The sequence below is a fragment of the Aedes albopictus genome, chromosome 1 (assembly GCF_035046485.1).
Source record: "Aedes albopictus strain Foshan chromosome 1, AalbF5, whole genome shotgun sequence".
Lineage (NCBI taxonomy): Eukaryota > Metazoa > Arthropoda > Insecta > Diptera > Culicidae > Aedes > Aedes albopictus.
In genome coordinates, this window is record NC_085136.1 from 97,567,216 (window position 1) to 97,639,304 (window position 72,089).

Genomic DNA, 72,089 nt, shown 5'->3' on the forward strand with positions numbered 1-72,089 from the left:
TTTCTCATGAAGTTCCGGGAATCCTCCTGGAATTCCATCCGAGATTCTCCTGATAGCTTCTGAGTGTTTCCTCAAGGAAGAACTTAATGAGGAATTCCATAAATAAAAAATGTAGGAGGAAATTCTCAAAGTACTTCTTAATAAACTCCTGGAGAATTGCCATCATAAACATCTCGAAGAGTTCCAGAAGTATTCCAGAAAAACTCCTGGAGGGTCCCAAAAAAGAGTTCCTAATTCAATCAAGGAAAGAATTCCTGAGAAATCCTGGAGGCAGTTCCTGAAAGAATTTCAGAAGAACTTCCCGAAATGAGCTCCATGAGGAATCCAGGAAGAAGTTTCCGGTGGAATTACTGTAGGAATCCCTTAAGAAACTCTTGAAGTAATCTCAGAAGTTCCTGAAGGAATCCCGGAAGGAGCAGCTTTTGAAGGAATACTTAAAAAAGTTCTTCTAGGATTCTTCGAGGGATCTCAGAAAGAATTTCTGAAGAAATCCCAGAAGGAGCTCTGGCAGAATCTCGCATAGGATTCCTGGAAGGAATACTTGACGGAATTTATAAGGAGTTTTTGAATGCATCTTGGAACGAATTCCTGAAGCAGTCTCCAAGAGAACTTCTGAAGGGATTCGGGGTGAAACTGCTGGAATTCCCAGAATTATCTTCTGGAAGTAGAAAAAAAAACTTCTGAAGACATTCCAAACGAAACTATTAGGAGAATCTAAGATGGGATTCCTGTAGAATGAAGAACTCTAGGAATTCCTGAAGTAATCTTAGAAGGTATTTCTTAGGAAATCTCAAACTCAAACATGAAACAATGTCATCAGAAGCCGATTGCGACATAAAAACGGGTGGCAAAAGATAAGGTGTATCGGCCACAATATACACGAACGCGGGATCGAAATAGCATGTGTTAGACTTGCACCCCATGGGATATTGCAACAGAGGCAGGCCTAGATGCTCATGAAGGCGCTACTTCAACATAGGAATAACAGAAGTCTGGTTAGATCAAGGCGATGGCGTGTACTCGCTTAGCATGGAGACCTTCTAGGCCCGCACTTTTACAGATCCAGCAGAATGTCGTTCTTCAGATGTAAAAGAAGATGTGCTGGAAGAAACTAATTTAAATTTTACTGACATAAACTATACCTAATGCCCCACAATATCAATTCAAACTTATTAATAAACTAACTATTTTATCTGAATTTAAGCGAAATGCCATAAGCGTAATATTTCAAGAGTATCAGCCTCGACACGCACCAGAATGTTAATCACATCCAGGTCAGTTCTGTTGATACAACGAACATCTACATTCACCGCGAAGGAAACGACGACCACGACGATTGCTTATCCTGATGATGCGGCATCAACGACACAGCGCAGCAAACCTCTTCCAGATATTGAATCCCCGGCATTCCACCTGGGTCCTCTTCCCCCCGCTTCCCTTCTAAAACAAGCTGACTCCCGCTGTGGCCCCAACAAGACGTCCACCAGATGAGATTAAATTTACTCGGTTCATCGTTCGCTATTAGGCGGTTACATGCATTAGATACACAGAAATAGCGTGTCCACCGGGCTTCGCGTTCCTCCTCGTCGTTCGGATCCGTTCTAATTCCTCCGGATTGATGCTGCTGCTGGGGCTGCGGCTGATGCTGATGCAGCTGTACATTAATTTCATGCTCAACATATTGATGTTGACATTCATTTAGCATGCAACATTTACAATTTATGATAATAATAATTACCCGGACCGAGCCGGTCGCAAATCTCCTGCGCCTGGTTGTTGAGGTGTTTGGGGTGCGGAGATCGGGAAGGAAGTACGTATTCACCACCATACTTATTTGAGGCTTGAGCCAATCTATGCATCTTTTGCGGATGGCCAGTCACCGCATCAAGCGAGCGGTTGTTGGTGGCACGCATAATTAATGAAGTCGCGCATGTACTTTCTCGTTTATGCTCAATGGCGTAGCAAAGGGTGTGGTAAGGCAAAAGGCAAAAAGCAAAAGAGGCAAAAGAAGCAAAAGAGACAAAAGGCATAAGAGGGAAAAGAGGCAAAAGGCAAACGAGGCAAAAGAGGCAAAAGAGGCAAAAGAGGCAAAGGAGGCTAAACAGGCAAAAGGCAAACGAGGCAAAAGAGGCAAAAGAGGCAAAAGATGCAAAAGGCAAACGAGGCAAATGGCAAAAGAGGCAAAAGAGGCAAAAGATGCAAAAGAGGCAAAAGGCAAACGAGGCAATAGATGCAAAAGGCAAACGAGGCAAATATCAAAAGAGGCAAAAGAGGCAAAAGATGCAAAAGGCAAACGAGGCAAATGGCAAAAGAGACAAAAGAGGCAAAAGGGGCTGTCCATAAACCACGTGGTCATTAGGGGGGGTTTGGCCAATGACCATTTTGTATGGACAAATAAACAATTTTGTATGGACTAATGACCATATAGGGCCCATATAGCCGAGGCGGTAAACGCACGGGTATTCAGCATGACCATGCTGAGGGTGACGGGTTCGATTCCCGGTCGGTCCAGGATCTTTTCGTAAAGGAAATTTCCTTGACTTCCTTGGGCATAGAGTATCTTCGTGCCTGCCACACGATATACGCATGCAAAATGGTCATTGGCAGAGGAAGCTCTCAGTTAATAACTGTGGAAGTGCTCATAGAACACTAAGCTGAGAAGCAGGCTTTGTCCCAGTGAGGACGTTACGCCAAGAAGAGGAGAGGATGGACTAATGACCACGCGGGGGGGGGGGGGGGGATGCAAAAGGCAAACGAGGCAAAAGATGCAAAAGGCAAACGAGGCAAATGGCAAAAGAGGTAAAAGAGGCAAAAGAGGCAAAAGATGCAAAAATCAAACGAGGCAAATGGCAAAAGAGGCAAAAGATGCAAAAGGCAATCGAGGCAAATGGCAAAAGAGGCGAAAGAGGCAAAAAAGCAAAAGAGGCAAAAGAGGCAAACGAGGCAAAAAAGGCAAAAGAGACAAAAGAGGCAAAAGAGGCAAAAGGCATAAGAGGCAAAAGATGCAAAAGAGGCAAAAGGCAAACGAGGCAAATGGCAAAAGATACAAAAGATGCAAACGAGGCAAAATATGCAAAAGGCAAACGAGGCAAATGGCAAAACAGGCAAAAGATGCAAAAGGCAAACGAGGCAAATGGCAAAAGAGACAAAAGAGGCAAAAGATGCAAAAGGCAAATGGCAAAAGAGGCAAAAGATACAAAAGATGCAAAAGAGGCAAAAGGCAAACGAGGCAAATGGCAAAAGAGGCAAAAGATGCAGAAGGCAAACGAGGCAAATGGCAAAAGAGGCAAAAGAGACAAAAGAGGCAAAAGGCAATGTCTACGAGAAGTCTACGAGAAAGGAGAAAGTGGTCGGAGGTGGCCAAAATTTGGTCTAAGTGGTTTAGGAACAACCCCTATGCTGGTACCCCCAGTTGAAAGCTAAAGCTACACCAATGGCTGCGATTTGCATGCCTACGTTTCAGTGGTCCTTAAGAACTCAGCTGCCTACAAGTTAAAGCTACATGATGGTCTAGATTGGAACTCTCCAAGACAACCGGCGCGGTGCTGGTGGAGCACAGGTTCGTATCGAAAGAGCATGTTGTGTGTGGTTGCCCTCGACCGTGTTCCTGGTACTGGAATTCGTCGTCGTTGGCCATCTCACACACACACACACAGGGCGACAGTGATTGCTCGCCGTCCAAGGTCAGCAGCCATCTGCATCATTATCCCCATTAATCATCCGCTTAAGTCCGTCTTCATTAGCATGCAGGCTGATTTCCAGTTTGCGGCGTGTTAGCTCGGTGGCGATACGGAAAACCGTTTCGAACTCGGTCGGATGGATGAGCAAAATATCAAGATCTTCAGTTCAAAGAACATGTGTGTTGTCTGTAAGTTACTATCAGACAAAAAAAACTTCCAATTCCATTAGATTGCTCTTAGTTTTTATCTCAGGAAATTAGTACACCCATCTAGTAAAGTGTGAGAAAAATTTTACTTTTTGTCTACACCATCCGAAAGAAATGTTATTCGCACATGTGTCACTCTCATACCCCCACTCTGAACGAATCCAAACAGCTGAAAGAGAATCCAGGCTTGCGACTGGAAGTCCCATATCATTAGAAACACGAATGAAATGAACTGTTGAAAATATGCAATGATACCTACTATACTGTTGTTGGTGTTCACAGATAGCCCCGGGAGATATTTTTGTCGTCATATTTAATTTGTTCGAGGAGTGATTCTCACCGATATGATTTGGGAGTCGGATTCAGCTGGCAGCTCGTTAAAATTTTTCTCGCGCCTAGACGACAAATCAAGATGAGGGACTTGTGTTGTCTTTTTCTTCGTGGGAGCTTGTAGTATGACGAAGACAGATTGGATGCAGTTTGGGACTGACATGCGTTTGTTTTTATAATTTACATTGCAAACGAGAACTGATGAAGTCTCATAGCTGTGGCGAACGCTTACCAAGTAACATATTTTTTAATCCTCATATATTTGTTGTAGAAACATCTTATTCAAGACAACACACAATATGCAGATCAAAACTAGTTTAACCCTCAGGCAGTCGCGTCTTTGACCACCTGCAGCGACGCCCCGCTCACGCTGTGTACCACATGCGAGCATTTTTCATGGTACGTGTACTCAGTACACGACGCGACCGCTCCCGGGTTAAGAAATGCTCGGATTGTGGCTGCAGCTCTCCACCCATCACGCCAGGTGTTCGCCAGATCACGCTGCACCTGGTCCGCTAATTGTGCTTTCTGCGCTCCCCGCTTCTTGTGCCAACCGAATGAATAACAACTACCCACTTTGCATAGTTGTTGTCCGGTTTTCTTACAACATTCCCTGTTCAACATATCCGTCCATCTCAGGATGTTGAGTTCGCCGTTCAGTTCAGTGAGCCTCAGTATGCATCCTTCGCCGCCACCCACCGTCCTACTGCGTAGTGCGTACCACCAAAGAATTTCTATTGCACGCGTCGTTCTAAAACTTCAAGTGCATTCGGGTTCTCTTCGACCACCAACTCCATGTCTCGCGTCAGTAGAGGACCACCGGTCCTATTAGCGCCTTGTAGGTAGAGTACTAGTGCCATCAGTTATCTCACGCTCCAATATTCATCCTATTCGAAAACAAGCAATTACGGCACTGATTGATTCCGCTCTTCTTGTTTTCATACATGATCACTTCTAACAAAAAATACAAAAATAATAAACAAAACAAACAGAGCTTCAATCCTTTGTTTTTCGTAGGATGAAAATGGGAGCCACATGCTTAATAAGGGAACCAATACCTTACATGATATATTTGATGCAGGGTTAATCTTTTTATACCGCGGCATCTTCTGTAGCTCGTAGTAGACACAACTACCACTAATAATGCGCCCTCGTATTTCATGGTTCACGTTGTAATCAGAGTTGGCAAGGAACCGAGGTGCACGAATTTTTGTACTACCTCGAAAGTATCCCCGTTTGTCATTAAATTGCTACCAAGGCTTGCCCTGTCTCGCTCAGTTCCACCCCACCAGCATGTATTTGGTTTAAGCCGCATTCATCACCTGTCCGACCTTTGCTGCCTCACGTTTCAGGCGGATACAACTACGTTACCGAGTTTCGTGAAAATCTTGACGCAGCTCAACGGACTCAACGGATAAGTCATTCTCGTCCATGATTTTCCATCCGCCTTGTCGATGAACAGGTGAAAATCTGGACCATTGTCGAGCGGCCGTCAACGAAGCTGGCTTAATAACTTCACACAAACTTATAAACTTTAAGTGAAAGACGACGGACCTGGCATAGCACTTTGTAGGCGACATTCAAAATTGTGATCGCTCGGAAGTTCTTACACTCCAACTTGTTACCCTTCTTGTAGATGAGGCAAATGACTCCTTCCTTTCACTTCTTCGAAAGCTGTCCGATCTCCCAGATCCGGACTATTAGTCGGTGAAGGAATGTGGCTAACTTTTCCGGGCACATTTTGATGAATTCAGCACCGATTCGCTCCCTTCCAGCTGACTTAAATATTGTTCCTGAACTGCTAGATATAGCATCCTTAACTTCCCTCAACGTAGGAAGAGGCACATTTGTGCTCCCAGCTGTACTGATGTAGTCATTTCTTCCATTGCCTTGGCCTCAATGTCTTCAATGTCTCAATCGCCCCGTCAACTTCGTTCGATGTACTCAATAGCAGACTGCGTTGTTGATAGCTGTGTGGTGATCTGCCCAGCAGTCCTCCTGAGGGGTCACATAGAGCACGCACGCCCTCGGCCGGCAACACCGCCTCCAAATTCTGCGCGTATGCAGTGGCGACATTTGGTTGCTTCAGTTGCTCTAGAACCGCGGTCACCAAAGTGCGGTCCGCGGGCCGCACGTGATGTCCAGTTCTCTATGTTACCGTAGAATTCCTTGCAATGTTTCTTATGAAAGCTGTTCTACTCCAGTAATAATCAAGGATAACGTGTTGAATGTTTTACAAATCTACCCAGGCATTGCAATACGAGCAGTTGAAAAAATGGGCCTGAGGATCACTGCTCTAGAATCTAGAGTCTAAATCATACCGGGGCGGCCGCCGGTTTCGTACATTGTTAGTTTGAGTTTGACCATCAACAGCTAGTGGTCAGAGTCGATATTAGCGCCACGATAGGTCCTGACGTCGATGATGTCATTTTTTCATAGCTTCTTTCAAAATCGTTGTTCCTTCGGAATGTCCTATAGAAAATCGCTTACGAGTTCCTCTACAATTTACTATAAGACTTCATAAGTAAAATTCTTTAGGTATTCCTCTGGAAACGCTTCACAGAACTCCTTTTGCAATTCTTTCATGAGATTCTACATCATTTTGCCTAGAAACTCTTGGGATCGATTTCTTCACCACAGCTTAACCGGTAAGCCAGGCATACTTAATGAATTCATACGCCAACTTCATTGTATTTTTCTCATGAATTTCACTTGATTTTTTTACGGGGTCTCTTCGAAAATTCCATTAGTAATTCTTTGGACAGTTATTCTCGCGTTTTTTTCTGCAAATTCAAAACACGTATCTCCAGCACATCTGTTAGGAATCCCTTCGAAAATTGCCTGAAGTTAAATTATTCGACAATTCCTTGAAAAAATGATGATGATTTCCAATCAAACTTCTAAGAAAAATGCTAAAGAAATTACGAAGAAAATTTCCGCAGGAATTACCTAATGAGTATTCTGATAAATTCCGAAAGATTATGTCTGAAGAATTCCTGAAGAAATTTCCACAACGAATTTTCGATGGAGTAAATAAATGTCTGGATGAATTTCTCAGCAAATCGCCGGAAGACTTTCCAATGAAATTGGCAAAGGCATTCCTTATGCAAATTTCATTGGTAGCATTAGCATTAGCATTAAGCGAGTCGCACAAATTCGTAGGTGGTACAGTCCTAGACTGCTGTTATAAGGGTTGCCTCCTTCCCGTCCGAACCAAAGCACAAAGATTTGGGACTAATCTCTGACTCTTAGACAAGACTGACGCAATCCTCCAATGGTCGAGCACTGTCCTGGCCACGTCCTTGCGACTACTGAGGAATGGGAAAGGATGGTTAGTTTTGGACACCTATGAAAAATGTAGACAACTCTACGATCTCTCAGGCCTAGGTGTCACGGGAATTTGGGTGTTGTTAGTGGAAGGGTAAACTCCAGATGATACGCTTGGTCAACGTTCAGGCACACCATTGTTAGTCTTCTTCGAATCCGTTGTCTGCCCGATTCATCCTGGATTCCTCGTCGTCTCGATGGCATTTGTTTGAATTACCAGATTCTTCGGTTGATAATCTGAACTGAAATATAAAATAATAATAACATCGTACGTCAAATAAGCTACATATTAGTAATACGCTCGCCACAGTTGCATATTTTTACAACATTATTTATATCATACGATTAATTTACCTCAAACCTGCTGAAATAAAATGTTGATTAGCAGTACATTGATACAAAATTAACTACAAAACACAAAAAAAGCATCAAACTTTGATCTTGGAATATTTATTAATACGGTAAATATCAAGATCAAAATTTGATTTGGTAGATCTTACACCGCAACGCACCATTCTAAGGTGATCTACCCACGTTACGGGTGTCCTTATGTAAATTTCGTTGGTCTTCTTAAAAAATACCAGAGAACTCCTAGATCGAAGGAAACCATGCACGCAATCTTTGAAAGAATTCCCGAAAGGCTTAAGAATTTCAAAGAGAATTCCTTTGAGAATTTTGTATTTTTTTTATAGAAGATCCTCTGAAAATTTCCTTAGGCTTTTCTTCGGAATTATTTTCAGCAATTCCTCAGGCTGCTGTTACGATGTTGAATTGGTAATAATTGATTATTCACGAGTTTAAAAGTACGCAACAAATTCAGCTTCCGTTTTGTCTGCAACAAAAATTTTCGAGTTGGGATAAAGAGTAATCGCTGCGCCTTTCTTGTTGCTTGTTTTGTGCCTCTATTGTCTGACAATTCTCTGGACTGGTCAGGGGAAAACAAAAAAATACACATGAGTTTTCTGGAAAAAAGGCGACCCTGATTTTTTTCCAATATTTTTTTTTGTTCATATATCCACGAGCCCTGCCTGTGGAAGAAGTTTCATGAAAATCTGAGACCCTTCGGCCCAAACCCGTACGGTATTAAAATAAATCTCCATAACTATATTCGATGGCATTGATGAAATTGCCATAGAAAATTCCTTATGACATTGCTAGAGTAACTCTCAAAGAAATTAGCAGCTCCCAAAATTCCTAAAATTTAACGGAGGATTGTGTGATGCTCTAGTCTAGTCTAGTGTAGTCTACACATACACAGCCATGCATTGAAATAATCCTGGAAAATGATAGAATCGACTACTTCTATCTTTTTGCCTTTCTCGTACACCAAGGTGTACCGAAAGGCTATATGTTCACTCCAAAAATGAAATCTTGATAGAGCCCCCGGAGGGGCAAGTTTCATATACCAATCGACTCAGCTCGACGAGCTGAGATGATGTCTGTGTGTGTGTATGTGTGTGTGTGTGTGTGTGTATGTATGTGTGTGTGTATGTGTACAAAAAAAAGGTCACCTCACTTTTAGATAGTAAATATCAACCGAGTTTAACGACCAAGGGCTCATTCGACGCGGAATCTGGTCCCATTGTTTCCTATTGAAAATGGTTCGGATCGGTCCAGCCGTTCCGGAGTTATGGCCATTTAGGTGTTCCGGATCGGTACCCCTGGAAGGGGCCAGACATGAAAATGCACCAAACCCATGCATGCGACCCATCACACCACGGCATTTACGATTATCTGATGAACGGTAAGCAGGAAAATACTCTCAGACTATATCTGAACCGGTAGTGTTCCGGAACCGGTTCTGGGTGTCCCGCCGGAAGTGGCCAAATATCAAATTTAACATAACTCATGCATGCGACACATCAAACAGCGGGTTTTTTGATAATCTGATGAACGGTTAGCAGGAAAAGAGTATCAGACTATATCTGAAACAATAGTGTTCCGGAACCGGTTCCAGATGTTCCGACGGAAGTGGCCAAATATAAACGAGTACCAAACCGATGCATGCGACACATCAAACAGCGGCATTTTCGATAATCTTAAGAGCGGAAAGCAGGGAAACAGTATCAGACCACATCTGAACCGGTAGTGTTCCAGAACCGGTTCCGGATGTCCCATCGGAAGTGGCCAAATATAAAAGAGTACCAAACCCATGCATGCGACACATCAAAAGCGGCATTTTCGATAACCTGACGAACGGTTAGCAGGTAAACAGTATCTGACCATATCTGAACCGGTAGTTGTCCAGAACCGGTTCCGGGAGTCCTGACGGATGTGGTCAAATATAAAAGAGTACCAAACCCATGCATGCGATACAACAAATAACGGATTTTCTGATAACCTGATGACTGGTATTTGATAACCATTAGGTTAATTAGGTTAGGACCACATTACGAACAGTCGGTAGTGCCGTAACCAGTTTCGGGTGTCCCTCCGAAAGCGGCTAAATATAAAATTGAACTGAACCTATGTATGCGACACAGCAAACCTAGGATTTTTTGATAACCAAGCAAACAGGCTCAGACCGGTGAAAAAATGTTTTACGCATATGGTCAAATCTCAACCGTTACGTAGTAATTGAACTTTACATGTTTTTGACTTTGCTTGTCTCAAACTGGCTATAACTTGGAAATGGTCAAACTTATCGCATTTGAAAGATTATTAAATTTGATACCAAAAAGATCTTGGAATCTATTGGTTTAGTTAGAGCTAAAGCAAAAAAGCTCAAAAGCAGTGTTTTGCCTTTCTCATACACTTAGTGTACTAAAACACTATATGTTCACTCAAAAAACGATTTTTCGAAAAAATGCTTTAAAAAGCATTTTATGTCAGTATGTAAACTTTCATGCAACTTTTGGAGGGTGACTTGTATGGGAAATATCTTACCTAACATAAATCGCTTAAATCTATCAAATTTGATTAGGTCAAATAAAATATTTTGCATGAGTCGTTAATTTAGATGCTAATTGACCAATTTAAAATATTTTCACGTTTATTAGCTTGCAGTTAAAAAAAAAGCCCAAAATCGCATTTTTTGCCCTATAAATTGAGGTATAGCTCAAAATTATGACGTGCTGGAGCAAATCTGAGCCCGGATCCGGAATCAGCGGCCCAAAATCTGTCAGAGACACATAATTTTGCTCTTGAGCCAGACCAAAAGTTATTTTTTGCTGCGCTGTGTTATAGCTTGAATCGAACCGGAATTGTTTGCTATAAAAAATGGTTCAGATCGGCCAAGGCGTTCCGGAGTTATGACCATTTCAGTGATCCGGACCAGCACCGGTAGAACTGGCCGTATATAAAACTGAACTAGCCCCATCATGCAATACATCAAACTGCGGCGATTTTTGTAACCTTTAGCATGGTTGACGAGTTTTGTGCGGAAATCAACACTGGAGACCAGAAGCTCCACGATGTCGGCTGTTTAACAGAGATTTAGGCTCTTAAAGCACGCTATATGGTAATATTTGATAAGGGGAATATGTCTGGAATTCTAAAATGGCGACTAGAATATCCAAGATGGCGGTCTGAAATCCAAGATGGTGGCTTCAAATTCAAGATGGCGTCTGTTTAATGAAGTTTTAGGCTCTAAAACCAAGCAATATTGGTATATTTGGTATGGAGAAGACTTCCACCAAAATGGCGATCAGGATATCTAAGATGGCGATCTAAAATTTAAGATGGTGGCCCGAATTCAATATCGCGGCTGTTTAATGGAGTTTTAGGGCCTGAAACAATGCATTATTGGTACATTTGGTAGGTATGGGGATGATGTCTGGATTCCAAAAATGGCGACTGAAATATGCAAGATGGTGGTCCAAAATCCAAAATGGCGGCTTTAAATTCAAGATGGCGGCTGTTTAATGAAGTATATTTTTCGTAGGGAAGATGCCTGGACGCCAAAAATGGCGACCAGAACATCCAAGATGGCAAACTTAAATCCTAAATGGCGGCTTCAAATTCAAGGTATCAGGTATCAGAAGGCCGGCTCCAGAGGCACGTTATCCTCCATTTGGGACATTTGTGCCATCGCCAAAATAACAGCCTATTTCATCATCTACCTGAGGGAAAAGGAAGGAAAAAGGATTTGGATGGGGATAGGGACAGGTAGGGAAATAGGAAAAATACCCTGGAAGAGGGTACTAACGCACAAGCGTACCACAATGGGTTCAAACAGCGCCCTGAAAAGGGCACTGTAATAACGCAAAAAGCGAAAGAGAGCCTATAGCTCTTTACCACAGCGGGTTAAGAACAACAGAATATCCTGAAGATTCAGGTTTCTGAAGTCAGTTTCACTTAATAAGTGTTTACCGAATACTCGGAAACGCAGTTGCGCGAAAACTGGACAGTTACATATCAAATGATACGAAGTTCCATAATCGGATTCACAGCTATCACAGGCAAATGAATCAGCTTGCTGAATATTCGCCATGTGATAGCTGAGTCGGCAGTGACCAGTCAATGCTTTGACCAGCATGCTGCAATTCTGCTTAGACAGATTAGTTAGATACTTCGCCACCCGTAGAGATGGCTCAGCACTATACAATTTGGTTTGACGACATGACTCCAAACTATTCCAGTATTGTTTGTGCTGAGTGGCAGCCCAGATGTCAATCTGAAGCTTTACCCAACACTTGGATACCGGAATAGCTGGCTCAGGGCCAATGAAGTCATGTGATGCTCCAGTGCGAGCTAACTCATCAGCCAATTCATTTCCAGCGATGGAAGAATGGCCAGGTACCCATACAAGGTGAACAGCGTTTGCTGAATTCAGCTCCTCGATTTGAGTTCGACAAGCGATAACTATCTTCGACCTGGAGTTGGCCGAAGCAAGTGCTTTAATAGCAGCCTGGCTATCTGAACAGAAGTATATTACTTTGCCCATTACGTGCTGCTGAAGTGCTGATTGCACTCCACACATAAGAGCAAAGATTTCGGCCTGAAAAACGGTGCAGTGTCTACCAAGTGAATAAGACTGATACAGCCTTAGCTCACGAGAATAAACACCAGCACCTGCTCGACCTTCGAGAAGGGAGCCATCAGTGTAACATACGATGCCGTCTGAAATACTTCTTTCCAGATAACCAGATGTCCACTCTTCCCGGGAAGGGAATTTCGTGGAAAATGTCCTATATGGAAAATTACAAGCAATTGTAAGATCACTTGGAGCAAGGACAATTTTGTCCCAATTCACTAAAAGTGGAAACAACGAGGTGTGTGTTGATGTGCGATTCACAGGAGTTTCCTCTAGTAGACCGAGTACCCGTAACCGGTAAGTGCAAGAAAGGGCTTCTTGTTTGAGATGAATGTGTAGTGGGGCAACGTCAAAGAGAACTTCGAGCGCTGCCGTAGGAGTTGAAGAGAACGCTCCAGACATCGCCATTAAGCACATCCTTTGGAGATGGCCTAATTTTGATTGGACCGTTCTCACTTCACCCTTTTGCCACCACACAAGACATCCATAAGCCAATATTGGCCGAACCACAGTTGTGAAGATCCATTTGATATACTTGGGTTTTAGACCCCAAGTTGTACCAAAAGTACGCCGGCATTGCCCGAAGGCCATACAAGCTTTCTTGATTCTGAACTCAATGTGAGGTGTCCAGGAAAGCTTGGAATCAAGAATGACTCCAACGTACTTTACCTGTTCAGTCACATCGATTTCAGAATCAAAGAGACGCAAAGGTCGAACGCCATTACGGTTTCGCCTTTCCGTGAAAAGAACAATAGATGTTTTACTCGGATTAACCGAAAGGCCATATTGGCGACACCAACCCTCAACTACCTGAAGGGCGTTTTGCATCAGGTCGAAAAGGGTGCTGATGCACATACCAACTAACAATGTTAGGTAGTCGTCGGCAAAACCATAAGTAGGAAAACCGCTATTATTGAGTTGCCTCAATAGCGTATCTGCTACGAGATTCCACAAAAGCGGTGATAAGACTCCCCCTTGGGGGCATCCACAAACACTCAATTTCCTAATCCCTGCTAGACGCAATGTCGAGAAGAGATATCGGTTTTTGAGCATTTGGTGAATCCAATTGGAAATCATTGGAGATATACCATGACTCCGTGCGGCTTCCAATATGGCATCGAAAGGCACGTTGTCAAAGGCACCCTCGATATCTAAGAAAACACCCAAACAAGATTGCTTTTGAGCGAATGCTTTCTCGATATCGTAAACAACCTTGTGTAAAAGAGTCACAGTGGACTTACCAGATTGGTAGGCATGTTGGTTCACATGAAGAGGCACGTTGGCCAGATGAACATCACGGATGTGATGATCCACAATGCGTTCTAAGCATTTCAGAAGAAAAGAGGTCAAACTGATAGGTCTGAAACTCTTTGCTTCTTCATACGACGCACGACCCACTTTCGGAATAAACTTTACAGTAATATCCCTCCAGGATTTGGGAATATACCCTGTAGCAAAACTGCAAACAAGTAGTTTTTTCAAAACATGTTTGAAATAATCAAATCCCTTCTGAAGCAAAATAGGATAAATCCCATCTGCCCCAGGAGATTTGAAAGGAGCAAAGCTATTAAGAGCCCACTCAATCGATTCTATAGTTACAATACTCCGAGCCGAAGCTAAAGAATCATAACTACAAGAAAAGACATCAGGATCATCCGAAGATGTAATATCCACACATCCAGGGAAGTGTGTGCTGAATAAGCATTCCAGAACTTCCTCATCAGAGGAAGTCAGATCGCCATTTGGCAAACGAAGTTCGTTCACCCGGAAATCCTTAGATTTCGCAAGGATTTTGTTTAACCGACTGACTTCACTCAAGCTGGAAACATTTGTACAAAGGTTTTTCCAGCCGGATCGTTCAGCAGACCGGAGAGCTTTCCTGTAGGCCATGCGAGCCGACCTGAAAGCCTCCGAACCAGCCGAACGTCGTCTGTTCCAACTCTTTCTACATTGTTTCCTGAGTTTCGCCAGATCAGAGTTCCACCAAGGGGTTCCTCTTGTGATCTTCACAGACCGTAGAGGGCATGCTTCTTCAAAAGCTTCCATGATGAAGGTCGTTGTAGTATCAACGGCATCATCTAAATCACTTGGAGTGTCAATGGATGGTGAATATCCATGAAATTTGGCTGCAACCAAATCAGTATAAAGATCCCAGTTTGTTGACCGAGGATTCCTGAAACGCAATGTTTGCGAAGTAACATTTAAATGTTCAAAAAAGATGTAGCGATGGTCAGATAAAGATTCTTCATCTGACACATGCCAATTGGTCAGCTCGTGACTAATTCTGCTAGAGCAAAGCGTTATATCTAACACTTCCTCTCTAGCAGATACCATGAAGGTTGGGCGGTTGCCTATGTTAAGTAATGCAAGATCTGTACTACTTAAGTACTCCATCAAACTGGAGCCTCTCAAGTTAATGTCTGAGCTGCCCCAGATGATATGGTGAGCATTAGCATCACTGCCAACAATTAGCGGAAGGCCTTTTGAAGTGCAGTATGCGATGACTTGTTTGAAAGCATCCGTAGGGGATGGTTCATCATGCGGTAAATACACAGAACAATAGACGTATTTCCTGTTGAGATTTCCAACAGATACATCAATTGTGATAGCACATACATCTCTGGTGGTTAGTTCAGAGATGAGTGTAGCAACTATTGCGTTGTTGACAAGCACACAGGCTCGAGGCATGACACGCGAGTTTGCCATTTCATGTTTACTGAAAATGGCAAACACCGGGTTCACAAGGTTCCCTAGATAGAAATTTCCCTTACGAAAGTAAGGTTCTTGTACCAAGGCCACTTGGGCTGTACCATTTTGCATAAGTCTGCAAAGATTGATCGTTGCTGTTCTTTTATGCTGAAGATTGATCTGAGCTATCTTAACCGTAGCCACTACCCAAACTAGGTAAGATTAAACTCTTCGCAACAACAGCACAACAAAGAACAGCAATGATAAAACCAAATCGGTATCGATTGGAAAACGCCAAAGGCGAGGATACACAGAATACACTGTGTAAATCGCATAATGCGAAACCATATAGGTGAAAATTTAAACTAATTAACAACATCTTCATAATCCCGCCCTTATTTAGCCTCAAGTGAGACTAAAGAAGGGCAGCTGATTGTCTCGGAGAAACACAAGGTCCACTGCACCATTGCTCCGGTTAGCGCAGTAAGGGCTACATACTGTGGAGGGCGCCCTGGTACTCCACAGGCTCCGTTAGCGGTTAGGTTTTTATTAGACCCCCCTAGCCATTCATTCCTAGGCACGGTAAGCATAAAGCCGCATCACACCATGAATTAGGGGTCACCTGTTGGTGGATTCTTACCACCGGAACAGGCGGTCCGTAGTGTTATTCTTAGCCAATTGAGACAATCGCTACCGACACTACACAGCTATCTAGGCTGATCGAGAAAAGAAGTTAATATTGATGATCAACTTCATACGGACTCGAACAGCCGTTTAAATTCAAATCTACCTTCAAATTCAAGGTAGTCTTTCTTAAGAGTTTGAGGCTCAAACATTAAAAGCCAGATAAACGATATGATTTCTTATATCATGAAATGGATTTCTGTTAATTGTATGAAAGTGCGATGCACATCAACATTTCGCTTGAGTTTTATTGAAATGGGGTTTCGAAGGCACGGGAAAGGCGCCATCACCGCTAGGTGGATTATTTCGGGTTTTTCTTGTCATTATCAATGCTTGCAGCACATCGGAGATGTAGTGCAAGTATTGAAGCGGCTAGGCCTACTGTGCAGATTCTTGTTGTGGATATTGATGCCACAATGAAGCTATAGAACGGGGACATCTCGTACCAACCGCTCAGCATAGTATTTTAGTATGAATGTGAAATAAATACGTTAGGAGTGACTTTGCTAAGAAGGTTAATGTCACTCCGTCGATGCTCATCTTCATGGGATGGGACAAAGGAATTTAACCCTCATGTCCAGGCTACAAAGCCTAGGCTTAAGCGCCATGACTCGCTCTCTGAAACGAGAAAAAAATGTGATCCCTTCCCGTATAAAAACAAAAAAAATATAGGAAATAAAATAGTAAATATACCAAAAGGAACACTTATACACACCAAAAAATTCTCAATTTTAATAGTGACACAAAAGACTAAACCGACGGAATTAGCTTGGACATAAACTTAAATGTGATGCATTTTTGCAAGTTTGATGATGTGCTTACTAAAATTTACAAGTTGGCAATGTTTGAGTGCTTCTGCCTATAATATTTTAACACATAACTTATATATCAGTTCTTTTTGTGTTGGAAATTTACACGATTTGTGACATAAACACGCAATGTTTACTGATGCTGAACCGTCAAACAGCATCTTCCGAAATCAGTGTTGGGCCATTTGAAAATTGGTTGACTGCCGTCGTGGAGTAGTGAGATTTTAGTGTTTTCCTGCATTGAAGACGAATATTAGATATAGTTATTAGGTTTCGCTGGATGTGGTCATCAATTGGTAGCAGAAAATTAACTGGGTACGTGTCAGAAATATTCTATTACACATTTAATCAGTGACAAGATATGACCGAGTGATTCAACGAAAATGTTGTTCTTTTGTGGTAATAAATAACAACTAATAATTTCTTTATATGATACTTGTGTTCATCAATATAAACCCCTAGAAAGAAAATATAAGAAATCCGCAAAGCATTTGAAGCAACCGAATGCATATTTATGGTATGCAAATTGATTGAGGTTATGAACGTGCGGACGACGCGCTGTACTGGTGCAGTAAAATTACAAGATTCAAATATTTTTGACATCGTGTAAAATTAAGATCGCACACAATTTTGTGTCATTTGTGACGCTTTTATATGTCGCTCATAAATGACACAAAATTACACGATTTTTTCGAAGTGTGTAGTAATCGTGATTGTGATATGTACAACTACAAAAAATCAAATCAGAACGAACTCACCAAACTCTGCACTTCGAGTACACCAATAGCAGAAACGGATTCCATTTCCGTCTCATCAGCCAACTAATTTTCTTCATAGAAACAAAGAAATTACTGCAGTCTCCTGCTAACAATGTCATCTTTAGCACACATGCCAGGTTTCGGAACGTTTTGGTGTACACACTTTTTTTCTTATACCTTTTTCCTTGTACACTAACAATCACTTGAACAACTTTATATGAACGTAAATTTTTATTTTCCTTTAAATTTAAATTTCGCTCTTCGCCTAACTAGCTCAACAACAAACTGCAGAACCGATAACCTGATGGATTAAACCTAATTAATATCGACCCTTTTCAATTCCCGAAACTGAAGTAAACTGCATGTTTCCGTGATCTAAGTACACTGGCGCACAGCGCTTCTGCTGCCATAGCAGCATGCTTTTTTCAACACAGTTTTCTCACGGAACTACTCATCTCTTTTCCAAATCCGCACCAACCAACAGATTTGCCCTTTGGTTGGGAGCGTTTCTTGCACCGGAAAACGTTACATTTGCGACGGGTACTCGATAAGCACGGTTTTCATTTATTTTCCGCTGTTCAAGTCCACTCGCGATGCATAATTATTGAACCACTCAACACGTATTTCAATGGTCAATCTTCCTTTTTCCGCTTGCAGCGGAAGTAAATCCAAACTATGAGGAGCACGACAAAAACACGCCACGAGAAATTTTTGCACCCGTCTTCGCGCGCGGCATACTACGATCATACGGAGGATTGTGTGATGCTCTTGAAACAAACTAGGGTCTTGTATCATTTGGGCAGGTGTACCTATTTTGGGCACTTGCCGCTATAACTTAGCCAATTTCCAACGGATTGATTTGAATTTTTGTATAGAATTAGGCATGTACAGTATCTATCTCTATTATCTGATTATCTGATTATCTGATAAGCGGTTAGCAAGGGAATAGCCTCAGATGCCATTGAAGACTGTCGGTTGTGTTCCAGAACTGGTTCTGGGTGTCCCGCCGAAAGAGGTTAAATGTAAAATTAAACAAAACCCATGCGGTACATCAAATAGCAGCGTTTTTGATAACCTAATGAGGGTTAGTAGAAAAAATAGTCTCAGCCAACCGGTAATGTTCCGGCACCGGTTCTGGGTGTTCTACCGGAAGTGGTCAAATGTAAAAGTGAAAGAAACTCTCTATGCGATATTCAAATTCGCGCCATAGTCTGGTAGTGTTTTAGGACCAGTTCCGAGAGTCTCTTTTCAAGTGATCAGATAAAAAAGTGAACCAACCCCATCCGTGCGTTACATCAAACCACGGCTTTTTTTGGTAAAATATGACGAATGAGCAAGAAAATGAACTCAGACCACATTTCAAACTACCGATAGTGTTCCTGAACCGGTACCGGGTGTCCCGCCAGAAGTTGTCAGATGTAACCAAACCCATGCATGCGCCACATCACATTGTGGCTTTTTCAATAATCTGATAATTCTGATAAACATTTAGCAAGAAAACTTTATCTACCCACATTTCAGATTATCGGAAGTGCGCCGGAACCGGTTCAGTGTGTCCTGTCGGATTTGGTCAGATATAAATGTGAACCAAACCCTTGCATGTAACACAAAAAAAATCCAGTACTGCATATACTGCAGATTCAGGACTCCAGAACACTTCGGCCTACGTTGATGGAAAGATCATGAGTACGTATTTAACAAGAAAGGCACTATCACCACTAGGTGGATGAATCTGTTTTTCTTTTGTAATTTTTCAAAAAGCTTAACACAGCGCTACAGACTTGCTCCCTCTCCATAGCGTTACGTACGAACGAACGAACGCCAATTTGTCAACACTCGATCTACTAAAGAATTTCACAACTTTATTTTTAAGTAATTCAGAATCCTAACGCACAGACCGAGGTTCTAATGAAATCTTCCCCATTTTCCTTTCCGATTCCACAATCGATTACATTTTCGTGGGAATCGGATTGAAGTCTGAGAATCTACACGCTATTTTATAGCAGATAATCTTTCGAAACTGAACGAAAAATAGTTTGAGAATTTCAGAAAAATGCCGCAAAAAATTTGAAAGAATCTCATGTAAAATCAAAAAACAAATCCCTAAAAGAAGGTTTGAATCAACCCCGCAAGGAGTCCCTAGACAAGTCCTTAATGGAAACCCAGGCAGGACACATTTAAAAACTAATCATGTAGAAAATTTCTAAAGACATCACAAAGGAATGCCGGGTGGAATACCTGGTGGAATCCTTATCTGAATGCTTGAAGGGTGCTCAGGAAAAGTCCTGAGAAGAATACTGGGGACAATTTAAGCAGAAGTTCCATGAGAAATCTTGGAACGAATCCCTCTTAGAATCTGGTAAGGAATTACAAGATGGAACGTTATAGGAACTCTAGAAGAAATCCATAGAGAATTATCAGGAGGAATTGCTGAATATTTTTATAGGTAAATTCTTGCGGGTGGCCATTCAGACCAAGATACTCGGGATATGAATTTTATCAGCGCCATCTTTTGTGGTTATTTTTAACTTGAAATCTTTTTGGCACAATACTCTTGTATACTTGAACGAATTTGTTCACATCTCCAAATCCTTTCGACACCAACTTCAAATTCAAAACCATTTTTAACATATTACGAAAACAGATTTAGTTCTGGACTCATAAACTGCACCACGCAATATATAATTTTTGCAGCAGTGTTCACGCCATCCAATAAGCCAATTCTGAAATTAATTGTTGACCATACAAGAAATGTGGATCTTCTGAAAAACTTCTCTGAAGACAGTATGCTGAAATATTGTGTAATTCTCAAGATATTCACTTTAAAAACTGTCCTAGAAACAAAACGTTAGACGAATAAAAGTTAAGAATGAATGTAAGCTCAATGACTGAGTTTGTAGGAAATTTGACGCTAACAATGATATCTAACACTTACTAGTTTTGATAAACCTGGCATGTAATTCGGAATCGATGTAATATTTGGAAATGACACTCTGCGCCCCCTACTGTTTCTTACCGATCGTCCCATGCTTAACTTGGTAATTGTCCAACCATTTCGCAACAGCCAGCCGTGCGAACCATCCCACATTCTATTCTTCTCAGCCTACTTTTTTGGTGACACTTTGTCTAGCCCAGTCATCGGACCGTGGGAACCATCCCTTTCTCCACCTGCATTCGCACCATTTCAGGTAGGTAGGTACCGAACAAATAGATCTGCATTTTTTGCGCATCTTCAAGCATTCCTTTTTTGCATTGCTTTTCATACTTTGTTTGAATTCTTCGCACAATCTCCCAAGAGCACGAAAGTATACTTTCTTTCTGCTGCTGAATAAAAGATTACTATAAAGCACACTCCTTTCGGGGGGACCACACCGTCCTCTCGACTCTCAAAAGCGGCAAACGGAAAAGATGATTTATTCATTTGCCTTTCATTTGCACGCGGAAACATCTCCGGATCTTGAAGAAGCCGGCCGGAGCGGGGGAGCTCGGTTGGGCTTTCTTAAGATTCGCAGCTCGCGCCTCTTTCGCGATGATAAAAGCAAACCAAGATATTCAAATCCTGAAGCAGCGCCCGAGCAGGAGAAAATAGCTGAAGAATAACTAACTCAGGTATGGAAAACCGAATACCTACAACCTGAATGAGGTATTAAGTAGCCTTGCATAAGAGGTAAAATACCTAAAATAATAACTGGTGTGTATTCTGTGCATAACGCGTGAATAATGACATCAGGTATGGCAATAACTAAATAATAATCGAAGATTTTTCCATAAAAATAGCGATTTTTCTATAATTGAATAATACCTCAATCAGTCCTCAACACCAAATCAATAACTCGTTGAGGTATTGTATCAATACCTACAAAATACCAAAATAAGATATTTTAAATACCTGGACAACCGACCAATACCTTGTCTTGGTATGATACCTGACTTTGGTATGCTCCAGTTATGTGGCAGTTATTCATTCCTGCTCGGGCGGAGATGCTTCTGCTGCTGGAATTCCTTCAATGATGAAAGAAACAAAAAAGAGTCCTCCTCCAAGCAAGAATCAGAATAAAATATTGCTTTCGTTAGAATTGCGAAGCTTCTCCGGTCGTAGGATTGTTGCGTAATTGTCTGCAGCTTAATGGAGGGAGCATCATTCTTTGCGATTGCGGAAGAAAATTTTTTTCACCTAGCTGCAGATGCAGCTGTGTAGTACCCATTCATGCATTCTTTTGCGTGCGAAAGTGGGATTGATGAGAATGCAGATTTTCAAGTTAGAAATATTAAGAAACTGAATCGTTTTATTCTACTTTAAGGACAAACTTCTTAACATCCCGCTTTAACAGTGCATCAAAACTTCAAACGCACAAATCTCAAGAAGCAAGCTTCACACAACAAAGTATTCTATTATTCTGTTCTTGCTCACTTGTAATGAGTCTAAAATAAGAAGATCAGGTGCGCTGGTTTTGTTTACGAAGAGATTTGTGCCCTCGAAATCGTGAGTAGGTGCCAAAGTTGGCCATTGTGGCGGCCATGTTGGGATTCTAACAAGTCTGTCCTTAAATGGAATCTTACCTTTATTTTCTTTGCTATAATGTTCTCTTCTTCTTCTTCTTCTTCTTCTTCTTCTTCTTCTTCTTCTTCTTCTTCTTCTTCTTCTTTATGACTCTACGTCCACACTGGGACTTGGCCTGCCTCACTGCAACTTAGTGTTCTTTGAACACTTCCACAGTTATTAATTGAAGGGCTTTCTTTGCCTGTCATAGCATGAATTTGTATAGGGTCTTATAACATTTGGGCAGGTGTACCTATTTTGGGCATTTGCCGATATAACTAAGTCAATTTTAAACCGATTGATTTGAATTTTTGTACAGAGTTAGATACTATACGTGCGTAACTCTATACAAAATTTCAAATCAATCGGTTTGAAATTGACTTAGTTATATCGGCAAATGCCCAAAATAGGTATACCTGCCCAAATGTAACAAGACCCCATTGTGAAAGCAAGTACAATAATATTTTATGCCCAGGGAGTCGAGAAAATTTTCCCGAACGGAACGGGAATCGAACCCGTTGTCTCCGGATTGGCGATCCATAGCCTTAACCACTAGGCTAACTGGAGACCTCTTCCTCATTTTCTTCTCCAATCCTTCTTCCAGATCTTTCTCTAGGTAATTGCCGGATTTAAGGTTCGGTTGTTATGATCTCTTCAACAGTTATTTGAAGCAAATATCTTCCTCTCCCTAGTCTTGCTTGGTACCTTCTCATTGTTCATTTGAATTCCGCAGGGCTTTTGCACCTCCCATCCGTCCGAAAATAATCATGTTCCGCTCCGGAAAAGCGTGAAATATAATTGTTCCTAGAGCGTGAAAACATGACATCGAGAAACCGAAACCCCTTTCGTCTTTCCGGCTAATTATCACTTGGGGGAGAGAGAGCCGACTTTTTTGGTTGAGTCTGTCTGCAGCGCAGATGAAATCAAAACTCACAGCAATGATGACCATGTCACGAGCAAACCGGCGAGCGAGTGATGAGTTTCTTCACCGTCGCGTCGTAAACGAGGTGAAAAGTGATACCTCAGCGAGTGTCACACTCGCTCCCGGATGGCGGTGGAGGAAATTTCCTCCGACGGGAGTGGAATGTTCGAAATCGGAACGGATTGTTTTTATTAATTTAAACTCATGAAATGAGTACTACCTAGTTCTGGTGCTAATGGTTATAAAGTTATAAGCGAAATACGTAGGACAATCTTCTTAACTTTTGACTCAGGGTTGATAATAGTTATAAATTAATCTAGGAATCCCACAAAAATGTTGTTCAAAAAAGAGTCCATCTAAACGTTCCTTCAATAATTCATCCAGAAATTAGTGCAGACATGTAAGTGTAGAATTAGCTATAAGTTAAAATACACATTAATAAAAACAAAAAAAAAAGTGCAGACATGTATTCCTTCATATTTTTCCAAGAGTTCCTACAGAAATTCTTCCAGGATTTCGTTGAGAATGCTCTCCTGGGATTTCCTTAGGAATTCTTTATGGGATTGCTTCCGGGATACCTCATGGGGTTTCTTCAGGAATTTCTCCAGGGATTCTTTGAGGAACAACTCCAGGTATTGTTTAAGAAAATCCTTCCAGGAACTCTTCTTGAGATTTCTTCTGGATTTTTTTCTGGATTTTTTTTTTCAGGAACTCCTTCAGAAAGCATTCCAGGACTTCCCAGAGAAACTGTTTGACGATTCCCATAGGAATTCCGCATGAGATTGATTCTGGGATTCCTCCAGGGATTTTATCAGGAATTCCTCCATGGAGTTCCTCCACGAACTCTTCTTAGGATTTCTTAAGGATTTCTTACAGAAATCCCTATGCGATCTCTTCAGTACTTTCCCCTGGGATTCCTCCAGGAATTTCTCACGAGATTCCTCCAGTAATTCTTCCAGAGATTCCTGCTGAATTTCTTCCCAGGATTCTGCTGGGAATTTTTGCAAGGATTTATCTTAAACATTCCTTCAGGGATTCCTCGGGGAATTCCTGCAGGGATTATTCCCAGAATGCCTCTAGAGATTCCTCCAAAGCTTCCTCCGGGAATTTCAATAGGCATTCCTTCAGGCATTTCTCCATGGTTGCCTTCTAGATTTGTTCCAAGATTTTTTCAAGAAATTCCTTCAGGAACTTCTCCTTAGATTTCTTTAGGGATTCTCCAGGAATTCCTCCAAGGATACCTCCAGGGATTCCTCCGGGAATTTCTCCCGAGATTTCTCCGGGAATCGCTGCAGGCATTCTTTCTGAAATTCTTCTGGGGGTTCCTGTAGGTATTTCTTCATAAATTTCTCTACGGAATCCTCCTCGAATTCCTCCAAGAACACCGACAGGCATTCATCCAGGTTTTCCTCAAGGCATTCCTCGAGAAGTTCCTTCAAGAATTCCTCTGCGATGATCTAGGAAGTTCTCCACGTTCCTCCCGGAATTTATCCAAGAATTCTTCCAGGTTTTCCACAAGGAGCTCTTCCAAGAATTCTTCAGGGATACCTCCGGGAATTCTTAAATGTATTTCTTTAAAGATTCCTCCAAAATCTGCATCCAGGAATGTCTCTATGGACTCCAGGAATTCCTCCAAGAATTTCTTTTTGATTTTGCAAGAAATGCAGTATGAATTTTCGAAGTGATTCCTCGAAGAATTGCTTAACCCTTTGGAGACGGCATTTTCACCTATCTGGACGCAACCTCGCTGGTCTAGAACACGTTTGTTATGGTCGATTTTCTCGGCTGGGCACATATGACCCATCCGTCCCCAAAGGGTTAAGCAAACGCTAAAAGAACTAATGTGAGAATTTTTGAAGTACTGTGTGAGGAAATTTCTGAATGAATCCCTGGTGGATTATCTACGGAAATCCCTAGAAGATTATCAGATGGAATACCCGAAGGAATATCTGGAATACTTTTTGGAAGAATTATTCAAAGAATATCTGAAAGAATTTCAGAAGGAAATGCTGGAGGAATTTAAGAATCATCCAAGCATTTAGAAGAAAATGACTATCTCATTATGCAAAATGCCATTTGGCACAATGCCGTTGGGCATAATATGAAGAACAGCATTCTGGGTGAGAATGTGCATAATCCTCGTTATGCCAAATATCAATTATTATCATTATTATCTTTATTGAAGAGATTTGCAGCCATCTGCTGGCTCATCTCTTATTAAATGGCAATTATGCCAATTGGCTTCATGTCAAATGGACAGGGCCGATAAAAATGTTGGAGTAATTTCAAAATTTGGGGGAACTTCCTGAAGAGTATTCCACGAAAGATTTGTAAAAGAAGCTTAGAAACTTGACAAATAAATCTTCGGATGATAAAAATTATGAAATCATTGCAAATTTCCAATTTTCTGAAAGAATCGCTGAAAAAATTAATTAAAAAAAAAGATTTTCCAGGAGGATTTTTTTTTTGATCCATTAAGGAATTCCTGAATAAATTCATGTGAGAGTTTCTAAAGTAATCCATAGAAAATTTTCTCGAAATCCCTCGAGAAATTTCTGACAGAATTTCTGAAGATAGTTCCGAAACGATTGTTTTGAAGAATTCCTATGGAATTTTTTGTAGAAATCAGCGGAACGTTTTCTAAACAACCTTCAAGAAATTTCTAAAGGAAGAAGCTGTAAAGGAATTTTTGGAAGAATTTTATGAAACAAACCCTGGATAGATTTTTGGAAGTATCTTTGGTGGATTTTCCAAACGAACCTTTGCCATATTCTCAGAAAAAAAAGAAGACAAGAATTCCTAGAAGAACTTCTAAAAGTATACTAGGAAAACTTTTAGAAGGAATTTCAGGACTATCCGAAGAAAATTACCAGAAAGAATCCCTGAAGGAATTTCCTGAATAATCCGTGGAGGAATTTGTTGAAAAAGCTGTGAAGGATTTTCTTGAGGCATCCTTGGAGCAACTTCGTGTGAAATTTCTCGATAAGATTCTTGAAAAAAAATCTGAATTAATCTCTAGAGGAATTTCTGAATAAGGAATTTCCACCAGAAGCAACCGCTGATGATTTCAACTCAAAACTTTTAGTAAATACTTCTTTCAATAAAAAGAGGGAGCATTACTCAGAACCAGTATAGTGTATATAAGAAAATATTGTGATAACAGAAATAAAGGCAATGGAGTTCCAAAAGGTTTCAGAAGGGATTCCAGGGGTTCTTAGGGGCGATTTTGTTGGTTGGAATGGGTTTCAATGGTTTTCAGGGAAGTTACTGGAGATTTCTTGGGGTTTACGGGGATGCTACAGGGATGCTATCGAGGGTTTGTATGGGTTGTAGGGAATTTTCGGAGGTTTTCAGAGGGTTCAGAGGATTTTCAAAGGGGTTCTAGACGTTACATGGATTTTCAGGGAACTATCAGAGGTATTAAAAGGAGTTTCGGTGACGTTTTAGGGGACTCCAGGGCATTCCAGAGGGCCTGAAAATCCCTGAAAGTCGCTTTAACGTCTCTGGAAGCCATCGATAACCATAGAAGCTTCCGAAATTCCTTTTAAACCCCCTGTGATGCCTGAAATTCTTTGGAAGTACTCCAAAACTACTCTAAATACCTCTAAAACCTTTTTGGAACCCGCTGACAACCTGTAAAATTCCTCTGAAACTTCCTGAAATCACCTGTCTTTAATTCGCTGAAAATCGTATAAAACACATTGTAATGGCTTCGAAATCGCCCTGGAGCTCTCTCGAACCTCCTGTAACGCACATGCAATCCTCCGAAACCTTAAAAAACCAATAAAACTTCCTATGACGCTCCTAAACACCGCTGAAAATCGTCTGAAACTCCCTGAAATTGACCCGGAAACCCCCTGAAACGCTTTATTACGGCTGTTAAGGACGCAACTTTCTCGGGAAACGAAGACACCTCTCGATAGCAGCATTCTATTGCAGCAGCTTTGAGACTGCAAGGAATTGACGTTTATTTCAATAATTCTTCAGTAATATAGCACACGAACTACTTGCATTATAGTATCTTTCCGAGATGCGATTCTCCTAACAACATACTGATACTACAGAAATGAAATTCACTAAATATGTCAACTGTGCATGGCAGGCAAATGCACATGCATCTTACTCTCTGTATGCTGAGAACTGTCATAGGACTATCAAAAGAGAACTCGGGACTCACCAAACACTGGAGGAAATTTAATGGTCAAAAATTTCCAACAACTGCCCTGCAACCCTCCGCAACACCCAAAAATGTCCCTGAAACTCCCTGTCCCTAAAACCTGCCGAAACTACTACAAAGCCCCTTGAAATGCCCCTGAAAATCCCATGAAACCTCTTCAAAACCAACTGTAACATCCCTGAAACCCGGTTCCGGGTCATTTGGCCGATCGCCGTTTGACCGACAAGAAATGATGAACTTTAAGTGACCATGCCACTGTTCCCCACCTCAGTATAACTCAAAATAACAGCCAGAAGGATTTTTTTCAGCGCCAATTATTCCGTGCATATCAAAACGAGAAAGAATAGCCTATGATTGAACGAACGAAATATTTCAAACTTCCTTTGAATTCTTTTGATCATGATTCACCCAAACGGCATTCGGCCAAACGACCCATTCGGCTAGATGGCATTCGGTTAAATGACATCCGGCCAAACGGCATTCGGCCGAACACCCTGAAACCCCCTGAAACCCTCCAAAACTCCTCCTGAAACCGCTGGAAGTCCTCTGACACGGAAATGACTTCAAAAATCTCCTGAGACCCCCTCGGACCAACCATTCACCCCCCATACCACACGTAACACTCCTGATCCTCGCTAAAAAACGTCTGAAACTGTCTAAAATTGCTCCGAAAACCACCGGAAACACAAGCCCCTTAAAATATACCGGAAACTCTCAAAAGCCCCTGTTGTGGCCAGTCCTAAGCACGGATTTTCGGACCCTCTATTTAGCAAACTCGGAATTGCAGTGGAGTATGCTTTAAGCTGTAATTCAGTGTAATTAATGTAATGTCACAGTCTTAACGTTAGTCCATGTCTACTTACAAGTTCTAGTCCTTTCCGTTATTTATTTGTCCGTGTCTAACTAGACCTACAACTGTCCTGTCACTATCCTGTATAACGTCAATGATCTATTTGTTATTTATTTCATCTGTTCAATTCATAGTGTACTTACAAAGTGTTTGTTTGTTGTATAATAGTAATATAAGGTCAATTTAATTTTAGTAATCACGCGTGGTGCAAATTCAATGTTTTTTCGTTTGACAATTCGATCTGTTGTGTGTAAAGTACGTGTGTGTACAGTTTGTCAGGAGTGTCATTCATTTGTCACACTGACGTTCTGAAATTGAGGACGAACCTAGTTTACCGACTGGTGGCAGTGCTGCCGAGTGATCGGTTTCTGTAACATTCCCCGACCCGTATTGCTGGCAACCTTCTCCAGCTGTACCGTCCTTCATCATCTCGAGCACCACCAAACCTGTAACAGACCTCTGCAGCAATCCGTTGGCAGTCTGGACATCAACCCGTCGAACAACGCCATCTGCTCCTTTGTATATTTTTACTATTTTACCGCGTTTCCAGCTGTTTCGCGATCCTGCGTCTACCACCATAACCAGATCTCCAGGTTGTACAGGTTTGGCGTCCGTCAACCACTTCGACCGACAGTTAATGACAGGCAGATACTCTTTTATCCACTTGGCCCAAAACAGATCCAAAAGGTGTTGGATTTGATTCCAATTCGTCCTTAGGGCTGCGCCGTTGACTATTGGAAGCTGAGGCGGTTGTACCACTCCGCTGGAGTTCAATAACAAGAAGTGATTTGGTGTAATCGCTTCACCATCTTCGTATTCTAACGGCACTTCAGTTAACGGGCGGGAGTTGACAATAGATTCCACTTTAGTTAGGTACGTGTAGAACGTTTCTTCGTCCGGTTTTCTTCCTGCTGAAATTGTCCTCAGCGCTGTCTTCCCCGACCTCACGAGACGCTCCCACGCCCCACCCATGTGTGGCGTAGCAGGCGGGTTGAAGCGCCATTGGGTATCGGCATTGGTGAATGTTCCAGCTAGGTCCTTGTTAATGCTGGCTATTTCCTCTCTCAGTTCTCTGCTTGCGCCGATGAAGTTGGTCCCCTGATCGCTAAATATTTCCTGCGGTGCTCCTCGTCTCGCTATAAATCTACGAATAGCCATCTTGCAGCCTTCGGTTGACAGGCTACCGACCACCTCGAGATGCACAGCTCGCACCGTAAGGCATGTCACAAGCATCACCCATTTCTTCACCTCGTACCTCCGAACTCGTAGCGAGAATGGCCCGCAGTAATCCACGCCGATGTACGTGAATGCACGGATGTACGGAGTCACCCGAACTTCTGGAAGTGGAGCCATTTTGGGAAATCGTGGGCTGGATTTGTAGACAGTGCACCATGCGCACTGTTTTGCAACCTGTCGAACCATGATCCGAAGGCTAGAGATGTGGAATCTTTGGCGTATTTCGTTGAGAACTGTTTGGCCATTTCCGTGTGCGAATCGCTGATGGAACGATAAGACGAGCAATCCGGTGAAAGGATGGTTCTTAGGCAGAATTACCGGGAATTTCGCCGCATACGATGCATGTGGAGCGTTTCGTAATCGTCCATCCAACCGAATAACTCCAGCCTCGTCGATGAAGCAACATAGTTTACGTAGTGGACTGGTTTTCCCAAATTTTCTACGTTCATGGGTTTCTAGCTGCTGATTGGCACGAAGTGTATGCAGTTCATCAGAGTAGACTTCTGCTTGAACCCAACGCTATAATGTAAACTCCGCTTCCTGAATCTCTTGACGAGACAATATCGCAGACGCAGGAACTTCAGCTACGAATCTTCTTCTAGAAACAGCAATAAAACGGCGCACATAAGCAAGGGTTCTAACCAAGCGTTGAAGACTGGAGAACCTTTTGAAGTCGACAATTTGTTCCTCTGCCGCTCTGTGGTGCGCGTGTACTGGTCGTTGTTCTTCCGCTGTATCAGCTTCCGGGAGCTCCTGTTTCGGCCACTCCGATTCTTCTTTGCAGAGGAACTCTGGCCCACAGAATCGTCGGCTGTTCTCGCGTAGGTTTGGCCCGTTTTCCCATTTTGTCGCTTCGTCAGCAACGTTGAGGCGCGATGGAATCCATCTCCATTCTTCCAATTTGGTCTCGTCTAAGATTTCGCTTATCCGAAACGCAACAAACTGCCGGTAATTGAGTTGATCTGATTGGATCCATGACAAGACGGTCCTTGAATCGCTCCAAATAACCCGTCGGCAGACAGGCAGCGTGTGACTCTGCTGGATGGACTTCATCAATCGTGTACCGATGACCGCCGCCTGGAGCTCCAAACGCGGTATTGACAGTGGCTTGAGGGGAGCTACCTTTGTCTTCGACGAAACAAGCACGCATCGAAATCCCCTTTCCTGATCTTCAATCCGGAAGTAAGCGACGCAAGAGTAGGCCGTCTCGCTGGCATCCACAAACACATGAAGCTGTAGACTCCGAAGACTACCGACGCTGTATTTTGGAAAGTAGCATCGAGGTAGTTCGAGTTGAGGTAGCTGTTGAAGAACTTGAATCCATCGACGCCAAGTTTCGTGGAGTTTCTCGGGAATGGCATCATCCCAACCAATTTTGGTCCGCCAAATGTCTTGCACCAAGCACTTACCGTGGATCACGAATACCGCGACTAATCCCAGAGGGTCGAAAACACTCATGACGACCCGTAGAACTTGCCTTTTGGTTGGCACGCTCGTTCCACTGATCAACGATTGAATGTCGCTCCGAAAATTCACAGCGAAAGTGAAAATGTCGTCCTTCGGTGTCCAACTCATTCCCAGCACCCTTTCAGTCTCCGATCCTTTGCCGACTATGGAACTCTTCGTATTCTGCTGGCCCGGATCCCCGACCCAGCTCTGAATTTGACAGCCAATTCCGGATATCAAACCCGGCCTTAGCATGAACGGTCTTCACATCGAGCGCCAATTGAACAGCTTCTTCCTCACTATCTAAACTGTCCAGATAGTCATCCACGTAATGACACTCTATGATGGCTTCCGCTGCCTTCGGGTACTGCTCGCTCCACTCTTCAGCGTTCCTGTTCTTGATGTATTGGGCCGACGAAGGTGAGCAGGTGGACCCAAAGGTTGCCACGTCCATGACGTATTCCTTGCATGTTTTGCCAGGTTCATCTCGCCATAAAAATCTTTGTGATTGACGATCTTGTGGACGAATTTGAATCTGGTGAAACATTTCCCTGATGTCACCTGCGATGGCGATTTGGCGTTGCCGGAAACGAAATAGCACTGTTGTGAGCGACGCAGTCAAGTCTGGACCCTTCATCAACATGGTGTTGAACGAGATTCCTTCAATTTTAGCTGCGGCATCCCAAACTACCCGTACTTTGCCTGGTTTGTTCGGGTTTGTCACAACACCTAAGGGCAAATACCACACCCGCCGAGGATCACTGTTGTTCGCCTCCTCTTCGGTTAACTCGTGCGCATATCCCTTACATTGGTAATCCTTGATTTGCTGCTTTACGTTGTTATACAGCTCGGGGTTCCTACCAAGTCGCCGCTCCAAACATTTGAGACGATGTTCTGCCATAGTCCGGCTGTCCGGAAACTCGAAGTAGTCATTCCTCCATAGGAGACCAGTCTGGAATCTTCCAGATGGCATGCGAATGGTAGTTTTCTCCATAATCGCACGGGCCCGTCGGTCGTCTTCTGCTTCTATTCTCGTTGCAACTGCGACGCCGACACTTTCGATCGAGAAGAACTCCTTGACCGTTTCGTGAAGATCTTCGTCAGCTGACTGGGCGCAAATGTGTAGAAGTCGATGGGATGGCTCGCCAAATCCTTCCACGTTCCCGTAGATCGTCCATCCAAGCCTAGTTTTGGTGGCAACTGGCTCGAACTTCTTCCCTTCCCTTTTCTTGAGCGTTACCAGTAAATTGGCGTTGTCTACGCCAATTAGAATACGCGGCACCGTGCTGTCGTAGCTTGCCACCGGAAGACCCCGCAGATACTCGTACTTATCCGCTAGCTCTAGATATAGCAACGATTGCGGTGGTAGATCGAGTTTCTCCACTGTTCGTACATCCTCCAAGATGTGCTTCCGGTTGGCGTCGACACCTGATATCTCAATCTGCAGCAGTCGAGAGTTTGCTTCCGTCCTTGTTATTCCGCTTGTCCATTGTAGACACAGTGGTTCCAGCTCGCCAGTAACGCCAAGTTCATCCGCGAGGTCCTGCTCTACCAACGTGTAGGAAGAGCCGTCGTCGAGGAACGCCAGCGTGCGAACGGATGTTCCATTCGCATGAACGATGACCGGAATGATTCGGAAAAGTGTGGGACGAGACTGATGACGATGAACACCTACACCACCAGTTACTTTGGGCTGATCCTTGGCGCTCGACGATGATTATGGCCTTCCCGGATGCAACAGCCTATGATGACGTAGCTCGCATCCGTCCATCCCGCACACTGTCGCTTTACATGGCCATTTGCCGTGACCAATCAAGCAGCGCCTGCACAGATTTGCCTGATGAACTAGCTTCCAGCGGTCGTCGATACTTGCCTCCAGGAAGCTACGGCAATCTTTCACCTTGTGGGTTTCTTTCTTACAAACCGGACACAGCTTAGGGGTGTATGGAGTCCTCGTCTGCCCTGCGCTGCTTTCCTGTCGCTCTTCTCGGTCGTTGTCGCCCACTTCTTCCGTAGAATGGGTATTCAGAAAACCTTTCTCCTTCCCCTTTGGCTTTTCGAACTTTCCCACTGGTTCTGATCCAACATAAACTTTCGACGCGGCAAAAACGATCGTTCACATGTAGTTGCCGAACGAGCTCAGGTCTACTGTTGGCAGATGACGCTGATGCAGGGCCCAATCCAGTTTCAAGTTGGTAGGGAGCTTATCAACCAGTTCCTGAAGAAGAGTGGGATTCGACAGGTGCGCCTCCATCCCCATTGACTGCGGGTGGCTGCACAGATTTTGAACGGCAAGTCCAAAACTAATTAGGGTCTCCAGCTTGTCTGCCTTCGGTGCTGGTGTCGATTGAACCTTATTCAACAGGCAGCGTCATGTCAGGCGGAGGGCGCGAAACCGGAACTGAAGTTGTTGGCTCCGCGGCATTTGGATGGATACCCGCTACCCCAGCGTATTCTGGCGCAACGACACGTGGATCACTAGCACTTCGCGTAACACTTGACACATTTTGCCCTCTAGCGAAAACCATCGGTGTTGTGATTGGATACGAGTAGCTAGAAACACTCGTAACGCGTTGGTGTGTTGGAGGAAATACAGGGACCAATGGGGTATTAAGAGTGCCTAACGAGTTCGAAGCGTTTTCTACAAATGGCTTGGATAGCAATTGCCTTTGAGATGGATTATTAGGAATAGTTTCTACGTGTGCGAGGCGAGTGAATCTACTTAGGAGCTCGCTGCCGGTTGGCCGCGGAGGGGTGATAAAATGTCCCTGGGAGTCGTTAGTAAATAATGGAGCAGATACTGATAACATACCTTGGCTTAGCGTATTACTATCTACTAATGTTACCGTCTTAATTGTACTATCGACGAAGGCGCTGGGTTCATTTCGCTGTTGTGGTTGGTGCTGACCAGCATTTTTCTGTAGCTGTTGCTCACCTACCTGCTGCGGTAAACAAGTTGAAAACCTATCCCTTCGGCTTGCAGACTGAATGAGAGGAGAAATGACCATATTCAAGGGCGCATGTTGGTCCTTCTGGCGGGAAGTAGGAGGGGAAATATTCAAGGCTGTCAAATCGATGGTCGCTGTAGCTGGAAGATCGATATGGGCATCGACTTGGGATGTGTCCACGGTTTGACCAGCATCCTGGATCGCGGCAGATGTCGTTTTGGGCAAGGTTCCGGCGTTTGACGTGGGACCAGTGGGAATCGTATCAATTCCGGTACCGGTGGCCATGGTCAATTTCTCTTGATCTCTCACCCAAGTCTGGACTGTGCATTGAACGCTCCGGGTGCTTCGGCGGCTTCGTACACTCCGATCGTCGTCATCCTCATCTAACTCGGCCCGCAAAAGGTCGAATTTTCGTTCGATGTACTGCTTCTCCAACTCAAGCTTCTCCTGCATCGCCCTTTTCCTCCGTTCCTGTTCCTGCTCCGCAACTCTCTTCTGCATGGCTTCTTCTTCCTCCTGGCGTTCCGTCAGCAACCTTTCCTGGAGTGCTTTCTCCTCGGCTAAGCGCTGTAGCTCTAGCTCTCGCCGGGCGGCACGAACGCTGGATGTCGTTGATCTGCACGATCTCGATCCGGCCGGTGGTGGGGGAGGGGCACATCTCACACACGTAAAGGGTTTGTTGCTGATGGTATTATCGACGCCGGCACACGAGAAGTGGATCCAGCTTTCGCAAACGTCGCACTGGACCATCCACTTGTCGGCGACATTCGGCCGTGTGCAAAGGGGGCATTCGAAATTGCTCTCATCATTGCCCAATTGTCGCACAACACTTTGTCGTCGGCTTGAAGTAGCCATCTCGGGACACAAATTTATTGCACCGTAACACTAACCTGCTTCGTTCGTGGGAAGATATCTCCACCGAATTGAGGTTAGAACTTCTTAAAGTTCTGTTGTGGCCAGTCCTAAGCACGGATTTTCGGACCCTCTATTTAGCAAACTCGGAATTGCAGTGGAGTATGCTTTAAGCTGTAATTCAGTGTAATTAATGTAATGTCACAGTCTTAACGTTAGTCCATGTCTACTTACAAGTTCTAGTCCTTTCCGTTATTTATTTGTCCGTGTCTAACTAGACCTACAACTGTCCTGTCACTATCCTGTATAACGTCAATGATCTATTTGTTATTTATTTCATCTGTTCAATTCATAGTGTACTTACAAAGTGTTTGTTTGTTGTATAATAGTAATATAAGGTCAATTTAATTTTAGTAATCACGCGTGGTGCAAATTCAATGTTTTTTCGTTTGACAATTCGATCTGTTGTGTGTAAAGTACGTGTGTGTACAGTTTGTCAGGAGTATCATTCATTTGTCACACTGACGTTCTGAAATTGAGGACGAACCTAGTTTACCGACTGGTGGCAGTGCTGCCGAGTGATCGGTTTCTGTAACAGCCCCTGTAATATTCCAGAACTCTCCGAAAGTCTCTGAACCGCCCAGGATACACCCTCTAAACCCCTTGAAACACTAGGTAACCGGGGGTTTCAGGGACTTTCAGAGGGCAGGGGTTTCAGTGGATTTCAGAGGATCCTAAAGCCCTTTGAATCGTCTCAGAAAACCCGTTAAGCCTCGTTAGGCCTATTTAAGACGCCTTGGAATGCCCCAGAAACGCCCCTAAAGTTTCCATGAATCCACCTTAAACTCTATTTTGTTTTACCTGCATCGACTATGTAGGCCCTGCTGTGAGCCTTGCTGGAGTAACGGCAGTTGAATCTACGGAGATTTGGGTACATTTCAAACTAGGTTGAGTGCATTATTAGAATTGATAATTGTGAATATAAAACATTTAGTATTCCCGTAGGGCCCATATAGCCGAGGCGGTAGACGCACGGGTATTCAGCATGACCATGCTGAGGGTGACGGGTTCGATTCCCGGTCGGTCCAGGATCTTTTCGTAAAGGAAATTTCCTTGACTTCCTTGGGTATAGAGTATCTTCGTGCCTGCCACACGATATACGCATGCAAAATGGTCATTGGCAGAGGAAGCTCTCAGTTAATAACTGTGGAAGTGCTCATAGAACACTGAGGAGCAGGCTTTGTCCCAATGATAACGTTACGCCAAGAAGAAGAAGAAGAAGAAGAAGTATTCCCGGAATACTTCCAAAAATGTTTCTTGATTATTATTTTTTAATTCCTGTCAGATTGCTTTCCCAGATAACTCCATAAATTTCTCCTGGAAATCCTGAGATTATTCTGCAATTCTCCCTAGTACTCCTTCCGTAATTATTTTTGGTGTTATGCCTTCAGTTTGTCCTGGATTGCAGTGATTTGAAGATTTTTTTTTGAATCCTTCCAGGTATTTCCTCCGACATTATTCCATAGATTTCACTCAGTAATCCACCTGCAGTTTCTCTTGGAAATCATGTAGAGATTTTCAGAAGGGATGTCTCCGGATATTCTTCTAGAGAATCTTTCGTCCAAGGATTCTTCCAGAATTTTCCCCAGGCATTTCTCTCGGATTTCTTCATGAGATTTCATCCGAATCCTTTTCGGGAATTCTTCCTGGATTTTTTTGAAGACTTCTTTTCAGAAGATCCACTTTAGAATTCCTTCTAAAATTTCTCCTGAAATTCCTCCGGAGGTCACTTCTGGAATTTTGTGAGGATACCTAATATCACGACAGAGATTTCAGTAACATCTGTCTGGTGTTCTTCGCAGAAATCTGCTCCAGGAACTTTTCCAGGTATTCATCTCGGTAGTCTTCTATGTGGTCTACCTACGATTTCTCCAGAAATATTGACAGGAATTCCAAATTATGTTTGTCCAGGAAGTCCTTTCCGGGATTTTAATCGTAATTATCCTGTTATTTTCTTCAAAATTTTTCACGACATTTCTTAAGGGATTTGTAACGGAATTATTTCAGAGAAATATGGCGAAATTCGTTATGAAAATCTACCAGGGATCATTCCAGAAAATATTCCTGGTATTCATTTCGCAGTTGTGCCAACAATTCTTCCCTGCACTCTTCCCGATGTCATACGAAGTATTTTTCTACCGTTGGCGCACGTAATAACGTCCGTGATCACAAAGTTATGCTGGAACTAAGGTCTGTAATGGAGAATCTGGTACTTTCTAAACATTGTTGGGTGGATTCTATGAGTTTATTATTGATATGAGCATTGAAAGGTCATTAGAATCTTCCCAAGAGAACCTATCACTATCTCCCCATAGAATCCAGGTCTAATAGCTAGGCTTAAAGCAACCCTAGGGGTAATCAGAGACCAATTGCAATGGGAACTGGCCGTGAAATAGTGGAAGAGGGGTTGGTTGTTTGCTTCTGCAAACCTGTGCGTCTTTTCCCCAAGGATATGTTGGTCAAAACAGCGTCTGTTCTCTATTTTAGGGATAGCTGATCATTGTCCGAGTGGCAGTGAATGACTCTAAGTTCAACTGTGTACCTTCCATGATCCTGCGGAGAGTTAGGAAGATGTGCCCGGTTATGCAAGCTAGCCGTAAAATCAATTGCAACGGAAAGTCAGCTACTGAAAACAAAGCAGCTGGTAGGGATGGTAAGTCGGCAGCACTTTAAAGCAATCACCATTTTGAATGCCGCCTGTTGGGGCTCGATTAACCGATTCACAACACTTAAAGGCAGTAAAACCTCGGGAAGGGCAATTCCTTAGGGGTTAGTAGTACGTTTTCTACATCTCTCCACAATCCTTATTTGGAGGGGATTTGGCTCTTCTTGACCTTCCTGCTGAATCCTTCCAGCGTTCTCCGATTCCTTGAAATAATGAGTTTTACGATTACCTACTCTAGTGCACGCACAAACTACATTTATATACCCAGTCAAGAATTAACATCTGTCTTATTATAAAACCTTGGCCATCGTTCGCCGATTGGCTTAAAACTACACTGAATCATACAAAGTCAGGTATTTTCCAGATCAACCCGTTAAAATCATGTAATGGTGGTGTAATCATTCTGCTCTCTACTCATTTCCTCAAAGGATCTTATACTACGGGAAAGTTGATTCAACGGTGTGTATCAGGGCGGGATAAGGAGTCTCGCAGCTGCTACAATACCTCCTACCTACAAAGTGCTATCCCAGATCATCTTCCGTAGTCTATAACCTAAAACGAATCAGTTTGTAGGAAGTTATCAAGCCGGCTTCATTGATGACCGGTCGACAACGGACCAGATCTCCATCGTACAGCAAATCCTTCAGAAGTGTCGTAAATACCAGGTCTCAATGCACCACCTGCTCATTGCTTTCAAGGCGGAAAACCACAGTATGAACCACAAAGAGCTATGGAAAGTCATGGACGAGAATAGCTAAGTATCCCACAAAGCTAATCAGACTGACCAAGGTAACAATTTACGGTGTGCAAATCTGCAGTTCATTCGGATCTCGCAGGATACTAAGACAAGGTGACGGACTCTCATGCCTACTATACCACATCGCTTTTCAAAGGGACGAACCGGACTTCACAGCCGGGATACGATTTTTACGAAATCTGGTCAATTTGTGTGCTCCACGGACGACATGGACATTGTCACCAGAACATTTGGAACGATGGCAGAGCCGTACACTCGCCTGCAACGACAAGTAACAAAGGTCGGGCTGGTTCTTCTTCTTCTTTATGATTACTCAATGTCCCAACTGGAACTTGGCTTACTTCTCTTCAATTTAGTGCTTTTTAAGCACTTCCACAGTAATTACTCAGAGGGCTTTCTTTGCCTACCAATACATGAACAAAAAAAATAACCACAAACTTATTATATCTAGGTGACAGACGACGAAAGATGATCTGGGATAGCTCTTTTAGAGGGCATTCATATTGGTGATCGCTCGGAGGTTGAAGAATGGACTAGCTAATGTGCACTTTACTGCGAACAGCTTTAAAACGTTCCACGCCGTACTTCCCGTGTGCATTGTCCGAGGCCACCATCCCATTCCATCACATCTCCGTCGCGATATGTCAGCTCGGCGCTGCGCAACATCCGTATCGTCGCTGTCAACGGACCCTGAGATATTATGATGATGGTTCGGAGGTATCGTCTGGACCAAGACCCGTGCAAAACTCCGTGTGTGTCATAAGTCTTTATGTGCGCTATGGTGGACGGGAGACACCGCCATGTGTAACTGAACACCACGCGCCAAGGAGACGCTCTGCAGGAAATGTGAGAAAGTCAAATGGTTTCGGACGTGGCGACGACGGATGGAACGTTACACATTTTTCAGGTTTTACGAGGTGCTCCGGTGCTAAAGATGACGCGACGCTGCTGAAAATGACGACGAAGACTGGCGAGTGCGACCGTGGCTGGTATGTATGGCTGCCGACGACAACGACTGGTTATTATGGTTTGATGATGATTGCGATGAAATTCTAGACAATATGTGCTAATGTGCGATGCGGTGCATGACTTTGGGATCGTACTTTCTTTCGGTGGTTTACGCCACGATCCAGGGTCCAACGACTAATAGTGTCATCTGTTGGGTGGGCATGGACATTCACACGTCAGAGGTGCGACAATAAATGTGGATACGTAAGATTCTAGAAAACAGTGATCTATGTAACTTTCTTACAAGGATGAGTGTTTTGATTACTATGACTATCGCTTATGATGGGAGGTTTGAATAACACATTAGGGGGCTGTCCATAATCCACGTGGTCATTTTTTTGGGACTTCTCAACACCGCTTTTTCTGCACTGGGTTTTATGAACCTTTTTGCTTGCTTGGATGTATCCGTGGCATTCCAATTAGATTCTACCGTGGACAATTCCCAAGTTTTTAGTTTCATCCGAAGAGCACACTCAGGAACTCCACAGAAAGGTTCAGGGCCTACAAAGCTTGATGCCGCACCCTGTCTAGCTAAATTGTCGGCATTTTCATTTCCCAGAATTCCACAATGACCGGGCACCCAGTATAAAGTTACCTCGTTCCTACTGGCCAATTGCTTCAGAGAAATAATGCATTCCCACACTAGCTTTGATTGACACGTGAAAGCTTTTACCGCATTTAGAGCCGCCTGACTGTCCGAAAAAATACAGATCTTGGCAAATCTATAATTTCTTTTCAGACAAATGTTGGCACACTCTAGAATGGCTTGAACTTCCGCTTGAAATACAGTGGGACTGCATCCCATTGGTATAGCCTTACTGATACCGGGGCCAAAAACACCAGCTCCAGTATTTTCCCCCATCTTGGACCCATCAGTATAAAATACAATAGAACCTGGACGTAAACTTGGCCCACCAGCATCCCAAACATAGCGACATGATTTCAACACTTTGAAGGGAACATCATAGTTGGTCTTCGTTATCATCCAATCTTCTACTGTTTTTATGTCCATGTTTAATTTGAAGTCTTTGATGATCCTCAAATGTCCAGCAAGATCCCCGGCTAGGACTTTATTGTAACGTATAAACTGCAGGGCACTTTTTGCCGCTTGTAGTTTAACAAATTGATGCAATGGCAGTAAATTAAGAAGGGCATCCAAAGCAGCTGATGGAGTTCTTTTCATTGCTCCTGTCATAGATATACATGCAAGTCTTTGTAACTTACTTAGCTTTTTTTGACAGGTTACCTCATTTGTTTTGGGCCACCAAACAAGTGAAGCATAAGTAATCTTAGGCCGGACTATTGCAGCATAGATCCAGTGAATCATGTTAGGTCTAAGACCCCAGGTTTTTCCTAAGGCTTTGCTGCAGACCCAAAGGGCATTGGCACGCTTGGTTAAAACATTGTTTAAATGAGAATTCCAATTCAGTCTTTTGTCCAAAGTTACCCCAAGATGTTTAACTTCTTCTGAGAACTGAATTTGAACTCCATCTAAAAAAGGTTCAGTAAGATTTATTTTTAACCTTCTAGTAAAAGGTACAATTACAGTTTTTGAAGGGTTTACGTTTAATCCCTCCTCTCGGCACCATTTGATGGTAACATTCAACGCAGATTGTAGCCGACTAGATATTGTGTCGTCATATTTTCCACGTATCAGAATAGCTACATCATCTGCGTATCCAATAACCTCAAAGCCTTGATTGATGAGTTTTTTAAGGAGTTCGTCCACTACCAAAGACCACAATAAGGGCGATAGTACTCCTCCTTGAGGACAGCCCTTCACAGATCTTACTGATAGTTGCGCACCTCCAAAAACGGAAGAGATCTCTCGATCTCTAAGCATCGATATTATCCATTCAATAATGCATTTATCCAAGCCCCTTGCTTCCATTGCAGAACGCATTGAGCTGTAGGATGCGTTATCGAATGCTCCTTCAATGTCGAGAAAAGCAGCCACGGCTATTTCCTTGGCTTGAAACGATTTCTCAATTTTGCCGACTAGCGACTGTAGCGCTGTTATAGTAGATTTGCCTGTTTGATAAGCAAATTGAAACTTGCTTAGAGGCATTTCTACTAAGCTGGTAGACTTGACAAAGTCATCCACTATTTTCTCCATGGTCTTTAACAGAACACAAGAAAGACTTATGGGTCTGAAGGCTTTTGGAGTTGTTTTGTCCCGTTTGCCAGCTTTTGGGATAAAAACAACACGAACCTTCCGCCATGCCTTAGGTATGTAAGCTAAAGTAATACTGGCTCTGAATATTTCGGTTAAGAGCGGACAAATCGCCTCTTTTCCATGTTGAAGTAAAGCTGGGAAAATTACATCTTTCCCGGCAGATTTGAAAGGTTGAAAAGAACTCAATGCCCATTCGACCCTCGACGGTGTGAAGATTTCACAAGCTTTTCGATAGGCATTGGTCGACCACGCATGTCTTACCTTATCCGAGTCCTGTTCTTCATCCGAATAAGGAATCGTTCCTGGGAAGTGAGTTCTCATCATTACTTCCAATGTTTCAGAAGAATCAACAGTAAAACTGCCATCTTCCTTTTTAAGACTTCCAAGACCATTTGAATGGTCTTTCCAAAGGACTTTATGAAGCCTTGCAGCCGTAGGAGCGTTAGGGGCTGTCCATAAACCACGTGGTCATTTTTTTGGGACTTTTCAAACCCCACCACCACCCCCCCCCCCCCCCGCGTGGTCATTGGTCCATACACATTTTTTTATTTGTCCATACAAAATGGTCATTGGCCGAACCCCCCCCCCCCCTCCATGACCACGTGGTTTATGGACAGCCCCTTATTGATGTCTTCACATACCCGTCTGCAGTCCTTCCGTTTGGCTAGTCGCAATTCTCTGTTGTATTCTGTAAGGGCTTGTTTATACTGAACCCAATCAGATGTAACTTTTGCTCTATTGAACAACCGTCTTGATTTCTTCCTCAGATCTGCCAGCTTATCATTCCACCAAGGGACATCCCTGTTGGATGACCTCTGTCGGATTGGGCAACTAGCATGATATGATGAAATAATTTTATCAATAATCTCATCAGAGGCATTTTCCAACTGTGAAACAGACAAGATCTGCTCACCCTTATATAAATTTCCATTCATTAAATAAAAGCTGTAGAGGTCCCAGTCCATACAAATTTTTTTATTCGTCCATACAAAACGGTCATTGGCTAACCCCCTCCCCCCCTCATGACCACGTGGTTTATGGACAGCCCCTAGTACAGTTTTTCAATGACGAAATAATTAGATGCATCACGTTATCCAAGCTGTATATCTATAATACATAAATTACACCATACTTGATTTTAAAAAGTTTACGAAATCTTTTGAGTCATAATGATCTGTATTCAGTTTCAGTAATGCGAAATGTGTTCTACAAAACGCTCTGAGCCTCAAGTGTCAAATTTATATGTAGAAAATGATATTCAAAATAGTTATACCAATCAGAAATTCCAAAACTATCATAGTGTCTTCTGAAATCAGGACAGCTAGAGATGGCTCGATGGTTCGATCACAATCAAAAACAATTGAATTCTTCAAGTCGTGTTTCAGAGGCGTAAACTTCTGAAATCAAGCATTGAAAAGATCACCACTTTTTTTTACACATTCCAGTCCCAAACTCGTCTTGCTTTCAGTTTCCTAGCACAATCCAGGAGACACAATGTCTGGTCTGTCATCTTACCTACCTCAGCATCAGAGAGGAGGAATCCCACCTTGGTTTTTTTTCTTCCATCGTCTTCCAAGAATGCAAACAAACCATGCTGGTGTGCTAGCTGCCGGGAGAAGCAAAGAAGAATGGGAATTCCTTATAATTGTTGGCGAAGGCCTTGCGCACACACAGCGCACAGAGTAACAACTGCTGCGACAAGAAACGGGAACAAATAAATCTGAAATCCCTTTTACCGACAACTAGGATGCATAGCAGCAGCATCGGCAGCACCATTCATTCATCGAACCCAAAGGGACGACATAAAGTATCCCTTTTGAGCCGCGATCGGACGTGGTCTCAATGCTGTGACGGGAAAGCCCTATTGTAAATAGTTAGGTATAATGCCCTGGGTCTCTGCGTGCCTCTGTCTCTCCTCGGTAAGTATCTGTGTGTAATAAAACTATTTTGTTTACATCCTTTTGTGTGCAGGGTTTTTGCGCTTTAGGACTCTGGTCCCTTGGCCGAGTCCTCCTCTCTGGCGGTGTGCTGAATGCCCAGAGATTGGGCTCGTTTGATGATGAAATGCTTTCATTTCGTGCTCGTGAAATGGGTCCTCTATGGTATACTGTTTTGAATAATTGTGTTACCGCTACGATTATTGGCTTTTTTTTAGACAAAAAAGGAATTCTGTGGCAGTTGATTCTGGCAACACTGTTGCTTGGTTGACTGTTCCTTCAGAAATTCCTTAAGATATATATAATCAGAAATTTCTCCTGGGATTCCTTTAGAAATTCCTTCAGAAATTCATCCGTTTTTTATAAAGTCTTGAAAAAAAAATGTTTAGAAACTTCTCATTCATTTTTTCAGATATTCTTTGCTTCAAAGATTTCTTTACGAATCACTTCAGAAATTCAATTCTTCAGAAAATCCTGGGCAACGTCTATAGCGTGACGTTATCATTCAAATATTGACTCTTAAAAAAATTCGTTCAAAAATAAGTTCAGCGATTTCTCAAAATATTCTTCAGGAATTCGAATCCTGAACGCCCAGGTTCATCATCATTCGAATCCTTCTTGAACACCTCCTGAAATTCTTCAGGAATTCCTCCATATTTAAGCTTGCTTGCTTTCAGTGGTTACAGCAGAAATTCCTGCGAGAATTCCTCTGTGCATTTTCTCAGAAATTTCTCAACGGATTCGTTCAGAATCTCATTTAGAAATTTCTCCCGAAATATTTTTTTTAATATCTACAAGAAGACAGAAGTTTATCAATTTGTTTCTTTTTTTTCAGATATTCCCCCAGGAATTCCTTCAGAATATAGTCCAGGGATTCTATAAGATTTTTTTTAAAGAAATACTCAGAAAAAAATTCTCAAAATATTCTTTTGGGAATACTACAAGGGTTGTCCCAAGAAGTTTCTTCAGGCATTCATTCAGGACTTTATTCAGACAATATGTCTATGATATCTTCATGAACATTCTGGAGATTTGTACAGCAATTACTAGGGATTTCCTGAGAAATTTTTGAAACTTCTACAGAAATCCTTTGTCAAATTCCTCTAGTAATTATTTTAAAATTTTCTCCAAAATGTTGCTATTTCCTTTAATGTTATTCAAATAATGTTCGTACTGAAAGAAATTTCATCGAGGCGTGCTAGTACACTAAAACCTCTTTTTATGCATGTTATTTTTATGCCCTTTTAATTAATGCACCTTTTTTATGCCCTGCACAAAAGAGGGAAAGATACTCAGAATCAATATTGTTCATAAGAATATTTAATAATGACGGGAACTATTGCAACGGCGGCTAAGGGTTGTATACAGAGGAGGGCAAAGGAAGGTTACAGGTTCATTGTTGGGTGTTTCCGAAGGTCTACGAAGCGCGTTACATGGGGTCCGAGTGGGTCTTAAGAGGGTTTCGGAGTCATTTTAGGAAGCCTCAGAGCATTTTAGGCTGGTTTCAGAGGCGTTACGGAGGCGTTTTTAGGGGTTTTGGTTTAAAGGGTTTTTTGAGGCATTTCAGGATGTTTCAGACCATTTTTGGCGTGGTTCTGAGGCGTTACGGAAGCGTTACGGAGGAGTTTCCGGGGTATTCGGAGCATCTCAGGTGCGTTACATGGGGTCCGAGGGGGTCTAACGGGGATTTTGAAAGCAAGGCATTTAAGGACGTTTCAGAGCATTTTCTGTGGGATTAAGAGGCTTTACGTAAGCGTTACGGATGAGTTTTGGGGGGTTTGGAGCCTCTCAGGTACGTTACATGAGGTCTTTAAGGAGGTTATTGGAGGCATTTCAGGATGTTTCAGAACCTCTTCGGTGGGATTCAGAGGCGTTACGGAGGAGTTTTCGAGGGATTCGGAGCGTATCAGCTGTGCTACATGGGGTCCGAGGGAATTTAAGGGGGATTTTGGAGACATTTCAAGGCGTTCCAGACCATTTTCGGGGGATTCAGAGGCGTTACAAAAGCATTACGGAGGAGTTCTCAGGGGTTTTGAAGCCTCTTAGGTGCGTTACATGGGGTCCCCGGGGGGTTAAAGGGGGATTTTTGAGGCATTTCAGAAAGTATCAGAGCAGACTCTGAAATATCTTAAATTTGTAATTTCTTTTTATTCGTGAATTTTAACTTAAGCTAATTCTTCACACACTTAATACTATTGAAATACTCCGGAATTCCCCGTAATCCCATGAAAACACCAAAAAATCTTGACAGAACACCCTTAATCGGCTCCTTAAATCCCTCGAAACATGATACCAGTAATATTTTGTGGTGGTCGCACAGTCTACGCGAAGCGTATTTAACGCGACCTTAGGCAATAACATTTAGAAGAGTGTGCATTAGAGTGGGAATTTAATACAACGAAAAACTAAAAACGAAAAGAGGCAAGGCCCAACCTGATGCGGGAGAAGTAAGGGGCACCCGAAAGGGAGCCAGACACCTTACACATAAAACCACGCTTGTGGTTAGCTGCAAAAATTCACAACTCTAATGCGCACACACTTCTTAGATTAAGCGGGAGCTGGACTTCACCATCACATCGACCGTCACCCAGAGAGAGAAACAGTTCCCGTTTCCGACTCTACAGCCGAAAGTAGTCGACTCTCAACGAAAAGGCATCCCTTCCACCGAGCATCACAAGATTGCGAAGCGATAGCAGCATTCGAATTCGACCGATCTTTGAAGAAGGACGCTCGTCACATAGCCTGCTCGCGTGTGCATGAATCGCGAATTCCAGTAACACGTTTTGTCAGTGGATAACGGTCGATACGAGCAGGATATCACGACAGTTCGGACTACTCCTGAAGAACTGTACGGCTCTGGTGCCATTCGGAGTGTTATGAGTGAGACCGGGGATCGTGAAGAGCCCAAAACGCATGAACTAGTGCCCTACTATACAGTGCAGTGTGGGAGAAGAGCATGTGCTAGAACCCGTAGTCTGAAGTTAAAACCGTAGCCGTCCAGAAATCAGGACGAAATCCAATCCGTAGTGCCCAGCGAATTAGCTGATTTTGGTGAACCTCGAACCAAGCCGATTCCGCGTAAACCAAATGTGCGGTGTCGGAAGTACGGTGGTTCGGTAGTTCCGGATGTGTTCCACGAGAGCCAATCCACTCGGGTAATAGTGTTGGAGTGAGGAAGATAGACAGTGAAAAGGGAATGCTGGAGAAGAGCCTTTGATCCGGATAGCAGGTGGCGATAACGGAGAATGGGTGAACGTCGAGGGAGGAGATTGCAGGTGGCCCCAACGGTTTGCGCACGTGCACGTTATATTGTATATTAATCGAAGAACTTCATTAAATAATAAGAAATGAATCTCTAAGTGTTATTTCCTTAAAGACACCAAATCGAGAATCCCTTTGTAGAAAATCCCACGGTTAGATGATAGAGGAGAGCTGGTAAGTAAGCACCGATTATTTGTATATATTTTTATTGATGGGTAGAGCGGCTTACGAACCGGTAACAAACAACCCCTTAAAACGCCCCTGAAGTCCCTTGGAACCACCTTTTTGGGCTCTCTGAGAACTTTCTGCAAACCCCCTTAGCCCCATCTCAACTGCCCAGGAGCAAGACCTGTTCTCGTGAACTTGGGGAATTGAGGTACAGGGGATGGCCAAAATGTTTGGGATAGGCAACTTTTTTTTTCTCACTAAAAAGTTCAACAAGCTATAACTTTTCATAGAGCGCATCAAAAAATCTCAAATTTTGACTGTTTTACAACCTATTATGTGTGCACCATTGGTACAAATTTGGGCTCGATTGATTAATATTTGACACATTCTACGGGCCCCGTATCATCAATACCAATTTTTCAAAGCTGAGTTATGGCATATTTGACATTTTTATCACATTCTACATTTCTTTTGTCATCCAAAAATGTATTCGACATGGCATTAGTGTTACAATAAATACAAATTGAATGACGATTAAGATTAACATTAAAATCGTGATTTTAAGTCTTTTAGGCACACTTTTCATCTAAACTATCGTATTTTAAACACCAACACACTGATTTTTCAGAAGTCTTCCATCATTTGGAGATAAATGTATGTAGATTTTTTTAGCATAAAAAGATTTTTCAGAAGTCTTCCATCATTTGGAGATAAATGTATGTAGATTTTTTTAGCATAAAAAGATTTTTAATCGGAAGACTTTACAACTCTGAAATATGGCTGATCATAGTATGGGTTTTTATTGCGTTGTAACGTCACGAAAAATTAACATTTTTAAATTTTATTCAAATACGGAATGGCACGGTAAAGGCTGGGTATGCTGCGCAATTCAGATCCCATTGTTATCCACTAGCCTCTGCCCAGCAACTCCTATCCCTACCTCCTCGCGGCACCGGCAGGAAACTATGAGCAACCTTATGGAAGATCGGGTAAGCAACCCCGGTGGGAACTTTGGTCATAGACTGACAGGGAAGGGGGGGGGGTTGCTTCGGCAAAACTGAGCGTCTGTTTTCCAGAAGGAGCGGCTCACAACAGCGTCTGATCCCCATGTTAGGGGCGGCTGATCTACGTCCGAGTGCCAGGGAAGGACTCTAAGCTCAACTGTGCACTATGGTCCTCCGGAAAGTAGGGGGTTGGTGTCAGGCCCTACGAGTCAGCCGTAAAAAACCATTGTAACGGAAAATCAGCAACAGAATAATACGAACCGAGACCAAAGGCAACGACCCCAGCGAACAAAAAGGACTTGCGATTGGAAACTCGGTAAGTGGAACTGCCGATCTCTCAACTTCATTGGGAGCACCCGCATACTCGCCGATCTACTGAAGGACCGCGGGTTCGGCATCGTAGCGCTGCAGGAGGTGTGTTGGACAGGATCCATGGTGCGAACGTTTAGAGGTAATCATACCATCTACCAGAGCTGCGGCAACACACGCGAGCTGGGAACAGCTTTCATCGTGATGGGTGATATGCAGAGGCGCGTGATCGGTTGGTGGCCGATCGACGAAAGAATGTGCAGGTTGAGGAGCAAGGGTCGATTCTTCAACTTCAGCATAATAAACGTGCACAGCCCACACTCCGGAAGTACTGATGATGACAAGGACGCATTTTACGCGCAGCTCGAACGCGAGTACGACCGCTGCCCAAGCCACGACGTCAAGATCATCATAGGAGATTTGAACGCTCAGGTAGGCCAGGAGGAGGAATTCAGACGGACGATTGGTAAGTTCAGCGCCCACCAGCAGACGAACGAAAACGGCCTACGACTCATTGATTTCGCCGCCTCCAAAAATATGGCCATACGTATCACCTTTTTCCAACACAGCCTCCCTTATCGTTACACCTGGAGATCACCACAGCAGACGGAATCTCAATTCGACCACGTTCTGTTTGACGGACGGCACTTCTCCGACATTATCGACGTCAGGACCTATCGTGGCGCCAACATCGACTCCGACCACTATCTGGTGATGGTCAAATTGCGCCCAAAACTTTCCGTCATCAACAATGTACGGTACCGGCGACCGCCACGGTACAACCTAGAGCGACTGAAGCAACCGGATGTCGCCTCAGCATACGTGCAGAATCTCGAGGCCGCGTTGCCAGACGAGGGCGAGCTCGATGAGGCCCCTCTAGAGGACTGCTGGAGTACAGTGAAAGCAGCCATCAACGACGCAGCCGAGAGCACCTTCGGGTACGTGGAACGGAATCGACAGAACGAATGGTTCGACGGGAGAAAAAGCGCCGCCTGGAAGAAGCGGAGTGTGAAGAAATGGAACTGCTGTGCCGTTCCCAAGAAACACGGAAGTTCTATCAGAAGCTCAACGCATCCCGCAACGGCTTCGTGCCGCGAGCCAAAATATGCAGGGATAAAGACGGAGGCCTCTTGACGGACGGACGTGAGGTGATCGAAAGGTGGAAGCAGCACTTCGATCAGCACCTGAACGGCGAGGAGATCGTAGGCACGGGAGCCCACGGCAACGGAGGAAACGACGACGCCAGTGCAGCGGAGGACGGACATGAACCAACTCCCACGCTGAGGGAAGTTAAGGATGCCATTCACCAGCTCAAAACCAACAAAGCAGCTGGTAAGGATGGTATCGCAGCTGAACTCATCAAGATGGGCCCTGAAAAGTTGGCCAACTGTCTGCATCGGCTGATAGTCAGGATCTGGGAAACCGAACAGCTACCGGAGGAGTTGAAGGAAGGGGTAATCTGCCCTATTCACAAGAAAGGCGACCATTTGGAATATGAGAACTTCAGGGCGATCACTATTTTGAATGCTGCCTACAAAGTGCTATCCCCGATCATCTTTCGTCGTCTGTCACCTAAAACAAATGAGTTCATGGGAAGTTATCAAGCCGGCTTCATCGACGGCCGGTCGACAATGGACCAGATCTTTACCGTACGGCAAATCCTCCAGAAATGCCGTGAATACCAGGTCCCAACGCATCACCTGATCATCGACTTCAAAGCGGCATACGACAGTATCGACCGCGCAGAGCTATGGAGAATCATGGACGAAAACGGCTTTCATGGGAAGCTGACTAGACGGATTAAAGCAACGGTGGACTGTGTACAAAACTGCGTAAGGGTTTCGGGTGAACTATCTAGTTCATTCGAATCTCACCGGGGACTGCGACAAGGTGATGGACTCTCATGCCTACTCTTCAACATCGCTCTGGAAGGTGTGATGCGACGAGCCGGGCTCAACAGCCGGGGAACGATTTTCACAAAATCCGGACAATTTGTGTGCCTTGCGGACGACATGGACATTATTGCCAGAACATTTGGAACGGTGGCAGAGTTGTACACCCGCCTGAAACGCGAAGCAGCAAAGGTCGGACTAGTGGTGAATGCCTCAAAAACAAAGTACATGCTGGTAGGCGGAACCGAACACGACCGGATCCGTCTGGGTAGTAATGTTACGATAGACGGGGATACTTTCGAGGTGGTGGAGGAATTCGTCTACCTCGGATCCTTACTGACGGCTGACAACAACGTGAGCCGTGAAATTCGGAGGCGCATCATCAGCGGAAGTCGGGCCTACTACGGGCTTCAGAAGAAACTGCGGTCGAAAAAGATTCACCCACGCACCAAATTCACAATGTACAAAACGCTAATAAGACCGGTGATCCTCTACGGGCACGAGACAAGGACCATGGTCGAGGAGGACCTACGAGCATTCAGAGTTTTCGAGCGACGCGTGCTAAGAACGATCTTCGGCGGTGTGCAGGAGAACGGCGTGTGGCGGAGAAGGATGAACCACGAGCTCGCTGCACTTTACGGCGAACCCAGCATCCAGAAGGTGGCCAAAGCCGGAAGGATACGGTGGGCAGGGCATGTTGCAAGAATGCTGGACAACAACCCTGCAAAGCTGGTGTTTGCAACTGATCCGGTTGGCACAAGAAGGCGTGGAGCGCAGAGAGCACGATGGGCGGACCGGGTGGAGCGTGACTTGACGAGCATCGGGCGCGACCGAGGATGGAGAGCGGCAGCCACGAACCGTGTATTATGGAGAAATATTGATGATTCAGTTTTATCTTGGATTTGATGTAATACTAAATAAATGAAATGAATCAAATACGGAAAACGTTATATATATGAAATTTTGTATGCTCTTTGTACTCGAAAAGATCTTTCTAATGAGATTAAAAAAAAGAAAATCGGTTCACGGAAGCCTGAGTTTCACCTGGTTGAAGTTTGCGTTGTAACGTCACGAAAAAAAGTTCTGTGGAAAAGACCTAATCTTTCTGGCTTGGACGGCTTCTGAATTGGACAAAAGTAGTTCTATATTCAAAACAGTTTCGTTCTCGTTGTGTATGAGCTCTTTTACGAGATATCGTTTACAAATTGCGTACCATTGCCGGTTAATAAACTACGTAGACTTTTGAAGGACGGGGAGATGGTGTTTGGCCAAAATCTACGATGTAATTGTACTGCGATATTGTAAATTTTTTAATCGTAATCTAGTACCACTCCAACCGAAAATTTCTGTGATATGAGTGGCCAACAGATGAAACACTGACGAAATTACACAGTTATTAAGTTGGTCAAAGACTTACATTTGATGAATAGTTTGAGAGAGAACTTACAAATTTTAAATTTCATTCATCTCAGGATCCCTTTTACATAGAAATACGATTTCTTCGACAAAGTTGTTTGGTAAGTAATGGACTTGCAGTTGATTTACCAATAGATGAGAGATTTTGCCACTAGAAGACGTTAGTTTCCATTTTGCAAAAGCAGGCAAGGGATTAGAATTTCTTGAAAAGTATTCTACAAGCTGGAACTTTTTTCACTTTGGACATATTGTATTCAAATCAAATTGTAATCAAAGATCAATATATAATTCTTAACTTTCAAAATTTAATTTGATTTGAATCACTTATTCCTTAGATATAAGAGTTAATAGAACACAGTCAAAAATATGATATTGCTTTAAGCGCTCTCATCAGAGCTAACCAATCAAGTCTAAAATTGTAGATATTACAGATGACAAGATGAGGAACTATCAGTCAAAATTTGAGAATTTTTGATATATTTTATAAAATGTTACGGCTTGTTGAATGTGTTTTGGGTAATTAATAAAATTGGCATGCTTTTGAAAATTTGCATCTACCACCACTGTGTGGCAGAAATTATTACCATACGGCTATTAAACTGAAAGTCTAGTGATCTACCAAACAACTTTAATGAAGCAACCATCTTTCCAATTAATCACGATCCTGAGATAAGTAAATGTGTATGCCCTCTAGCGCCTCCTAGTGGAAGGATTTGAAATCATACGGCCTATCAATTGAAAGTTCTTGACCAGCCAAACAATTTTGTCGAGGACACCAACTGTCTAAATTTTAGGATCTTGAAATATATGGGATGGATATTACGTCAGTGGCGTAGTTCGTGTTTCAGGGACACTCTCGAGTCCCTTCGAATCTCGCAGAGGGTTACAGCAAGGTGATGGTCTTTCGTGCTTGCTGTTCAACATTGCTTTAGAGGGTGTGATAAGGAGAGCGGGGATAAACACGAATGGGACGATTTTCCCGAAGTCCGTTCAGCTGCTTGGTTTCGCCGATGATATTGATATTATTGCTCGTAAATTTGAGACGATGACGTACATCCGACTTAAGAGTGAAGCCAGGCGAATCGGATTAGTCATTAATGTGTCCAAGACAAAGTACATGATGGCAAAGGGCTCCAGGGAGGAATCACCGCGCCCGCCACCCCGAATTCATATCGACGGTGATGAAATCGAGGCGGTTGAAGAATTCGTGTACTTGGGCTCACTGGTGTCCGCCGCCAACGACACCAGCAGAGAATTTTCAGCTACAATGGAAATCGAGTTTACTTTGGACACCGCAGAACAAAGTTCGCCGTAACACGAAGTCAACTATGTATCTGCAAAACGCTGATTAGACCGACAGTCCTCTATGGGCACGAAACATGGACCTTACGTGAAGAGGAGCAACGCGCCCTTGGAGTTTTTGAACGGAAGGTGTTGCGTACCATCTATGGCGGAGTGCACATGGAAGACGGGACTTGGAGAAGGCGAATGAGCCACGAGCTGCATCAGCTACTGAGAGAACCAACCATCGTCCATACCACGAAAATCGGAAGGCTACGGTGGGCGGGTCACGTCATCAGGATGCACAGTGTACAAATTCGAGCGAAAAAACGGACGCAATTCAGTTCCGGTCGCTAAGCAATCGACAGATACCCATTCCTAAGCAAAAAACTCCGGGGAATCGAATGGTGCCAACCCCTTTCCAGAAAAACGTCGCCAAGTGTCTCATTTTGGCCATTTTCCCCTAAATTTGTCAAAAATACTTGAACATATCAAACTTAAATCCAAAAAAGGTGGACGAAAACCTTAATATTTCAAAAAACTTCATGTACCAATGACAGACAACTTGGTTCAGCAAATGTTTTTTTTTTTACTTTTGATCACAATAAGTGTCTCATTTTGTCCAATATCCCCTATAAAATGAGAATATTTGAGAAGTTCGGATTATTTTGAACAAAAAACCATGCAAAATCGTTCAAAGTTATGCTACTGCATGGAGAAACGCCAAACGGGCCGTATCTTGTCAATCACTTTCAGAGATGGTTTTCCATTTTGTCCAATATCCCCTATAAATGAAGAATATTTGAGAATTTCGGATGAATTTCAATAAAAACCGTGCAAAATCGTTCAAAAGTCATGCTTCTTAATGGTAAAACCCCAAACGAATTGTGTATGGTCCATCACATTCTGAGATGGTGTCCCATTTTGTCCAATATCCCCTATAAATAAAGAATATTTGAGAATTTCAGATGAACCACAATAAAAACCATGCAAAGTCGTTCAAAAGTCGTGATACTGAATGGAGAAACCTCAAACAGATCGACTCTTGTCCAACACATTCAATGATGTTGTCTAATTTTATCTAATATTCCCTATAAATTAAGAATATTTTAGAATTTCAGATGAATTTTATCAAAAAAAAAAAAGTGCAAAGTCGTTCAAAAGTCGTGTTACTCAATGGTAAAACCCCAAACAGATCATCTCTTATTTATTATATTCAGAAATGATGTCTCATTCTGTCCTTTTTCCCCTACAAACTAAAAATACATAAAAATAATCAAAGACAAAAAATATCAGACTTTTGAACGACTTTGCATGTTTTTTTTTATTGAAATTTATCTGACATTCTTAAATATTCCTAATTTATAGGGGATATTGGACAAAATGAGACAACATCACTGAATGCGATGGACAAGAGATGATCTGTTTAAGGTTTCTCCATTCAGTATCACGACTTTTGAATGGCTTTGCATGTTTTTTTTTTGTTGAAATTCATTCGAAATTCTCAAATATTCCTTATTTATAGGGGATATTGGACAAAATGGGACATCATCTCTGAATGCCAACTCGTTTGGCATTTCTCCATGCAGTAGCACGATTTTTTCACGACTTTGCATGGTTTTTTTGTTCAAATTTATTCGAAATTCTCAAATATTCTCATTTTATAGGGGATAATGGACAAAATGAGACACTTATTGTGATCAAAAGTGAAAAACATTTGCTGAACCAAGTTGTCTAACATTGCTACATGAAGTTTTTCGAAAAAATTAGGGTTGCTCCAAACTTTTTTGGATTTATGTTTGATATATTCAAATATTTCTGACAAATTTAGGGGAAAATGGCCAAAATGAGAGTCATAGTGATGTTTTTCAGGAAAAGGGGTTGGCACCATTCGATTCCCCGGAGTTTTTTGCTTAGGAATGGATATCTTTCGTTTGCTTAGCGGCCGGAACTGAATTGCGTCCGTTTTTTCGCTCGAATTTGTACACTGTGGGATGTCGGATAGCAACCCGACTAAAATGGTTCTCGAGAGCAATCTGTTCAGGATCTGATTCTTCCAGTTTCCGTGGCATGGCTTGATCGGAGTTGGCACAGTAATTTTGCAAAGCAGTATCAATAGGAGTTTGTGCATCCATCCCTCCTGATTGCGGACCTCGGCTAATGTGTTTGTGCATAGAAAATAGTTTTTTTTTTCGTGTTGTCGTCATCCCAAGCAAGGATCCCATTGTCCACAACACAGAGAGAGAAAGCGAGAGGGACATCACCGGCGATAGATGCACGCAGCGCAGAATGTGAATAGAGTATAATTTATGGTCGTCTATTATTGCGTATAACGGATGAACGGACAGGACGGGCCCAGCGACGGATTTTCTATTGATCCGCTTGGATGGAAATTACGGGCAATCGAGTGCAATAAAAAGTGAGAAATTATGCCTCCGGTGGTCTTTTTGTTCTACGCCGGACGGTGGATGACGATGGGATGGGTCGAACGTTGCGTTGGATTGATAGGTGTGCGAGCATTTATTCAGAAGTTGCCTCCATTGAAAGTAATAATCTGTAAAGGTAAACGGTATCTTTGACAAAGGAACGTCCTCCTGGTGCGAATGATTGGTGTCAAACGGTGTGGTAGAATTTATGCTTTTAGACATGCTATTGAAATTTTTATGGTTGGGATTGCATCATAGCTGATTGATCGTATCGCATGAAATCTTTGATTCCAGTGCTGGTATGATTTCTGATCACTGGGATCAAAATTCGAAGCAAAATTAGTAGATTCTACATACATGTATACGATTAAGGGGTCGCAGCCACAAGACTTCCAAGCCTTTTGTCAATGCTTTAAAATCATAAGTTCACACCTCAAAAAAACCCCTCCAAAAGTTCTTTTAACCCTAAAAGGGATACCTTCATGGCCTCAGTTTCGTCACCTCGCTGAGTGTGTTCCATCAAAGACGAGCTCTGAAAGGCGTAAAAATTCTCTCCGACTGATAAGATTTACTGTAAAAGTTCCTCTGAAAATTTCTTCAAAATTTTCTCTGCGACTTCTGTCAATTTTTTTCCCCAAACTCCCCGGTGGTCCCCGGTAGTTCCGGTAACATCAAGGATTCCTCCGAGATTTTTTTAACTGGTATTCCTTCCTTTCGAGAATACCTTCAGAGCCCAACTAACAATCAAAAGCTATGGACAAGCATGCATGCATGCTGAATTGTTACTTTATAATAGTAATGATAGCTGAACTAAAATGTTTATGCTGTATATATTACTGTACAAATGCTTTTTCAATAGAAAAGGTAGCCCAATGTTCAACCTTTCGTATCGGTATTATTAATGATAATTTGAAACACTTTTCAAGAGTTTAATGTGATTTCTATTTGACCTGCAATGATTCTTTTAAAAATAGTTAACAAAACCTTTTTATGCTTCTTGTTAAGCTGATGCACAAATTAGCCCATGTTTCTGAATAATGTGTTTTTACAAGTCGAATAAGCGCTTTCGTTTCATTATCCTTTAGCTCAGAGTTCAGGATGAAAAACACGTGTTCACTGGATATTCGTTTTAACAACTCAGAAAGGGACACATTGCATTTCAATAACATTGTGAATGCTTGTTGATACGCATATCACTTTGTGCGATATTCTCAAAATGTTTGAATAACACATCAAAATCACATCGATTTGAGATATGATTTAGATGTTCTGGTGTACCTATCAGGGAAGTGTTAATCATAAACTCTCTTGGAAATAGAAAAAAAAACGCATTTTTATTTTTATTTATTTTTGCTAAAGCTGAATATCAGCTTTACTAATATAGGTATTTATAAAACGCTTTCAACAATAAACAATTCTGTTGGTACACAACACTACCCAAGTAACAATGAATGCTGAACAGTGAGAGTATCAGCTGAACAGTGGTTGATCAATGGTGTCAGTGGCTGAACACAATGACAGCTGAATATTGGTCTGAAGAATTGCTTATTCAACCTCTTTAATCAGCAATGCATAGGTGGCTGAATATCAAGTTGAATAGAATATTCGTCATCTGTTTAACCAGCTTTAAAGCATACACCAACATACACAATTATTCATCTGTTGTTCAACCTTTAATCAAATAATTTTTGACAGCTGGCCCAAGCACGTTTTCATGAAGACCACATCACTTGTTCAGCCTTAATACAGGTTTAGTTCAACTTATGTTCTTGACTGTTCAGATGCAACAAGTAATGCTATTGTTTTCGAGTATACGTATACAATTGAGGGGCCCAGAATCAAAGGGGTGTAAGTGACCATTTTCTCGATTTTGAGCTGAGCATATCATAAAATTCTTCAGATTTCAAGCTTTCAGGAACTTTTTTAAGATTGTCTCTACGATGATTGGAAAAATTACAATAAATCAAAGAAAATTGGGTAGATTTTGAAGCTCCATGCATTTTGTAAGGGATGAAAAATTGTTCAAAAACTTTAAACCTCATTTACTCGAAAGTGGGTTTTTGGCACTTACACCCCTTTGCTTCTAACCCCCTCAATTGTGTGTGATGTACGTGCTAAGGTAAGTGGCTATAAATCAAGAGGTCCGAGTTAAATTCCCAGTTTTCTACATATTAATTTATACATTCCAAAAAATCTACTCTGGAAATAGAAGCAGCGAATGGTCATGAAACTGTTTTTATTAATTTTTTACATTGTTAATAAATTTGTATTTGTATTTGTATTTAAAATAATCCATCTGACAATGTTGTCTTAATGAATAAAATATACTAATCTAGTTTAACACAGACCAAATTCTATTAGAAAAACGTCCTGACGACTCATGGAACTCAAAAAGCTCCACAACTGCCGTAAACGTACGGATACACGCAGACATAGGTTCATCGTAACCATACACGGTGTGATGGAAATTCGGTTGCAACAACATTGTATCGCGAAGAGATCTGATAGGTGCACGAATATTCAACAAAGATAGCAGATCAGGAGCATCAGTTTCGCCATTCTACAGCTTTGCAATCATCAATGATTGCTGTACTTTCCGTCGTCGATCCAGCGTATCCAGTCCCAGTAGGCGGCATCTATCAGGATATGGTGGCAGATTGTCGGGGTCTCTCCATGGCAAGTTCCTGAGTGTGGAATGGTGCATTGTGTACCTCTTCACTGTACCTTGCGCTATTCTGCAGTCCTACCCCGAGTATGCGTATCTGCCGTACGCATCATCTTCTTTGCGTATACTTCTGATTGACAGTTCTCGACATGTACTTCAGTTCTATCTAGACTATCGAACGGGCTAGTTATGTAATGCCCCAGCTAACACAAAGTCTTATATAATGTTGAATATGATGCTAAAGTGGAGGCCATATGCGTACCTGCTACCATTTAGTCGCGTGTTAAGTGTGCGTATATCGCCTCCAACGGAACGTGGAGACTGGTGAAGCTGCCCGAGGGACAGAAGGTCATCGGATCGAGATGGGTGTACAAGGTGAAGAAAATGAAGAAAACCGTGTAGTGAAATTCAAGGCGAGGCTGGTAAAGCCTGTATCCGCAATAATCGGGACACAGAAGAACGGAAGTAACTCTGTACTGAATCGATAAAAATTGGCCAAAACTTAACTGAATACTCTTCAATGTATGTTTATTATTTGTGCAAAATTTCATAAAAGTCTATGCATTACTTTTAAATGTGAATGAGAAACAAACAGACGTGGTTTTTAAGATTTTGTACAATCATGACCAATTTTCATTTGCATAATAGGGGGTTCTTTTCCGCTACAATTCAAAGTTCTGTAAGGATAATTATGAAATTTCGTAAGAAGTTATGATACTTATAGAGACACTTTATGGCAAAATTTCAACAACTTTTATCAATTGGATTGGTAGTTACTGCTGTTGATAGGGGCTAGTGTGTGACCGTTCATTTTAGGTCACAATAAGGATATTCGGTGGGAAGGCCAGTTAGAGGTTAAGCCCAAAATATTGTCATTTTTGTTTTATTGTTTTATTGAAAGTAAATGTCTAAATGCAAAATCAATGTCTGTCTCCGCTTTTATTAGTGTTTGAGTGACGTTTATTTTGTATTTAAAAGCTATTTGGTTGATGTCCTCGTGTAAATTATTTATTTTGTTTGTCTTGCTTACTCCGACTGAAGTTCAGTTTATTTATTTATTTATTTTTTTTTATTTATTTATTTATTTATTTATTTATTTACTTATTTACTTATTTATTTATTTATTTATTTATTTGTTTATTTAACTCCTTATTTATTTGTTCATTTTTTGATACTTTATTTACACTTTTTTATATTTATTATAGATGCTTTATTTTCTTTTTTTATTATTTTTCATATTTAATATAGAGTTTCTTTTCATATTTATTTTCATATATCCAAATTTATTCAAATTTATTCATACCTGAATTGCGGAGACAAGTGTAGGGAATTTTAAATTGTAAAGGCTATGCATGCAGCCAGTTTTGTCGGAGTTAGCGTGTAACGTAGTATAGGTCATCAACCAATCCCTGTTAGTGTATAAGTTTCGTTCGTATCCATCGTTGTTCGGGTATCATCGTATCGTCGTTCGTCGTCATCTGAACGATCTCCTTCTTCGGCCCGCCTGACCATGACCGTGAAATGTTTGTGCCAACTCATGATGGCTATATATAGGATTCGCCAAATAGGGTGGGCTAGCTAGTATACTTTGGATAGTCCGGAGGAGTGACGAAGGTCGGTTGACGATTTAGTCCGTTACCATACTAATCGTCCAAGTTCCGTGTAAGTGTGTAGTGTTCGAATTATTAAAACCTTAAAACCTACTCTAAAACTTACAAACTATAAATAAAGCTAAAAGGTGTGTAAATCCACAGCTAAAATTACCATTAAAATTTAACACCTAAATAGTACGGATCGTATTGGGAAACACCACGAACGGTGGGGAAGTGAATGTGCACCAAATTTGAAAAACGTTAAACCCCAACCGAGCTAGTCCCAAACGGTCATAAAAGTGCTAATTTGAATATCAAGCGAGCCAGTGGTGTTGAACTTTGTACTGCAGTTAGAATTGTAGAGTGATCAAGCGGACGGACTATGAAGTGAGGAAGAACAACGGTAATAGTCAAGACTGTGGCCGTCCAGCTTACCAGTGGTGCCACTCGAAGTTTCGCGCGCGGATTGTACCACTCCCCGGACTCGGAACAATGGCCCACGTTACAAAGGCCTTACCGACATGTGATTCCCTTGTCAAGTGTGGGAATAGTGAATAGAAGAAACCCAGCCCGAAGAAGAAATGAGAAGCTGAACTAAAGAAGAAGAAGAAGAAGTAGAAGCAGAAACAAGTGCTCCAGATCGCCCGGTGAGTCCCCACGTCATCATGCATGCCAACGAGTCCAGCGAACGGCCGCAACGGTGAGCTCACACTGAAACCAATTTAAATAAAATCGTCCAAAATTTAAATTAAAGATCTTTTTTTTAATAAAACTTTTTTTGTGTGGCCTACTTAACCTCTACTGTGTATCATAATTATTTGTATTTAGAAAATCTTGTTTCCGCCATATTGTTGTGTATTTTCCGCCTTGTCACCGAGTATTAACGGGAAGATTGTCCGGGAGAACCGCATTGCAAACGACCCTGTGAAAAGTGTGTTGACAACCCCTGTTCCATTGACTTTGCCATAGGTCAGGGGTTCCCAACACGCTTTCAGTAAGTATCAAGTGTTAGTGAACATGTTTCATGTTTTTCATGTGCGATATTTGCCCATTCATATCTTTTGAATGTCTCTGCCAATTTTAATGAAATTTTCACAGAAGGTAGTTGATTATGTGTGTATTATGCCTGCAAAATTTGATGATTATTGGTATAGTACTTTCAACAATATAATCGAAACAATAAGGGGTGTTGACTAATTATTATCTGAGGGGCTAAAATCAGGTTCAGCCCCATTATATGTTTTGACTATAAAATTGTTGATAGTGCATCGATTTTTTTGACAATTTCGTCTATGCAAGCAAAGTAGATTGAGAGGTTTGTGTTCAAAATTTCAGCCATTTCCTTTATCAAATTTAAAAGTTACAGCGTTGACAAGCTAAACCAGAGGCTGTACAAAATTCAATTGCGCGCGTTCTACTGTTTCATTGCTACAACAAAAAGTACTGCACCGATTCACATGAAATTTTGCAGGTGAAATTAACACATAATAAGATATTATCGGGCGAAATTTGAGCAATTTTGATTTATCTATTGCAAAGTTACAGCTATATTTCTGTGTCCCGATTAATGCGGATACAGGCTTTAGTCCAAGGATATGCGCAGCGATTCGGAGTCGACGTTGGTGAGGTGTTCGCCCCCGTTACTAGTCAAGCACCATTCCGAACGTTCTTGACAGTGGCGGCGAAGCACGACATGATTGTTCAGCATCTGGATATCAAGACGGCATATCTGCATGGAACTCAGGAGGAAGAGGTTTACATGCGACAACCGCCGGGATTCGTGAAGATCGGGAAGGAACAGATGGTGTGCAGGATCCAGCGTAGCATCTATGGATTGCGCCGTTCTGCTCGCTGCTGGAACAGGAAGCTGGATGAAGTGCTCGTGCAGAATGGATTCAAGGCCGCTGCAGCAGATCCTTGCCTCTACATTCGGGACAATGGCAAGACAAAAATTCTTCTCCTGGTGTATGTTGACGATCTTCTGCTTGCATCAACCGATAGGACCGAAATCGAGATGATCGAGAAGCGTCTCAATGCAGAGTTTGAACTGTCCAATCTCGGGGAAGTACGTCACTTTCTGGGGGTTGAAGTACGGCGTCACGGCGGCGTGTTTAAGATCAGTTTGCGCAACTACATCGACAGACTGCTGAAATCCCACGGTATGGAAGCGGCAAAGCCTGCAAAGTCGCCCATGAACCCCGGATACCATAAACAGGCCGAATCTGGGAAACCATTTGACGATCCGACGAATTATCGCAGTCTTGTCGGTGCGTTACTGGCCGTCGTAGCGAGACCGGATATTGCTGCTTCTGCTGCGATTTTGGGAAGGAGGTTTAGCGCACCAACTGAAGCAGCTGCCATCAACCAACAACTTGGAAGGATGGTAAATGCCAATGTGACGAATAGTACATTGGAACCTTATAAATGCACAACGCCCCACGTTGGGCGCCAATGTAACGAATACATTGGAGCCTTACAAATGCGCATTTTATTTTCCGTATCGGGCCCCACGTCTGGGAACTTAGGTACGAAAAACAAAATGGAACATTACAAATGCACAAAACACAAACATGCAACACATAACATAAATTGTGCCCAGTTATCCAAACAGATAACGTAGTCCAATCCCAGGATGACGAGGTTTCATTTTTGTTCTTGGTCCATCAGTCAAATCCTGTAATCGTATTTTTTCTGGCAGTTCGCCTTTTAGTTTGCAGCATCTGTTGCGGCATTCATAGCTTGTTTTGGTCTAGGAATTTCTAATCCTAAGGGGGGCAAATGAACAAATCACAGTACAAAACAGAAAATTAACTGACAAAATGTTCACAACTATTTACAAACGTAACATTGGACGGCTGCGAAGCGTGTGCTGCGGTTCCTGAAGAAGACAAAAGGCAACAACCTACAGTTAGGAGGAATCATTGATCAGCCGCTGATTGAGTTCTCCGATGCGGACTGGGCTGGCGATGCTGAAAGTCGCCGCTCTACTTCCGGAATAGTATTTCAGTTCGGCGGCGGTACCATCTCGTGGGCAAGTCGTCGCCAATCATCCGTGACCCTTTCGTCCATGGAAGCCGAATACGTCGCGCTCAGCGAAGCGTGCCAAGAAGCGCTATGGCTGCGACAGTTGCTTCGAGACTTCAGCGAACTCCAGGATCAACCAACGGTGGTCATGGAGGACAACCAGAGCTGTTTAGCATTCGTACGATCGGAGAGGACGAATAGGCGCTCCAGGCACATAGACACCCGTGAGCGCTTCGTGCAGGAGCTATGCGTCGAGAACAAGATTGTTCTGCAGTACTGCTCAACCGATCGTATGGCTGCCGGTATCATGACGAAACCCCTGGGTCCGCTGAAGCACTGTGAGTTCTGCGAACTGCTTGGGCTCAAGGAGGACTCCTGAAGAGATTCCACATTGGGGGGGAGTGTGGAATGGTGCATTGTGTACCTCTTCACTGTACCTTGCGCTGTTCTGCAGTCCTACCCCGAGTATGCGTATCTGCCGTACGCATCATCTTCTTTGAGTATTCTGCTGATTGACAGTTCTCGACATGTACTTCAGTTCTATCTAGACTATCGAACGTGCTAGTTATGTAATGCGTTTGTTTTTAACTTTTCAATAAAGTGTCCATGTTTTTTTAACGTGATTTCGTGAGTTCCCTCGTATATTATCGTCTCAGAATTTCCGAATACGTTGAATTCCACTGCGTTGGCCTCCGGACTGTGCTCGCCGTCTCTGAGTGCCAAGCGAATGAATCGTTTCTGTATCCGCTCAATCCTGATGCACCACGTCACTTGATAAGGATGACATACGATCGAAGCATTCTCCAAAATTAGGCGCACAATAGCACAGTACAACGATTTCCAGCAGTGCGGGTCCGAAAAATCCTTGGCTACTTTGGAAATGAAGCCCAGTTGTCGGGTCGCTTTAGAAATAATTTCAGATCGATGCAGATCGAAAGTCATTTTCGCATTAAACTGAATTCCCAAATCTGTTACACTGGTTACTCTGTCCAAAACATTTCCACTGATATGGTATTCAAACATAACTGGGGTTTTCAAGCGATGAAAGGTGATCACTTGACATTTCTCCACGCTCAAAATCAATTTGTTTCCATTTCACCAGTCTGCAAATAGTGTCAAAGATGTCTGCAAGCGCCTGCAATCATCTTTGGTACGAACCACAATACATACAATTTCATATCGTCACCATAGGCAAGCTTGAATCCTTCGTCTAGAAACAAAGCTGCATCGTTGAAGAACAGAATGAACAGTAGTGGCCCGAGGTTGCTTCCATGAGGGACTCCAGATTTATTGGAGTACGATGATGAAACACAGCCATCATTTGCCACCCGAAACTTTGATTGATTACTGATTAAGCGCATATTAAGCCATAAAACAGCCTTTCAATGAACCTCCAATCAGCTATAGGTTTAATAAAATTACCAAAATTAGATGTTTAGGAGCTGAAAAAAGAATTATACATCTTGTGCTCAGCTTTTGTTCAAATGAAGGCTGATTTGAAATAGTTTGAGAAACGTTTGTACAGCATCAAATTGTTACCTGGGTATGCTTTATAATATCTCCAAATTTGTGTGAACAAACCCAGATACAGATACAAAAGGTTGTATCTGAAAATTATCCAAATGTTATTCAGCATGATGCTGAATTGATTCGTCATAAGGGTGCTTGTTAAATAAGTGATTGTTAGTTGGGAAGTTCCTTCGAGAATCCTTCTCTTTTCCGGGAAGGTCTTAAGAAGTCCGGAAATACCATCAAACCTTCTTTCATAAATTCCTTCAGGGAAACTTCCGAGAATTCGATAAAAAGTGACCCTAGGAAATATTTCAGGGGGTTTTTCGTGAACTCCTCCTTTGTGAGAATGCCAATCTACATGGGCTGACATAATTTTCCATTATTTGCAATCAAACATCTTTAAAATTACCAATATTCAGTTGTGTTTCACGAAACCTAAAATTCAACATACTGTTATTATATTTCCAGAACGATGTGATAAACAGCAAATACACATCGCTATTACAACTTATCAAGTCAACATATAATCATAGTAAAATATTACATCCCGTTCTATGTTTTACGGGTGCCCATAATAAATATTACAGCAATCGTCGTCATTTTTGCGCCTTTGTTCTGCCGTTTTCGTCTTCGTGTTGCCTTCCAAATTATTATCCCCCATCCCACGATTGCGGTGCGGCGGTGATACGGAGTAAAATTATGGAACCTGCTGCGACGAATACCAACTATGAACGAGCAGACAGACCATTTCCCGTGCACGTCATGAAATTTTCCAGAGCCGGTGAAAACAAAGCATTTATTCGGCGAGATAGGTGCGGAAACCCCTCGGAACCAGTGTAGGAGACCCGTTCCTTCTGCGTGACACGGTCCAGGCGGTAGACCGAAAAAAGTAATCTTCAACCGAAATGAAATGGTCCCTCCTCCCATCTAGGGGGGAAATCTGCTCCACGAGATAGCGGAGATGGGTGGTCCCGCCAGAAGGTGCGGAAAATTTGAGGAATTTCAACATATCTTACCTTTTCTTGACGGCGAGGATGACGATGACGGCTACAGAGAAGACTATTTCGACGACGTAGACTTCTCGCATCTACCTACCTACCTACTAGTGGACTAGTGCAGCAGCACGTGACGAGACTCCGGGAAGGAAAACGCTTTTTCCGTTACATTTTTCGGTCAGATAAATTATAAAATATGTTCATTTTCGTCCCGCAGTTTCTTGACGATGCACGGATGGTGGTGGCGGCGTGTCGACCAGTCATGTCGTCGTCGTCGGTTGGGTTCTTTGCTGAATTCAATGTGAATAGGGTGGATTCCTTCTGGCGGCTTGGAGCTGTGAAGATGACACGTTGCAGCGCAGCAGCGTAGGACGACGATTCGAGCGTGATTTATTGGAAGGTAAATTAACGTCTATAAATCTTGGTTTATTCTGTGCGTGTGATGACTCTGCTGCTGGGTTGGTTGGTTTTTCCGGGAGCAGCAACCTCTTTTCGGGCCATTCCAGAGATGATCCGTGGAAAAGCGAAAGTGTTATCTCTATTTTCGCTGGGTGGCACGATTCTGAAAAGGCACGTGACATGGAGCATGATGCAAATTCATGGTTCTTGAAGCATGGTTAAATATAGAATAATAATGTTATAATAGCTACAAGAATTCTTTAGCGTTAGTGGGGCAAAACCGGCTATCTAATAAAGTTCCTCCATTATTTACTGAGAACTTTTCTGACAACTGATAATTTTGCATTCGTCACATTATACCCAAGGGAGTCATTATGATTTAACTACAGGGGATGGCCAAAATGTTTGGGATAGGCCACTTTTTTTCTTCCACGAAAAAATTAAACATGCTGTAACTTTTCATAGAGTGCATCAAAAAATCTCAAATTTTGACTGTTTGTCAACCTATTATATGTGCATCATTGGTACAAATTTGGGCTCGATTGATTAATTTTTCGCAAAGTAAGAACCGTTCGGGTAAAACAATATTATTTAGGCAACTAATTTTTGAAGTGCTATATCTCGGAAACCAGTGAACCGAATTGAATGAATTTTTTAACGTTTATCAACAATATATTGATACTTAATACGACGTTAAAAAATGTAATATTTTCTCACGGCCAATTAAGTTATATCGGGTTGAAATTTTCACCCATATAGAGGAAAATAAGTCAAATTTACAATACCACGCAAAAATTACTAAATATGTTCTTCCTTCAATCTAAATAGGCTCCAATATATCTGCTTAGAGATAACTTGAGAACAGAAGTGGAAAATCTTTGGATATCAGCACTAAAATTTATTGACATGGATGTAAAAAAAATTACATATTTTCAAGAAAAATCCAAAAAGTGTCAATCCATGATAACTTTTTTCAACGTTTAAAAAGTACCTATGTTTTAATAGTTTGTGAAGCATTTACATATTGTTAGTGTACGTGCAAAATTTAATTCAATTCGGTTCACTCGTTTCCGAGATATGACAGCTCAAAAATGAGTTGTCTAAAAAATAGTGTTTTACCTGAACGGTTCTAACTTTGCGAAACATTATTCAATCGAGCCCAAATTTGTACCAATGATGCACATATAATAGGTTGACAAACAGTCAAAATTTGAGATTTTTTGATGCACTCAATGAAAAGTTATATCATGCTGAACTTTTTTGTGAGAGAAAAAAAAGTTGCCTATCCCAAACATTTTGGCCATCCCCTGTATATCTTCGCGAGACTCGCGAAGAAGAAGAAAAGCAACGTCGTAGCTCAAATACAGCTGTCAGTTGTAGTCCGTTTGATTACGTTACCTAAAACGAGCAAAGTATTATTATCCGAGATAAATTCTGAAGCCAAAATCCACTCCGAGCACAATTTTCTTCTCCTGTGCTGTCAAAAATAAATTGAAAACAAAATATTCCAATGATTAGATACTTTGCTTGGCGATTGTTGGCGATGCAAAATTTCATCTCAACATGACTTTGTGCGTGAGATGATGCGATTACGTACGTGTTTGAACCACCAGCTTAAAACATAATGTCAACACAGATAGGAAGAAGAAAAACCCTAATTAATCCACCTAGCGGTGATGGCGCCTTTCTCGTGCCTTCGAAACCCCATTCCAACAAAACTCAAGTGACATGTTGATGAATATCGCACTTTCAAACGTTTAACAAAAATCCATTTCATGGCACCAGATATGATTCGCTCAACTTGCTTTTGATGTTCGTTTTTTTGGATTTAAGTCCACAATGCTAGATATTCTGGTCACCAGTTTTGTACCCTAGCTTTCTTTCGCATATCAAATATACCCATACTGCATGGCTTTAGAGCCTGAAACTCCATAAAACAACTGCCATCTTGAACTTGGAGCCGTTATCTTTGATTAAAAAACCTTTATCTTGGATAATCTGCCTGCCATTTTTGGACTCCGGACCGGACATCTGCTTCATGTAAAATATATAAATATTTCATTGGGACCTTTGACAGCCGCCATCTTGAATTTTGTGACGCCATATTGGATATTCTGGTCGCCATTTTTGAATCCAGGCTTCTTCCCTATACAAAATATACCTATATTGTCATTTGGAATTTAAGGCCGCCATCTTGAAACTTCTAGTCGCAATTTATGGACTTCGGACATCTTCCCCATACCAAATATACCCATATAGCATGGCTTTAGAGCCAAAAACACAATTGAAAAGCCACCATCTCGAATTGGGAGTGGCCATCTTGGATTTTATGTATGTTTCAACTTTTCCTTATGGATGTCTTCAAGCATGCTCTTGTTTTCAGCATCTTTTCGCTGATATTTGGCAGTATTGCTACGATGATTATATCATCTGAAGTAGCTCAAACATTAATTTTAGATGCTTCAGTTTGATGGAATACTTAGGTAGTGCAGTTCATGGATAACTTAACATAGAATTACACCTAACCCAACTCTGCATGAGCAGATTTTGCCATGAGTTACCTGATTGGCATGTGTCAGATGAGGAGTCTCCATTTGACCTTCTTTGCACTTTTGAGTGTTCATTCGCAATATTTGCGTATTCAGGCATCCCTGTTCAACAAACTAGAGAACCTGTAATAATTGTGGTTTCATTGTGGTTTTGTTACTACAACGCCCTTCATTGCGGTATACCATAGTTGTTGGCGCGTATCCGGGGCCAACTCCGGTCGGGTCGGGGTGGACTGTATCACTTGTCGGGAATTCGGATTGAAAGGCACAACACCACTGGTTCACTCTAATTCACTACACTTTATTACTACTCTGCACCTTACAACACTACTTAACACTATTTGGAATTTAGCACTTTTACTTTTGCACTCGAACGAGGTATATCACGCGGCGGTAAAACAATAACTGAAGTTGCGGGCGAACTTATCGGGTATTTATATGTGCGCACCCGCAATCTGGAATGTTCGCGCAATATCGCGACGCTGGTTCCAGACGCGGAACTCTCTCGATGGCTGTCACTCTCGGGGTGCTGCTGTGGTGAGTTTCTGCGTTAGTCACCACACTTTGGAAACGGCGACGATGACGGGACCACTCACTTGCGCTCACTGCTGGTACTCACAGAGACTGTCGGAACTCACGTTCTCAATGACGTAGCAAGGGTGGGTCGTGTTGGGGGCGGCAAATCCACAAGTGTTTCGCATTCTGTCGATGGCAGTGTCTGGGTTGGGCGATTGATCGAATACTCGTTGACTGATCTCTCGTTCCGTACGGAACATACTCCCCCCGGTTGACACGAAGTTCAACAGATGTCGTCGTTGGTTACACTGACTTGTCGTAGGCGATTGAAGTCCATCGGTTGCGCATGTTGTCTGCTTTGGGTCGGAATACTCTTGAGCTGAGCGATGGACTTTCATTTTTCTGTCGTCCATTGGTCGATGTTGAAGCTCTACTGCCTATGTCGTTGGTCTTTGGAATCCACAAAGTTCGAAGCGATTCATTCGGCTTATTAAGGCAAAGGTGAGGACTGATTCTGGATATCTTGGTCGGAATCAATGGTTGCTGCACTCGGAGGCGGTCAGGTGGCCGGTTGCACCTAAACTTACTCTGGGAACGTGCAAGTTGTGGTCGTTGATATATCATGATTGGATCATCCATCGTTGAAACGCTAGCTGAGGACTGGAAATGACGTTGTTGATCTGGCACTGTCCACGCGCTACAGCAAAGCACTGGAACATTGGCAGTCGACCTTGTAGGGCGGTACACGGCACGACGCACGGTGTCAAAGTTTCGATTATTATCGAACTTTCATGTACCTCGGATTTTTCTTCATTGAATGTTAGAATTTCGGCTATAATGTATAAATGCAAAATTTGAAAATATTCTATCGGGGAAAATTTGAGTTAGCTGAGTTTTTGGCTATTTCCCATACTAAAAATCAATAATTACTATTTTAGCCCAAAAATCATCCCATACAAAATGTATGGAAAAATTTTCGCCGATGAAATATTTTCTAGCTTTCCGATTATGAATATATAGCCCAAATACTAATCATTTTCAAAGAAAAATCCGAGGTACATGAATGTTCGATAATAATCGAAATTTTGACACCGTGCGACGCGTTGATTGATTTGGATTATTCTCTTGCATTCCTCGGCAGTATCTCACATTTTATGGTTTACTGGAAGTCGCCAAGTGCGACTCCTGGGTGCTACGAAAACGCTGGGTGACTGATACACTGTCATGAAAAAATAGTCATATATATCCCATACTCAGCGTGTGATAGCGCCCTAAAGTTTTCGCATTTTTTCCTGCCGCACCCTGTATTGGCCGATGAAGGACTCTTCAAGAGGTCTCAGTCGGTTGAACAGGACACGCGACAGTATCTTATAGGTCGAATTTAAGAGGGTAATCGCTCTGTAATTGGCACACTCTAGTTTGTCTAGGGCTGCAGAACGATGAGTCGATAAGGAGAGCATCCAACATAGCTTTGGTTCTCACAAGTTCCTACCTCATGCTTCCACGGGTCAAGCGCGATCGTCCCAGTGTTGGTTGGGACGTTAAACAGAACTGGAACGATGGCCCTCCGGCGAGACAGGAGTGTTGGCGTAGGCCCAATAAGCCATCCGTAAAAATCCCCATTGCGAATAACATAGGAGAAAATACAGTCGGCAAAGACCCACGCGACGAAATAAGGACTACGATTGGAAGCTTGAAACATGGAATTTGCAAGTCGTTTGGTTTCCTACAAGATACTCTCTAAAATTTTATGCCGCCGCCTACCATCGATTGCAAGAGAGTTCGTGGGGCAATATCAGGCGGAATTCATGGGTGAACGCACTACAGCGTACCAGATGTTCGCCATCCGCCATGTGTTGCAGAAATGCCGCGAATACAACGTGCCCACACATCACTTGTTCATCGATTTCAAATCGGCGTATGATACAATCGATCGAGAGCAATTATAGCAGATTATGCACGAATACGGATTCCCGGATAAACTGATACGATTGATCAACGCGACGATGGATCGAGTATCAAGGACACTCTCGAGTCCCTTTGAATCTCGCAGAGGGCTACGGGAAGGTGATGATCTTTCGTGCTTGCTGTTCAACATTGCTTTAGAGGGTGTAATAGCAGGGATAAACACGAGTGGAACGATTTTCACGAAATCCGTTCAGCTGCTTAGTTTCGCTGATGATATTGATATTATAGTTCGTAAATCTGAGACGATGGCGGAAACGTACTTCCAACTAAAGAGGGAAGCCAGGCGCATCGAATTAGTCATTAATGTGCCGAAGACACAGTACATGATGGCAAAGGGATCCAGGGAGGAATCACCGCGCCCGCCATCCCGAATTTATATCGATGGTGATGAAATCGAGGCGGTTGAAGAATTCGTGTACTTGGGCTCACTGGTGACCGCCGACAACGACACCAGCAATGAAATTCAGGGGCGCATTGTGGCAGGAAATCGTGCTAACTTTGGACTCCGCAGAACTCTACGATCGAATAAAGTTCGCCGTAACACGAAGTTAACCATCTACAAAACGATGTTTAGATCGGCAGTCCTCTATGGGCACGAAACATGTACTCTACGTGCAGAGGATTAACGCGCCCTTGGAGTTTTCGAACGGAAGGTGTTGCGTACCATCTATGGCGGAGTGCAGATGGAAGACGGCACTTGGAGCAGGCGATTGAATCACGAGCTGCATCAGCTGCTGAGAGAACCAACCATCGTCCATATCGCGAAAATCGGGAGGCTACGGTGGGTGGGTCACGTCATCAGGATGTCGGATAGCAACCCGACTACAATGGTTCTCGAGAGTCATCAAACTGGTACAAGAAGACGTGGTGCGCAGCGAGCTAGGTGGGTCGACCAAGTGGAGAACGATCTGCGGACCCTACCCAGAGTGCGGAACTGGAGACAATCAGCCATGGACCGAGTGGAATGGAGACGGCTACTATGTACAGTACAGCAGAGGCCATCCCGACTTTAGCTTTATCGGATTGGATTGGATTGATGTTTTTGTTAAAATGACAAAAAAAATCCTTAGGAAATCAAGCTACTGAAATGAACTTCAAGGAACTAGAAAGTTCCAACAAAGTTCCGAGTAGCATCTTAAGCAGCTTCCAAGTTCCACGAAGTTTAGATAAAGTTCCTTTCTGGCTGCTTAAGAGGCTAACAATGAACCTTGCTGGAACATATGTGCGAAGTTCCAGCAAGGCTCATTGTTAGCCTCTTAAGCAGCTGGAAAGTTCCGTTCAGAACTTTATCTGAACTTTGCGGAACTTGAAAGTGCATTTTGTCATAGGAAGCGCAACTTTTGGTTACTTGGGATGTTTCCATGTTTTCATGGACATTTTCATGGCGTTTCTATCCTGTATATTTAGTAGGATGAAAATGGGAGCCACATGCTTAGTAAGGGAACCAACACCATGCATATCCTTAATGTTTCACTGTGGTTCAGACACTGCTTGTCGTAGAAGTAACTTAGAATTTATTTCCCTCAATTGAAACTCTACCTTTGCGTTCTGAAAGTTAATATACCATGCACTAGAAGCGCTGTTCTTGTACGTGTTGTTCCAAAGCAACATCATCAATCATTCGACTTTACAGCTATTGTTAACGTTGTGAGCCCAAACAAAACCCAAACTTCCGGCTGCTCATCTGAATGGTTTCAATTCACACCGTCCGTCGTTTAGTCAGTGAAAGATATCACTTCTCGACAGAGGAACACCGTTTCTTCCATCGTTAGCTTTTACTACACCGCACTGGTAAGCATTGCTCAGTCGTCCTTTTAACCGTGTCTAATACTCGGACCAAGAGTGTGTATTGGACTGTGTCCGGTCGAAATCGATTCGACTCATCCATGCAGCGTATCACACTACCGTTGTCGTCATCGTCGTCGTCCGGAAAAGAATCCTCTCCGGATTCATTCCTTTCCCAGAGCAGTAGCGCTTTGCTGAACGACATCACACACGTAGCAAGAAGCCCACACTACCGCATCGCATGCTCTGGTCCTGCTAGAAAAGGCTCTGTTCTGTAATGATGAGGTGCAATATAA

At 42.7% G+C, this 72,089-nt stretch overlaps 1 protein-coding gene across 1 annotated transcript; it reads right to left on the reverse strand.

Moving 5' to 3' along the window:
• Window positions 1–28,234: 28,234 nt before the first annotated feature.
• LOC134288765 (uncharacterized) lies at window positions 28,235–29,299 on the reverse strand. The gene has a single exon (XM_062854635.1). The coding sequence runs from the start codon at window positions 29,297–29,299 to the stop codon at window positions 28,235–28,237; it is 1,065 nt and encodes a 354-aa protein (XP_062710619.1).
• Window positions 29,300–72,089: the final 42,790 nt, after the last annotated feature.

What these genes read in the sequence shown, in the direction of transcription:
- LOC134288765 (XM_062854635.1), bottom strand. Translation starts at nt 29,299, where the DNA reads ATGGCTCCACTTCCAGAAGTTCGGGTGACTCCGTACATCCGTGCATTC.